Consider the following 60,948-nt stretch of genomic DNA (forward strand, 5'->3'; position numbering starts at 1 on the left):
TTAGCTGAGTGTTTACATAGAGAGATAACAGACCTGACTTTATCAGAACTTGAGATAACCTGGTGCTAAGAGCAGTGTAATATAGTATGTGAACATAAATTCATAACAGTCGTGAAGCCATGTCATTTACTGGGATAAAAATTAGCCTATATGTTAATCGAGGTTACAATCTATCTATGTGCCAAATTTCATTCAAATCCGTTCAGTCGTTTTTGCCTGATTGCCTGACAGGATGACTATTCACTGGGACTCAGTGTCTCTAATAATATTTAGCTGGTGCAGCAACCTTGTGGCATCTATTAAGGGAGACCGTGCCCCATTGATTTGTCTTTGCCTCTGGTTGAGCCTGGAACCTGACTGTATACATTTTATTAGCAGCCAGAATTACCTTTTTGGTTTTTAAGAGAGACTTAATAAAATTATACTCTTTAAATGTCCTAATCAGGCAAAACCAATGTCTTAAAGATTTTCTGTAACCATCTCAGTAGTGACAGTCTAACGTCTTGATCAGTTGCCAATGGATAAGACAATGAATACAGGAACTTTCTATGGACTGACACTTGTCAGAAATCAAGCCATGATTTTCTTATTGCACTGTAGACAGATTATTAGGAAGGAACACTACATGTATGAGAAAATAACCCGACCACAATACAGATACTATGACTGGTTTTCTGACAAGTGCCAGAAGAAGGATAGGGAAAATCACATTGAAAGCAATAGGTAAAAAAGCCTCCCATTGATTTCAATGAGGAGCGCGTGTATACTGGCACCCATAGAAATCAATTGGATCTGTTTTAACGCCGCTCATTCTGAACAAGTTTACGTTCAGAATGAGCAGCGCGTAAACTCCATGTGAAGGCTCCCTGACAAAACAAAATAACACAGATGTAAACAATAAACACTTATCAACACAGAACCACCAGGGAGAATCCCCTGAGGATCCAGTAAGGGGAAAATTAGAAGAGTAGAAGGAGAGAGGAGGAAGAGATCTAAATGAAATTAAAGGATGCTGGAGAAAGGGAAAAAAAAAGAGGGGGGGGGAGTTGGAGGGAGCAGGGTAGTAAGGTGAGCAGAAGACAAACTAAAAACCATTACCTATAAAGACTACAGACAGAAGTGCGCCAGCCAGAACTAGGAGAAAGGTCCAGAGCCCAGAAGTGTCTGATATTCTCCAGTAAGCTGAAACTCGAACCAGTAGAACCTGCGCACTTGACCCGATCCAGTCACATCTCATCCCCAAACTCACTGAAGTCATTACTCCAGCCCTAACTCGTCTCTTCAATCTATCCCTAGGCAATGGATCCTTCCCCTCCACCTTCAAACACGGCACAGTCACACCTATACTTAATAAACCGTCCCTCGACCCGTCCTCTCCAGCCAACTATCGCCCCATCTCACTGCTCCCATACGCCTCAAAACTGTTTGAGCAGCACTTCCACTCAGAAGTCACTCCACTGAAACTGCCCAAACAAAAGTCACCAATGACCTGCTAACCGCCAAGGCCAAGCGCCATTACTCTCTCCTCCTCCTTGACCTCTCCTCTGCCTTTGACACAGTCGACCACTCCCTCCTGTTAGAAATTCTCTCATCCCTTGGTATCTCAGACCTGGCCCATTCCTGGATCTCCTCATACCTCACCGACCGCACATTCATCGTCTCCCTCTTGCATACCACCTCCTCACCACGCCCTCTCTCTGTAGGTGTCCCCCAAGGCTCCGTCCTAGGACCCCTCCTGTTCTCCATCTACACCCTTGGCCTGGGCCAACTCATAGAATCCCAGTACCACTGCTATGCTGATGACACTCAAATATAGATCTCTGGACCAGACATTACCTCTCTGCTGGCCAGAGTTCCAGATTATTTAATGGCTGTAGCCTCCTTCCTCTCCTCCCGCTTTCTCAAACTCAATATGGAGAAAACGGAGTCCATCATCTTTGCCTCAGTCCGTATGGCCCCTCCACGTGACCCATCTATCAAAGTCAACGGAACCACACTTACCCCTGTCCCACAGGCCTGATGCCTTGGAGTAACACTGGACCCCGACCTATCCTTCAAGTCACACGTTCAAACCCTCAACACTTCCTGCCTCCTCCAACTCAAGAACATCCACCGAATCCGCTCCTTCCTCACCCCTGAAACGACTAAGACGCTCGTCCAGGCCCTCATAATCTCCCACCTAGATTACTGCAACACCCTTCTCCATGGACTCCCAGCTAACACCCTCTCCCCCCTCCAGTCCACCTTAAACTACGCTGCTCGCTTAATTCACCTCAACCCCCGATCTTCATCAGCTGCTTCCCTCTGCCAGTCCCTCCACTGGCTACCCATAGCCCAGCGAATTGAGTTCAAGCTATGAACATTAACATACAAAGCCATCCACAACCTGGCCCTCCATATATCTCCAACCTAATATCCCACTACCTGCCCACACATAACCTCAGATCCTCCAATGACCTCCTACTCCGCTCTGCTCTCATCCGCTCCTCACACAACCGTCTCCAAGATTTCTCCTGTGCATCCCCCATACTCTGCAACTCCTTACCAAGACACATAAGACTGACCCCCACAATCACAGACTTCAAGAAGGCCCTGAAGACTCACCTATTCAGCAAGGCCTACAACCTCCAATAACACTATCACCACACTGCCATCTGAACAGTCCCCCCCTCTCCTTCTGTCTCTACCCCAGCTTCCCTCATAGATTGTAAGCCCTCGCGGGCAGGGCCCTCTACCCCACTGTGCCAGTCGGTCATTGTTAGTTTTATATCTGCCTGTATATTTTGTGTATTGTATGTAAACCCCAAATGTAAAGCACCATGGAATTAATGGTGCTATGTAAATAATAAACAATAATAATAATAATAGAATCAGGTTCTGGTGTAAGCTTCAGTTGTGCTGTGCAGGAAAGAGGTAAGACTTTCCATCCGCATAATCTCGTTGAAATTGGAGATTCAGAGGGAAAGAGGGTGGGATTCCACTCGCTTTCAAAAGAACGGGATACACCCCCAGGCAGCGAGGACCAAAAAGCGAAGCAGAGAACGCTTATATACTTTCACAGAAGACTCGCAGTGATTGAGGAGAAACAAGGCTGGGCCCAAGTGGTGAGGGGTCTCAGTGAGTTGCAAAGGGATTCGTTTAACTCCGTTCCAAAAAGATGACAGTGCAGGACAGGATCAGAAGACATGAAGTATGTCACCCTCTTCCTGACCACATCTCCAGCACAAAGGAGACACCTGAGGAAAAATAGTGTGCAAACTCGTAGGGACCCTATACCATTGTGATAAGATTTTATAATTAGAGGGGGCCACACGGTGGTTCAGCGGTTAGCACTGCAGCCTTGCAGCCCTGGAGTCCTGGCGTTCAAATCCCGCCAAGGGCAAAAAAACATCTGCGAGGAGTTTGTATGTTCTCCCTGTGTTTGCATGGATTTCCATCCCATATTCTAAAAAGACACACACTGATAGGGAAAAATATACATTGTGAGCTCTATGTGGGGCTCAGGATCTACATTAAAAAGAAAAAAAAAAAAAAGATTTTATAACTAGCTTCCTGGTAGCGGGAGCTGATCAAGGTAGCATGGGAGATGCGAAAGATATGCCTCCTCCGATCCTTGGAGAGGGAAAGAGACAAATCAGACTCCTATTTCAGCATAAATGGGGGAATAAAGTCCTCCAGAGGTTCTACCAAGAGCTTATAGGTGAGGGAAAGGGAGTGACAGAGGGGATCGTCCCCAAGATCTTTACACATTACAAACAGTATAGTTTACCATTTGGCTTCTTCAGTTAATACATAGAAGCCAGATTAGTAGCCAAGACAAAAAATAGACTGTATGTGAGCAGTGTGATACCCTATACACAGTAAGGGCTCATTCACACTACGTAAACGCCAGCTTATTCTGAAAGTAAAACACTTCAATGGGAGTGCTCGTAGTGAAAAAAGCAGCCCATTCATTTCTATGGGGAGCGCTCGTATGCCGGCTCCCATAGAAATGAATGGGAACTGCTTTATACGCCACTTATTCTGAACGTGTTTTATGTTCAGAATAAGCTGGCGTTTACGTAGTGTGAATGAGCCCTAAGAAGTCTGCGCCTTGGTATCGGGACCGCATGGTCCGACTTCTCTGAACAAACTTATACTGTAGTTAGCTGGTATAAATCTGCTTGAGGTTTCAGCACAGTTATGGAAAAGTATCGCAGAGTGTTGGAGTATATTTTCCCTTTTAGAAAGATATTACAACAGTTTTCCCAACTCACCTTGTCATGTCAAGATAATGTTTAATAATGGCAGCGTCTTGGCATTTAGGATGAATGTGCATGGCACAGACATGGCGATACACAGCAGTGAAGGGTGACTTCAGGGAATTGCTAAAATAAATATTATCAAGGATGTCAGCTTACAGTAACTCAGTGATCAGGGCTTCAGAATCATTCATAGAAACTAGAATGAACTGTATGAGCGGGAAAGCCTTGAGGGAATATAAGGAAATATGAAGCTAGGTCAGGATCAGGAAGTGGTGCAATACTAATAAGTAGAGATGAGCCAACAGCGTTGGATTGAGTACATGTTCGATGGGATATCAGGCTGTTTGAGATGTTCGATTCCAATCGAACACCAGATGGCAAACTCACTAAAAATTCAATTCCCCTCCACCTTCCCTGGTGCTTTTTTTGCACCAATAACTGTGCAGGGGAGGTGGGACAGGAACTACGACAACGGAGGCATCGAAAAAAAAATCGGAAAAAGTAACCTCCAATTTAACCGAATGGTGGATTTAACATTCGGTTAATTTAAGACTGTGAACTATGTGACTGTGCGATAGGGATAGATGTACAGGCAGGGTTAGCTAGGGATTACCATTATTTAGGTGGAAATGTCACTCACCCAGCTCTTTGGGGCTCTATCTGGTCAGGATCCCTGTCAGCTTGCGATATGCGCAAGCTGACTTTTTCCCATAGGAATGCATTGACCAGCGTTGATTGGCCGAATGCCATACAGAGTACAGCATTCAGCCAATCAACGCTGGTTCTGCCGGAGGCTCATCTGTGAGGAGGTGGAATCTAAGATCAGACCAGAATGGAGACTGCAGGACAGGATCAGAAGACATGAAGTATGTCACCCTATTCCTGACCACATCTCCAGCACAAAGGAGACACCTGAGGAAAAATAGTGTGAACTCATAGGGACCCTATACCATTGTGATAAGATTTTATAACTAGAGGGGGCCACACGGTGGCTCAGTGGTTAGCACTGCAGCCTTGCAGCCCTGGAGTCCTGGTGCTCAAATCCCGCCAAGGGCAAAAAAAACATCTGCAAGGAGTTTGTATGTTCTCCCTGTGTTTGCATGGATTTCCATCCCATATTCCAAAAAGACACACTGATAGGGAAAAATATACATTGTGAGCTCTATGAGGGGCTCACAATCTACATTAAAAAGAGAGAAAAAAAAAGATTTAACTAGCTTCCTAGTAGCAGGAGCTGATCAAGGTAGCATGGGAGATGCAAAAGATATGCCTCCCCCGATCCTTGGAGAGGGAAAGAGACAAATCAGGCTTCTATTTAACCAAATGGTGGATTTAACATTCGGTTAATTTAAGACTGTGAACTATGTGACTGTGAGATAGGGATAGATGTACAGGCAGGGTTAGCTAGGGATTACCATTACTAGGGAGACTGCTGCGGACCAATCTAAGACTCCACCTCCTCCAGCAGAACCTGCGTTGATTGGCCGAATGCTGTACTCTGTATGGCATTCGGCCAATCAACACTGGTCAATGCATTCCTATGCCGAGATGTAGCAGTGCTGGCCGTGTGCCACCGGAGATGCAGACGAGCTGAGCGCACGGCCAGCACTGCTACACCGGAGCTGTGAATCCTGCTGGTTCTGCCGGAGAAGGCGGAGTCTAAGATCGGTCTACAGCAGTCTCCATTCTGGTCCGATCTTAGACTCCGCCTCCTCACAGACGAGCCTCCGGCAGAACCGGTGTAGTGATGTAACTTATATCGCACCTGTTGCTTCTTGAAGTTTCCGGGACCAGAGACAAGAGTGAACGTGGAAAGGTGAGAAACAAGATTTGATTTGTTTTTTGTTTTTTTCTTTGATTATATACAGTGTGGGACATGAAACTGTAGGGGACATATTGTGGGGGCAACCTAAAGGAACATGACAGTGTGTGGGACCCCGGATACTGTGGGGGCAACATGGGGCGACATGATACTGTGAAGGCAACCTGGGGAGATATGATACTGTGGGGGGCAACCTGAGGCAGACATGACACTGTAGGGGACATACTGTGGGGGCAACCTGGGAGGGACCTGATACTGTGGGAGCAACCTGGGGGGACTTTTCACTGTGGGAGCAACCCGAGGTGGACATGATAGTGTGAGGACAACTTGGGGACCCCCTTGACACTGTGGGGACAAGGATATGAATCCGTGGGGGAAACCTGTAGTGGGACACAAAAATGTGGGAGCAACCTAGAAGGGGACATTATGAGAGGCATTATTGGGCCCCTAGGGAGACATTATCCAAGGGGCCATCTAGGGGGCATTAGAATTTGTGCAGGTCAGTTATTTCTAGGTGGTGGTAATGGTGGGGGCCCACTTATGAAACCCTTTGCACGGGCCCCACCAATGTGTTAAAACAGCCCTGGCTGATGCAGTACTGAGGAGACCTGAAGGGTGCCTGATGTTAGTGGTAGAGTATCCACCTTGACGTGTCCTAGTTATAGTTAGTCTTGATTATGATGGTCATGCAGGAATAAGAGTCAGGACACATGAGGTATTCAGGAACAGACTAACTTGCACCTATTACATATTGTAGGGCACATACCTCCAATACCTGGTTGCAGTCTGCACTTCCCTTACTGAGGCAGTCTTTACTTGAATTTGTGCCTCAATAGAAAATAAGTCTCCACCAATTTGACACTATTACCAATCTAGGATGACGGCTTTATCTAATGTTGTACTTTTAATTGATGTATCATCATTTGCGCTGGAATTCCAGAATCACTTCTCTGTAAATGTGTTCCTGTGTTTATATAAAATTCAATAAAACCTTGATTTTTTAAATTTTTTTTTAAGTCTCTACCAGTGATGTAAGTTACCTTAGGGAGCCTGGTGGGTCCCAGTTGTTTTTTTTTTTTTTTTTTTTTTTATAAGCAGTTACCAGCTGGAGTAACCGCAGCATGTAACAGGCCCTACTTACTTATCGATGCTCACTCCTGTTCACAGCTGCCTCTGCTTCCCCACTGCCACTGTGGGACATAATACTGTGTGGAGGGGACTCTAAGGGATAGTATATTGTGTGGTGGCCACTTTGGGACGTTACAGTGGAGCAGTAAACTGTGGGGAGTAGGAAATGGGGCACTATGCCGTGGATGGGGGACAAGTCAAAAGTTTACTATGGAGTCCAGTCTTGGCTAGTTATGCCCCTGGTTTCTACTGATATCAGCAGGGTGCCCTGACCTTCCTGTGGTGCAGACATGGTTGTGGCTCTGAGGTCTGCACAATACTTAACCTCAAATTCCCATCTGGCACGCACATCTCTGTCATTTCAATCAAGTAGGGATAGTTTCCATTCTCCAGTCTGGGGCTTGCATGCAGTCCTGGGCTGGCTGGTTGGTCCCCATATTAGCTTCGGGTTCTGACTCAGTCTTACTTTTCTCTCTGAACTTCCTCACTTCTCAAAGGACTGGAGAAGACGACGAAGGTTCCTCCTTTCCAGGACTTTTTACACTCACTCGCAGTATATATTTACACTAGGCATATATCATAATAGGAACAGATCATAAAGCGTATAAAACCTTTCTAAACATTTGTTTGCACTCACATTTTTTTTTTTTTGCTGTTTTGCCACCCATAAAAATCAAAACAATAGATATTCCCCAAAATGGTAGAACTGGCCCCGCAGTTAAGGGTGCCAGAATATGGTGACTCCAATTGTCCTGCAAAAGGTAAGTTCTCATACAACTCTGGAGAGAAAAAAAAAATTAGAGCTTTTGATAAGAGGGGTCAAAAATAGAAATCGAAAAATTGCTGCAGACGGAGGGAGTTAATGGGTTAAAATTCTTTTTTTCTTTTCTTTTTTTTTTCACCAATTTGTACAAAACTCTGGCCCTTACACCAATCAGCTAATTAAAGGAATTACTTATATGTCTCCATTCTGCTCAATCCACCCCTGGCTTTGGCTCAAAAAACCTCAGCAAATGCTACAACAAAAAAAGCTGCATATATATATATATATATATATATATATATATATATATATGGACAGATTGTGTCTGCTACATTGTTGCAATTCATGAATTCACCCTCACTCCGAAACCAATATTAAATTCAATATCAATAGTTTCGCAATATTTCTACTGAAAAGATAATTGGCACTGTGTATTGCGTACGATAGTCCACTGCAATATGAAAAGCTATTAGAGATGAGCGAACACTAAAATGTTCGAGGTTCGAAATTCGATTCGAACAGCCGCTCACTGTTCGAGTGTTCGATTGGGTTTCGAACCCCATTATAGTCTATGGGGAACATATACTCGTTAAGGGGGAAACCCAAATTCGTGTCTGGAGGGTCACCAAGTCCACTATGACACCCCAGGAAATGATACCAACACCCTGGAATGACACTGGGACAGCAGGGGAAGCATGTCTGGGGGCATAAAAGTCACTTTATCTCATGGAAATCCCTGTCAGTTTGCGATTTTCGCAAGCTAACTTTTCCCCATAGAAATGCATTGGCCAGTGCTGATTGGCCAGAGTACGGAACTCGACAAATCAGCGCTGGCTCTGCTGGAGGAGGCGGAGTCTAAGATCGCTCCACACCAGTCTCCATTCAGGTCCGACCTTAGACTCCGCCTCCGAATTCCGTACTCTGGCCAATCAGCGCTGGCCAATGCATTCTGTTGGCGTGATGAAGCAGTGCTGAATGTGTGTGTTTAGTTTAACTACATCGGTGGAGTAGTTATGCTAAGCACACAGATTCAGTTCTGCTTCAATCAGCGCTGGCCAATGCATTCTATTAGCTTGATGAAGCAGAGTGTGCACAAGGGTTCAAGCGCACCCTCGGCTCTGATGTAGCAGAGCCGAGGCTGCACAAGGGTTCAAGCGCACCCTCGGCTCTGATGTAGCAGAGCCGAGGCTGCACAAGGGTGCAAGCGCACCCTCGGCTCTGATGTAGCAGAGCCGAGGGTGAACAAGGGTTCAAGCGCACCCTCGGCTCTGATGTAGCAGAGCCGAGGGTGCACAAGGGTTCAAGCGCACCCTCGGCTCTGATGTAGCAGAGCCGAGGCTGCACAAGGGTTCAAGCGCACCCTCGGCTCTGATGTAGCAGAGCCGAGGGTGCACAAGGGTTCAAGCGCACCCTCGGCTCTGATGTAGCAGAGCCGAGGGTGCACAAGGGTTCAAGCGCACCCTCGGCTCTGATGTAGCAGAGCCGAGGGTGCACAAGGGTTCAAGCGCACCCTCGGCTCTGATGTAGCAGAGCCAAGGCTGCACAAGGGTTCAAGCGCACCCTCGGCTCTGATGTAGCAGAGCCGAGGGTGCACAAGGGTTCAAGCGCACCCTCGGCTCTGATGTAGCAGAGCCGAGGGTGCACAAGGGTTCAAGCGCACCCTCGGCTCTGATGCAGCAGAGCCGAGGCTGCACAAGGGTTCAAGCGCACCCTCGGCTCTGATGCAGCAGAGCCGAGGGTGCACATGGGTTCAAGCGCACCCTCGGCTCTGATGTAGCAGAGCCGAGGGTGCACATGGGTTCAAGCGCACCCTCGGCTCTGATGTAGCAGAGCCGAGGGTGCACAAGGGTTCAAGTGCACCCTCGGCTCTGCTACATCAGAGCCGAGGGTGCGCTTGAACCCTTGTGCAGCCTCGGCTCTGCTACATCAGAGCCGAGGGTGCGCTTGAACCCTTGTGCAGCCTCGGCTCTGCTACATCAGAGCCGAGGGTGCGCTTGAACCCTTGTGCACCCTCGGCTCTGCTACATCAGAGCCGAGGGTGCGCTTGAACCCTTGTGCACACTCTGCTTCATCAAGCTAATAGAATGCATTGGCCAGCGCTGATTGAAGCAGAGCTGAATCTGTGTGCTTAGCATAACTACTCCACCGGTGTAGTTGAGCTAAACACACACATTCAGCACTGCTTCATCACGCCAATAGAATGCATTGGCCAGCACTGATTGGCCAGAGTACGGAATTCGGCCAATCAGCGCTGGCCAATGCATCCCTATGGGAAAAAGTTTATCTCACAAAAATCACAATTACACACCCGATAGAGCCCCAAAAAGTTATTTTTAATAACATTCCCCCCTAAATAAAGGTTATCACTAACTATCCCTGCCTGTACAGCTATCCCTGTCTCATAGTCACAAAGTTCACATTCTCATATGACCCGGATTTGAAATCCACTATTCGTCTAAAATGGAGGTCACCTGATTTCGGCAGCCAATGACTTTTTCCAATTTTTTTCAATGCCCCCGGTGTCGTAGTTCCTGTCCCACCTCCCCTGCGCTGTTATTGGTGCAAAAAAGGCGCCAGGGAAGGTGGGAGGGGAATTGAATTTTGGCGCACTTTACCACGTGGTGTTCGATTCGATTCGAACATGGCGAACACCCTGATATCCGATCGAACATGTGTTCGATAGAACACTGTTCGCTCATCTCTAAAAGCTATCACAAGATGGCACCAAAATACACAAAGTAAGATCAACTAAATACATCAATCTATAAAGTACTTAAAGAGGACCTTTCATGGGTTTGGGCACAGGCAGTTCTATATACTGCTGGAAAGCCAACAGTGCGCTGAATTCGGCGCACTGTCGGCTTTCACGATCTGTGCCCCGGGTGAAGAGCTAGCGGTCCCGGTACCTTAGCTCTTCACAGTCAGAGGAGCGTTTCTGACACTCTGTCAGGAACGTCCTTCTGTACAAGCAGCGCCAATAACACTCACAGTAGGGGAGGGGGCGTTCCTCCCCGGTCTCAGAGAACAGTGCTATTGGCGCTGCTGTGGAGAAGTTGGTGTAAGCGGCCATTTTCTTGTGGCCTGTGGGCATGTGCAGTCGGCTCTGCCTGAGGCCTAGAAGATTGAAACCCAGGATGGAAGAAGACACAAGGAGAGGGCGTTCCAGAAGAAGATAAAGGCGTCACTGGAGATTTCTCTCGCAGCATTGGGAACGCCCCCAGTGCTGTTTGAGCGCTGGGGACCACGCCCCAGTGCTGCAAGAGAACTCATTTGCATACCAAAGAAAACCAGGATTTCTACCGAATGGTGGCACAGAGAAGACATCTAAAGGTAGGAGAAGAATAGCCTTTCTTAAGGCTATTCCTACGTGTTAGGGACAAAAAATGTAATTTTAATGACAGAATCCCTTTAAGCTCCCGGCTGTCATACCAATGGGATGTCATGCCAGCCCCAGATCTCACTTTGACCGAGGTGCCGGAGGGGTTATTGATCGTGATCAGTGTGGGAACTCATCGTGGGTATCAGCACCGGGTTTCTGCTGTATAATACAGCAGAGACCCGGAGGTTATGATAGACGCTCAACTCCTTAGCCGCAGGGGCGTAACTACCATGGTAGCAGCAGTAGCAGCTGCCACAGGGCCCGGGCCATTAGGGGGCCCGGTGACAGCCGCTACCGCTGCGTTTTTTTTTTTTGTTTTTTTTTAAAAGTCCGTTACGGGCCCTATTCACTTGCCGATCCTGGCTGGGCCGGGATCGGCAAGTGACACCGCGGGGCCCACAGAGGCTATCATTATACTCGGGTATACCCCCGAGTATAATGATCGGCGCACCGGGAGGGGTAAGGTAACATAAAAAACAGTGTTACTTACCTCTCCACGATCCTGCCAGGCCTCCGTCATTCGTGTCTGACGTCTCTGACGTCACATGACCCAGGCCAGCTTCCCGGGTCATGTGACGTCTGACGTCATTAAAGCTGGACAAGAGCGGACAGGACAGCCGACAGGAACAGGTAAGCAACTGTCTCTGTTCTTTTAATGGTTTTAATCCCCCGGGTCTCCGATTATTATACTATGGGGTCTTTTCAGACCCCAGAGTATAATAAATGTTTATAGGTGTCCACAGTGGGACATATGGGGACACTATGGGGGATAATACTGTGTGTGCAGGGGACACTATAGGGGTAAATACTGTGTGTGCAGGGGACACTATGGGGGATAATACTGTGTGCATTGGACACTATAGAGGTTAATACTGTGTGTGCATTGGACACTATAGGGGTTAATACTGTGTGTGCATTGGATACTATAGGGGTTAATACTGTGTGTGCATTGGATACTATAGGGGTTAATACTGTGTGTGCAGGGGACACTATAGGGGTTAATACTGTGTGTGCAGGGGACACTATAGGGGTTAATACTGTGTGTGCAGGGGACACTATAGCGGTTAATACTGTATGTGCAGGGGACACTATAGGGGTTAATACTGTGTGTGCAGGGGACACTATTGGGGATAATACTGTGTGCAGGGCTTACTAAGGGACATAATAGAGTGCGGAGGAGGGGGTCAGTCGAGGTCTTCGGCATCGGTTTGGGGAGGGGGGGCCCCATGTCAAAAGTTCGCCACGGGGCCCCGCCATTCCTAGTTACGCCACTGCTTAGCAGTCACCATATTTAAATACCTGACATCCGCTGTACTATTATGGATGTCGGGAATGGTTTAAAGAAGAATTTTCACCAACTCCAGTTCTTTGTATCTTTTAATAGGGTCTTTCATCCCTCATTCTGAATAGAACAGTGACTGCTAGGGCAGGGCACACACTGGTCCATTCATTCTGACGTAGAATTTTTTTTTCTCTAGTCCCCACTATTCCTGTGCATTCGGTTCTAGTTGAAAAGTCTTACACTAGATCAGCTGTCCCAAAACACATCACTCTGATACAATAATACATACAAATGTGGAAACAGATATGGCTTTGTTGTGAGGTTGTCTCTCCATATTTCCATTTTAGGTCATGTTCCAATAACATTCTTTATACCTTTGGTCAACACATTAATTTTCTGATGCTTTTCTGGAGTTATGTACTGTTTATACACGGTCTCCTTGCATTTCATAGAGGTACATAATGGATTTATCCAGCTTTAGTAAAGGTATGAATGGACTAAATGGTGTCTAAAAAGGGTTGTCCAATTATGGACACTTATCCCCTATCCCCCGGATAAGGGTCTGATCGTATTGGGCATGAAAGGAAGACTGGATACCAAAAGTCCCCCTTGAAACTCTCTGGAATGAAGTACCTGTGTGCTTGCGTGACTGGCACTCCATTCACTTCTATGGGGATAAGGGGGATTACAGACCAGCAGCCCCAAAGAAATTAACAGACCGCTGGTCATGTAAGTACACTCCATTCATCAGGAGACCTAAGGGAAACTTTTGGACCCACGTCATCCTTATCACTCGAGGACCCGGCCTTCAGGCCCCAAGCAATTGGACACTAATTCCCTATAAACAGGAACGGGGATAAGAGTCCATAACGGCACAATCCCTTTAAGGGCAAAGACCTTTTTAGGAAGTTAAGTTATCGTGAGACATATTGAACTTTTCATTTGGCCTCAACCAAACACGCACTTTTGTACTACAAAGTCAAAGAAGTGTTCTGTGACCTAGGTCAACATCAGATCAGCGAGGATCCTACCCACGGCACCTCCACTGATCAGCCATTTCCAATTAACGCTGCAGGTTCCATGTGCTGTACATTGCATAGCATATATCCTTACTATGGCAGCTCAGCCCCAATCTTTTTAATGGGATGGAGCTGCAAAAATGTGAATGATGAAGGTGAGGTCTTTGTTCTGTGAAATGCAACTAATCGGTGTGCTGGCGAATGACAGTTTTTCAATTATACTCTGGAATACCCCTTTACATTTATTATATAGTGGCCGTGTATATCAGGTCATGCACTTTCCCTTTTTATTTCATGACTTGTACCGTGCATACGATTGGTTATGATAACAGTTTACGTCTTATCTTTCAGGCATCAGATTTTTCCATCCAGTACCGTTTTGACCCACTGAGGCCATACATACTAAAATTTTCAAAGACACCCTGTTATAGCATATCCAATTCTGATTCTCTGTGCCAGGATCAGAAAAGGGTAATGTATAGTACAAAATTTCCTCGGATAAAAATACATAAAACCAGTGTTACTGTATCGATATCTGATTTACTTTTTAAGAGTACTGGAAACAAAAACGACATGGACATTAGATACTAGATTCCTCCATGCCTCCTGTCTGATGTGTTCCTGAAACTTCTGTACATCCACTTCTGTAGTGTCTGGGGGAGATAGAATTCTTCAGCTTTCACTTACAAATAAAGGGTTAATTGCATAGAGAGTCAATAAAACAAGAAACCGTAGAACTATCAGCATTTGATTTCAGATATTACTACGTCTATCATATGAAGAGCACGCTCTGCAAGGGGCAGATTAGTTTCCTGTAGTTTCCATACAATACTATGAAATGGCTGGTGCACTTGTTGACCCTGAGGGCTGGCTTATTAGAGAGCGGGATGTCAACTGGCCGCAGTGCTCCATCATTCCGCCAAGCTTCAGCTTAATGCTGCTGGAAGACAACCAGACATGTCTGCCAAAGGATGTAATAACCCCCTTGGCAATTTCGGTAAACACATCAGTAGGGCTGCTACGTCTGCTGTACAGAAAAGACTGAAATTTAACTAAAGTGCAATATAATGATAAACATGTACAGAATTTAGCAGTACCTTTACCAGGCTTTCACTCATTTTATAGTTGTAAAAATATAGATGTTTTTAAAGCTTCTAGAGGAAAAATATGGTCACATAGGGCATACAATGCAAATGTTATTTATGGCTACTAGAGATGAGCGAACAGTAAAATATTCGATATTCGTTTCGAATAGCCCCTCAATATTCGACTATTCAAACGAATAACGAACCCATTATAGTCTATGGGGAAAAAATGCTTGTTTCAGGGGGATCCCACCATTCGACTCAGGAGGGTCACCAAGTCCACTATCACACCTCAGGAAATGATGCCAACACACTGGAATGCAACTGGGACAGCAGGGGAAGCTTGCTGGGGGCATCTAACATGCCCAAGTCACTGTATTACGTCGGGATACCTGTCAGCTTGCGATAAGCGGGAGCTGACTTTTTCCCATAGAAATGCATTGACCAGTGCTGATTGGCCGAATGCCATACAGAGTACAGCATTCAGCCAATCAACGCTGGTCTGCCGGAGACTGAGTCTAAGATCGGACCAAAATGGAGACTGCTGTGGACCGATCTTAGACTCCGCCTCCTCTGGCAGAACCAGCGTTGATTGGCCGAATGCTGTACTCGGTATGGCATTCGGCCAATCAACGCTGGTCAATGGAGATGTGTACCCTGCTGCACACTCAGCTCTGCCGCATCAGAGATGTAGCAGAGCTGAGTGTGCGCTGAACCCTGCTGCACACTAAGCTCTGCTGCTTCAGAGATGTAGCAGAGCTGAGTGTGCGCTGAACCCTGCTGCATCTCAGTAGAGCTGAGTGTGCACCAGGGTTCAGCGGTTCTCCAGTGTAGCAGTGCTGGCCGTGCGCTCAGCTTGGCTACATCTCTGGTTTAACCGTGCTGGGCGCACGGCCAGCACTGCTACATCTCGACATAGGAATGCATTGACCAGCATTGATTGGCCAAATGCCATACAGAGTACAGCATTCAGCCAATCAACGCTGGTTCTGCCGGAGGAGGCGGAGTCTAAGATCGGTCCACATTCTGGTCCAATCTTAGACTCCGCCTCCTCACAGACGAGCCTCCGGCAGAACCAGCGTTGATTGGCCGAATGCTCTACTCTGTATGGCATTCGGCCAATACATTTGTATAAATTGGAGGTCACCTGATTTAGCCAGCCAATTACTTATGGTTTTTTTTTCGATGCCTCCTTTGTCGTAGTTCCTGTCCCACCTCCCCTGCACAGTTATTGGTGCAAAAACAACCGCCAGGGAAGGTGGGAGGGGATATGAATTTTTAGTGTGTTTGCCTCCTGGTATTTGATTGGAATCGAATACCTTGAACGGCTTGATATTCGATTGAACAGTGTTCGCTCATCTCTAATGGGTACCAATAAGGTTGTATAGAAATATAGATATCTACATGACTCCATAGAAAAACCAGTAATGTATTTAGAAAATGTTGCATCGTGTGGATGAGATTTGTCGCTCAATTTGCAGTTACTTTAATAAGTAAAAGATTTTATGACCACAAATTTGGGAAGGGAAATCAGCAGTGCATGTACAATGTCTGGACATTTTAAAGGGGTTGTCAGGCCTAAAATTTTTATCATTTAATTAGGTCATGGAAGGTGGAAAAAAAAAAAAATTATTAAAGAAAACCAAACTCTCTTGCCCCCAGGGCCTCCCTGCTTGGGTCGATCCTGCAACTCCATTGTTGTCTTCCAGCGGAAGTACCCACCCCACCTGACCCCCTGAGGCCAATCAGAGGCCTCAAGAAGGGAACCGGGGACGTCACTATCTACAATGCCCCCGGTCCTCTTCCTGAGGCCGCTGATCAGCTTCTGTCACGTGACTGGTAAGGCCAATCAACGACCTCAAATAGGAGAACTGGGGACGTCACTGCTAATGAGTGGCCTTAGCAGAAGAGATTCAGAACATCAGAGCCATCAAGAAATTCATCAACAAGAAGGAAACGGACTGGACTTTTTAAAAAATCTTTAATCTTTTCACCTCCCCCGTCCTAATTAGAAAATATTATTTAGCCTGGACAACCTCTTTAACCCGTTTATGCCTAGAGTTCCATATTGGAGCTGACAAATATATAACCTCCGTCATAAATGGGTTAAGATGCTCAGAATATAGAAGGGTGTTTTTAATGGTTGCGTCTCCTAAATTAGGGCTTAACAAGGGATGGAGAATGTTAAAATTGTTGAATGAATGTTAAAAAACAAAAAACTTGCAAGTCTTCAGTAGGTGATACTTTTTATTTAATGGCTAACTCATAATGATGACAGAATATAACGTTTCGAAGCTTCCTGAGCTCCTTCTTCAGATATATCTAAAAACACTTTCTGCAGGCTGCATATATATAACTGGATACAGGGATAGGATTTCAGGTGGGGGGGGGGGGGGGAGAGAGGCTTATTACTATATACATATTAAAACAAATAATCAATCCCCAGTTCCCAGAGTCTTTATCAATGATTTGTATAAAAACCACTATCGAGAGTCTTGAATAGAGTCATGCACTTGTACTCCTAAATCAGTCGCTGTTTTCTTGATTTAAAGTTCCCTCTTAAAATCAAAATTTTCATGTCACATGTGATATTATGATCTACATGGCAGAAATGTTTTGGCGCGGGAAGGTCTATTCTCTGTTTAATTGTATGGTGATGTGAATTGATTCTCATTCTGAGTTTCTGACCAGTCTCTCCAACATATAGATTTTCAGTGGAACATTTGGTGCACAAGATGAAATACACCACATTAGGTGTGTTACAGGTGAATGTACCTGGGATTTTATATTCCCTGTTAAAGTTTGGTATCTCTATCCTGTCGGTGGTCAGTATGTGCGGGCAGGTTTTGCACCTTTTCTGTCCACATGGAAATGTTCCTGTGTTGGTTGGAGGTGACAGTGATCTGCTAGTAACCATATTCCTGAGATTTGGTGGCTGTCTATAGCCCAGGAGAGGGGGGGGTCTGGAAATATGGATTTTAGACGGTGGTCTCTCAGCGTCTCCAGATGCAGGTTATATGTGACAACCAGGGGCACTCGATTGTTTTCCTGTTTGGTATTGTATTTTAATAAATCCGATCTTGGTATTCTGGTGGCTCTGGTGATTTGGTTATCAATTGTTCTTGGATGGTAACCCTGCCTCAAGAATGTGTTCCGACAACCCCTAACACATTAGTTGGCAGATTCCTCCAGACAGTTTGGCTGATCCTCATCTAATGCATATGTGTACCCTTAAGTGATATGATGGGGTCATTTTCTCAAAAGAAAAACACAATAGTTTTCACTTTAACAAAGAAATATGCAGACACTGATTTTAGAAATATACAGTATTTTTATTTTGTACTCAACATGTAAGTACTGAAATCCTAGGAGGAACATTGGCCCAAACCTGGAAAGAATAGGAAGACTTGCCAATGATTTCAACAAGCACTCGTAGAACGTATATTGATCTAATGTATACTACACACAATATACGCCATAGTACACCAGAAACATGTGGTATTTCACCATGGTAGCATCTTGGCATAACACTTCTGGAACAATCTGAAAGTCGCTTCTTTTGACTTCATAAAAAAAAAAAAAAAAAAAAAAGTTAATTTTGCCCCTTACAGGATAATCTAAATTATTAATATAGCATGTAACAGCAGCAAGGCAGTGGATACAGACATTATACTTGTTATGAATAGATGTTAGATTTTATTTTTTTTTTTTTGTCAAAAAGAGACCAATTCTTTAAAGGGAGTTATTCTACACTAGCTGTACCCGCGACTGTCTGCGAACCCCCCATCCTTGCGCGAACCATGCGCAGCGCGGCCCGTTGGCCCCCACGTACCTTTTCTTGTGGCCACCACGGGTCCCTCCTACCTCCTCATGTGGCATTATTCTACATTATCCCTTAGGTGATAAACTGCTGATCAGTGGAGGTCTGACTGACGAGATCCCATTGATCCTGATAACCAGGGTGTTGTAATGGTGGATGAAGGATGTGTGTTTCCACTCCAGTCGCTTCAATGGGAGCACCAGAAATAGCCTAACTAAAGCATTCTGCTATCTCCACCACTCCCAATGAAGTAAATGGAGTAGGGTTGAACAAGCCATGTCCACTAAAGTCACAATGGTGGCAAAACAAAGATTCTTAGGATCGGTTAGAGAGTCTCTGTAGTCTATCAGCTACGCTTTACTATCCCATGAATATGGGTTAAATAATTTTCATCCTCTAACCCTTTAAGGAGGCCCTTTCAACTCTCCTGAAATGTCTACTATAGCAAATACTTGCATTTCCCATGAACTAACCAATCTGGGGTCTGTCTTTTTAAAACTCTGCTTCCTAAGTTTAGGCTACGTTCACATCTGTATCACCATCTGCCTCGCTGAGCTTAAAAACAAAGGACACCCGACAGACCCTTATGACCTCCGTATGTCACCACTATTTTAGCAGTCTACTTGACTTCTATTCATATTCTTTAACGGACCAGATAAACATACAGCCTGGTACAGATGTGAATTTAGACTTACTCCCCTAGAAATGTCTGAATATATTGAAAACTGGGTATTATCATGCTGGCAGCAATGGTTGGACACCGTCAGACTATACAGGATCTTACACCCAACTAGTAACACCCAATTTTCAATTCATTCATACAATTCTAGGAGGAATAACAGAGGAACCATACAATGCAGAGCTAGAAAATGAATGCTTCAGAGTTGTTATACTTAGGGGAAGCGCAAGCATTTATAGACATGTCAGAAGGTGCGACAGTCCCAGTTCGCATACATTCAGGTATTACAGGGACAACTTGGGTAACTCGGAAATGGTCGTGAATGGGCAGAGCATGGGACATGGCTATATGTTTTATAACACTGTTCAATATGGTAGGATATGGTGCTTTACCTTTAGCATAACATCAATTCTTAACTAAATGAAAGTTTTAGAATCCATAAAGAACCAGAATCATTGTCTTAATCCACCGGCTGAGATGTTGGAGTGTCACATACAGAATTGCAGCACACAGACAAAAGCATGTGGCCGAGACCAAATACAAGAAATCACAGAGATTATTCTAAGTAACTGCTGCCGTAATCTGATAGAAGATGAAATAATCAACTTGTGTTATGTACCAACAACCTAGGCACTGGAACTGACTGGTTTTAACTCAATTTATAGATATTAACACCAATACAAAACTAAATTTCTTCAAGAAAAAAGTAGAAATATCAATTTCACCTACAGGGAAAAAAAAACAAAAAACAAAAACAAACTTAATGAAAGACTGTTTGCCGCCATTTCTTGTCAACTAAAAATGGCCATAGGGATTCCCTAATGCCGGCTCTGAAGGGTGTCCGCTGTCCGATGCCAAGAGCCTCCAGCCTGGAGCAGTCAAGCTGCGGGTTCCAAGGTCGAGGAGTTGCCCCGACAGGTTCATCTGTGATCTATAAAAAGACAAAGTTATGATAGTGGTGAATATTTGTCATGTTCTATGCCAAGATATCCCCCCTCCTTCCCCCAAAAGACCACTCTAATGTTATCTGAGAGGTTTTGCTATAGTGTGAATACCTAAGCCCTGGGATAACCTGGATAGAACTAATCACAAGTGGTTTTATTTTGGGATAAGCACTTTTGTTTTTTCGCAGTGTGACTTTTTATTCCGTCATGGCAGCCGACGCTGTGTCCTCCATTTTTGTCTAGCTTAGGCGGGGTTCACATGTGCAGCGGGCTACATCAAAGCACTAAAATAGAGGTTACAGGTGGACAACGGCAGACCCCAAACGGATAACCGCGGGTTTCATACTGAAAGCAGCGGAGAGGGGAGTCCTCCAGGCAACACTTCTCACCACCGATTTTTGGCGGTTTCTGCGGCAGTCTCTCCAACGACATCTCCCCATGCCAGAAATCTGGGGTAAAAGAAATTTGTAAACCTTGGATCTGTTACCTTTTAACTAAATTGGTGCAAATCTTTGCACCAATGATGTTATTACACTGCCCTCACCACTTTCTGAGGAGTTGCAAGGGTCAGTGCCCTGGTACATTTATCATCATTTGTGCCAGACTCGAGGCATAAATGACAAAGTGAAATCTAGATTATAGCACTGGTTTAGCACTAAGTTCAGACTGGTAAGAGACGCCTTATGGGCCACTTAAGGCTCTTGGGCTAAGGTGTGACTGCAGCCTGAGCATCCACTCAAATTACGACCCTGAAAGTGGACATGTACTGTATTAGGCTAAGAAAAGCTATTGCAGCTAGACTTAGTCACAATTACTGTAGTCCCACAGCCTGACAAGGTCAGTTGCTTTCATGGGCGTTCGTTAGAATTTTTGTTTTTCTATTTTATCACCCTGGACGCTGCCAAAGAATCTTGGAAGGAATCCATTTACTTGTAATTGTTCTCACAGTGAAATGCCACAACAACTCCCTGCGACAAAATAATCACGATAATTCCTTCACATGCACAGCACGGGAGAGTTCAGACAAAAGCCACTGTGGGTTGTGTAACAAATCCAAGGCTTGTGTAATAAAATTGATACTTCAATATAATATTGCAGATTTGGATATATGCAAAATCTGCATTGATTTTTATTTTTTTTTTATTCCCCCTTTGGGGTTCTGAAATTAATAAGTCTGCAAAAAAAAAAAAAAAAATTATAATCAAAAACCTATATCTGAACATGTAGCCTAAGGGACTAGCTGGAGATGTTACTATCCCCAGCATTTTACATATATGGCTTACGTTACTTACTGGTCTTAGGTGGCTGCAAGGAAGGTTGAAAGCATCTGCCATGGCGCAAGCAATTTCATATTTTGTCATCTGTTCATTTCCAGACCAATGGAAAATGCCCGTCAGTGAGGGATCCTGGGAAATATAAAACAGATATTACAGCTTAAAGACAAACAGAGCAAATAACCTTCTTCTAAAGCAATGAGACCTACAGGCAGTCTGAAAGGTAGAGTTCCTTTGCTCGGGGCAAATTTAGATGGACATGTGAGGTCCGCGTAGTATGGTCTGTGATGCAACTATATTTTCTGGATGAACCATGGCTCAGGGGGCAGCGGAATTTGGTACTGAACAAGAACGCTGGGGTTTTTCTTGGGTAAAAACCGCCTCAAAAAAACGCCAGGCGGTTTTTTCCCTCCAGCATGGTGAATGGACCTTGATAAAACGCCTGGCGGTTTTTTCAGGCAGTTTTTGCTAAAAAAAAAAAAAAAAAAAAAAAAACACAACGCACCATAAACCGCATTTTTGACGAAAAACCGCAACGCGGTTTCCACCTCCCATTCACTTGTATTGATTTCCTGAGACAGAACCCGTCTAAAGAAAGGTCAAGTCGCTTCTTTTTTTCCTGCTAGCGGTCTACATAGACCACTATTGTATGGAGGCGGACTCCGCGTCCAAATTCCGCCCCACTGACCGCGTGTGAACGAGCTCTTACTCAGTCACTAACAACTACAGCCTACCACATCACTGCAGGAGAAACCACGGCAGCAACACATCGTTTTTCCTACAACACTTTTCACAGAAAGTGCACAGAGGTTTCCTCTGCGCACTTTCTGCCTCCATTATACCTATAGGGAAACCGCTGGCATATGTATAATTGACACGCTGCAAATCGAACTCTCCCCTGCATGTATACTTCCACAGTGCGAGGATGGGATCCACTTATGCAGGGACTGTACCACATTGCATTTATGCCACGTGGGCCCCGGTCTTAGTGACAGTTTTGCTGCATCATAAAGGATTCAAGACTAGCTCAGCCTTGAGACAAACCACTCATTACAGGCTACAGTCCAGTCTCCTTCTCTCCCTCCCCTCCCCATAGATGTCACAGGGTTTAGCAGTAAGCTGTGCATAGACTTCTTGTAGTTTACTACTAGCACCAGCACTATTGACAGAGCATTTGAAGCCATAAACCGGGTACATCTGGACGTGCTATGTAACTATTCTATGCCTGACTTTAGCCTGCAACTCCCATAAAACAAACATTGATTTGTTCGTTCTGATCATTCTATAAGACAATGTCAGAGTCTGTAATGTGTTCCAAGTCAAGGACTTAATGCAGTCTCATTGTATCACTTCTATCTACAGGCTAACACAATATAAACCATGTTTTTCCATTTTGAAAGCCGCATCTTGGACAAGGAATGATGCTGTACAGTGTAGCTGTCATGCAAACGCTTGCATTTACAACAGTGGAAAAACTTCAATAGTAGGATGATTTAATTTTAAAGAAATAGATTTTAGCCAAGGTTAATGGAAACTTTTGTCTGCCTTGTCACAGATATAAAACAAACAGCACTGTGAATATCAAGGTAAAGGAGTTTTCTGGGAATTTACTGCGGACGACTAGAGATGAGCGAACACTATTCGAAACAGCACCGTAGAAATGAATGGAAGTGGCCGACACGCAGGCTTTGCCGGCGGCCGAGCTCTTAACCCCCCGCGTGCCGGCTACATCCATTCATTTCAATCGGAGCGTGCCATTCGAAAAGGCTGTTTCAAATAGTGTTCGCTCATCTCTACTGACGACTTATCATAAGAAGATTACTGGGAGTCAGACCCACACATTCCCTGATGGTCTGAGGATTGCATTTTCTATTACTCACAGGAGCCATCTGCATAGTGTACGGTCTAGCAGCACAACTACCCTGTTTCCCCGAAAATAAGACAGCCCCCCCTCACCTCCTGGACCACCTACAACCGGCAGGCAGTCATGCTGGCGCTCCACTAAGGAAGCGCCGACATGACTGGCGATTGTCCCCCGCTCCATAATAAATAAATAAGACAGGTCATATATTTCGGAAGAGAATTTAATGTAAGACACTGTCTTATTTTCAGGGAAACAGGGTATGTAGTGGCCATGCCAAGCTACTGCAGTTTAGTGCCATTCAAGTAAATGGGAGAGAGCTGCAGTAACCAGGCACACACAACAAACAGTGTACAGAGGTTTGCTTCCAGTCTGTACACTGTGTAGCTGGCTCCAAAGAGCAGAGGGCCCTGCAATAAGCTGATTGGTGGGGGGTGTCAGAAACCAGACTGCAAATGACCTGCTATTACTGTCCTAGCCTAAGGATAGGAAATAATTCCTAAATGGCTGGGTTCACACCTGCACCCGATTTCTGTTTGCGGATTCCGTTACTCATTCCGCTTAAAAAAAAAAATGGGGCCAAAAGTCCTGCAAGCAGCGCTTTTCTCCTTGCATTTTTCACGCAGAAACCTGGCGGACCCTATTATAGCCTATGACAGAGTTTGACAACCCCTGGCACGCGTGTCAAGAGTGGCACGCAAGGGATATTTTGCTAGCATGGCAGCCAGCATGGGAACTGCAGGTATTAAAAGAAGAGACTGATCTAGGATGCTTACTCTTCTCTGGCTAGCCTCCGCCAAAGAGAGGGGTGAATGAAGTCCAGGAGGCGGAGCTCATCACTGTACAGAACAAGGACTCTGTCCGCTACAGTGATGAGATCCTGCCGTCTGCAAGTTTCTTGTGCATCTACCTTCTGCTCAACCCACTCCTGGCTTTGACTCAGAAAAACAAAGCAAAGTCTGCAACACATAAAGCTGCGTTTCCGCAACGAGGGGCCTCAGCCTCAGGGTGTTTCTTTTCGGTGGTGACTCTGTGCACCCAGATGCGGCTATAGCCAAAACCAGTCCCTGGGCACCAGTGCTGTCACTTTGGGGTAAGTGTGACACCCATTAATTCCTGGCTGTGATTTTGCTGTTACCACCAGGAATTAAATGTGGCTGAAATTAATCCACATTTCACTTACAGAAAAGTGAAAGTACTGGCAGCATCCAGGCACATAGTGTCACCATCCTACGGGTGTTACCTCACTCTTATCAGTCGCATACATTTACCACTAATTGCAGGTTACACATGTACTTACATCGCCTCTAATGGAAAATTACAGGTGTATCAAGGAAAATAGCAGTAAACGCATGTAGCTGGAAGCACAGTACGACAGCACCCTGATGCTAGGGTTTATGGTTTACTTTAGTATAGGTGTCACCAGTATTAAAATTATTGCCCAGTACTCCGAGGACCTCATCTTTGATTTTTTAATTTAATTCGGCACGCCAAACAAAAAAAGGTTGCCTACCCCTGGTCTATGGGGTCCGCCGGTAACCACTTTAAGCGGATTGGGTTTATGTTTTTTCAGGTTCACAAACAGACCTGGAGACCGTAAACTCGAACACAGGTGTGAACCTAGCGTCAACAGATAATTAAGTTAAAAAAAAACTTTAAGGGTCCATTCATACAGAGGAAAATGGTGAGGAATTTCAGCGCTGAAAAAAAAAGTTTCCCATTGACTTCAACGTGTTCCTTTTTCTGCTAGCAGCACTAGGAACCCATTGAATTCAATGGAAGGATTTTTTTCAGCGCTGAAATTCAACACCAAATTCCTCACCATTTTCCTTTGTATGAATGATGGACCCTAAGGCTAGGTTCACATGACTGAATTTGCATTTCATTTTGAGGTAGATTCCACCTAAAAATCAGCTCCAAGATCCATGTTGAATCTGCCCTCCACTCACTCCAATGGAGACAGTGATGGATGCTTTTTTTTAACCAGGATGCTGAGAAAACTAAACGTTCTGCCCTATCTTCCCATGGCTTCCGCAGATGATTAACCCTATCAGTCTGGATCTAGTCTGCGAGCAAAGCAGAAGAAACTTTAAGCTCTCTGCTTTGGCATTCCAATGTGGGATGCAGAGGACTGGAATTTGGAATGAAATCTGAGACATTTTGTGTACCTAGCCTTAAGTACCCCATGAACTTAATAGTTTGCCTCTTTCTGTAGGGCTTCAAAATATACACAGTAGTATATATGTTCTGCTGTACCTGAAGTTTTTTCTCAGACAACTGGAGACATATGCTAGCCACATCCTTCACATAGGTGGGAAACCTCTGCTGCCAGTGGTCCATGTTAGCAGACTTGTTACTGTGTTGCACCTTGTCAAACATAATTGTGACTGCGCTCTCCTCTATCTTCTCCACCTCTCCGTACAGCACGGGAACTCTGAGAACTGCGGCACCTTTCCGACAAAATAAAAGAAAATCTGCCTGAATCACGGTTAATAAAGGTTATTGCATATTGGCGAACAAAAATATCCAGTTCTCACCATCATTGTTCTGAAGCACTACTCGTTCTCCTTCTAGCTTCGTTTTACCATACAGGTTCAAAGGATTGGGTACAGAGTCTTCTCTGTAAGGAGGGCTTGTCCCATCAAAAACATAATCCGAGCTAATATAGATCAGGAACGCTCCAGTTGCAGCTGTGGAAGAAAATGAGAAAACATATGGCAGACCAGGTAGGAGTGGGCAAATTATTTTTACTGACATCTTTTATCTAACCTGCCTAAAAACAGAAGGAATAGCCTACATCGGCACAAGAATGTAACATGATGATGATGTAATGTTACAGATTTTGCAAGCGATTTCATTGAATATAAAGAGGCCGTGCCTTCTTTGTGTCTACATATCATCATCCCTGGTAGATTAAGTAGATACAAAACTGAAGGTCTGGTCTAAAATACAATTAAAAGAAGGCCTTTTGGGTCACCTCTCTGGATACAAGATGAAATACGGTTGGACATAGAGGCATACAGGTTCTGTGTGGTGTCCTGCAGCACAGATATAGCAGCTGGGCCCATAGATCCTATGGCTGTTGAAGATGGCGTCCCAGCTCAATTGACAATAATTCTAACCACAAGCCAGGACAAGAAGGGTTTGCTATCTGTTAGTGACATTCCTACTCACACACCCTGGTATGTCTTGTAAAATAAATACCAACAGCCATGAGAGGCCACAGGATGTCCTATATATATATATATATATATATATATATATATATATATATATATATATATATATATATATATATATATCTCATTGAGCTGTTAGTGGCCCTCATATCACTAGTAAAGGTGACCAACTCATACATGATGGCTGTCCAGACCATGGCACCAGCACTTGGGGCTGTGTTACACTCCACAGCTAACACAGAACTAAAGCAATCACCACAAGACCTCCATATTCTAATCTGGCCACTGTCAGGTCTCAAACAAAACCTGAATTTGCTTCTTGATCATGACCCCACTGTAAACAAAGGCGAGGGTGGATAGCAGTCAATGGCAGGGCACGTAATGGGTGCGTGGACACCAAATTTCCTTCTATTAAGCGCTTGGCAGTAGTCTGGTGTGCAAAGGAAGGTGGCACCCATATCCAGATAGAGGGCAGGAAACTGGGAGCCTCTAGTGCTTATTAGAGATGAGCGAACACTGTTGGGATCAGCCGATCCGAACAGCACGCACCATAGAAATGAATGGATGCACCTGGTACTTCCGCTTTGACGCCGGCCGTCCGCTTAACCCCCTGCGTGCCGGCTACGTCCATTCATTTCTATGCGAGCGTGCTGTTCGGATCGGCTGATCTGAACAGTACTCACTCATCTCTAGTGCTCATCAGTGGATCCTCTCTACTAGAGGTCTGCCCGGGCCATCCAGTGTGTGTATGACTTATGTGCGCGCCCTCATGTAACAGATGCCCCTCGACACCACCTTACAGATTGGCCTAATCAATGAGTGTATTTTATAACAGGCTAAATAAATCTAATAATTTTGACGAACTGTTAGTAGGTCAACATATTACCTGCTACTTTAGCTAAGTTTTCAGATGCCCCCACATTTAGCATGGCAGCAGAATCCGGCTGATTCTCAACAATGTCAGGTCTCCTTTCAGCAGCACAATGAACAATCACGTGTGGCTGAAAATAAGAAAGTATACAATTTACATACGGTAAGAACATACTTTCTGAAAATACACGAGTATACGGCTGGGATCACCTCAGGCATGCAGCATCATGTGAATCCGAAAATTCAATACCGCAGAGAAAAGTCTGCAGCATTTCCATTTTGTATGAACTTCATTGTTGGATTAACTAATCTAACAAAGGTTTATCTTTTCAGGCGATCAATACTGAAAATCTGACGCTAAGTTCACACTAGCATTCCGGCGAATCCACCCCAGATTCTGCTTAAAAAAGTGGAGAGAAAAGTCCTGGGTTTCCGCCAACTTTATACTGAAAATCTATGGGGTCTGCGAATTTCCGCAGGTAACCAATTTTTTTTTTTTTTTTTTACGTCCTTTGGGTCCTCAAGCGGAGACCGAGTGTTAGTGTGAACCTAGTCTGAGCATGTTCAAACGTCAACACAATTCCTAAGAAATTAATTCAATTTCAAGTGTTTTTGCTTTAAGATTTTACCTTAAAGTCTTGTACCAATTCTTTAACGGCAGATGTGTCCAGCAGATTGAGATACTCAAACCGAGGCCGCGCCCGGCTGTAGCCGCAGCCCAAGACATGCCAGTTGTTGTCCTTGAACTCCTTGTACACAGCTCTACCAAGAAGACCAGTTGCTCCAGTTATCAGAGCTCTTCTGCTGGGAACAACAACATCCTCCTACAATATAAAATCATGGATTACAGTAAAATACAAAGATTTTTTTTTTCTTTAATGTGTATTTTAATGATTTACCTTATTACATTCTATATCCCCATAATGTCTGAAGGCCTCTCAAGGGATACATTTACTCCCTTGTATTCTCACAATGCAGGTGCATCTTCCTTCCAAAAGCAGAAGTAATTTATTTTTATTTTTTTTAATTATTAACCCTTACAATGACTACACTAAAGTGAAGGAATGTTTCTATGGTTCAAGAGGACACTTCTTACCCCGAGGTCATTTCATGTGGATGATTCATTGAACATATCACTGTGTATTTATCAACATAAGGGCAGATATCTCAGTGCTCGTCCCTTGTCTAGCATACATACTGTACAGAGAATTTGATGTATTCCGACTGAATGCCATATTTAGAAGTTCCCCTGTGCCACTTTTTCTGAAATAACCAAATGTATTTGTAAAACATGGACGAAGCATCAGAGGAATTGTCCAGGATTAAATAAGGAGAAGCTGGAAATGTGGCGTTTTAAAAGCGGCCACAAATACAAGACAGACATCTTGGGACAGAATATCGCAAAATGTTGTTTTGAAAATGACTAGCATACTAACCTATGAGTTCTATGGCCCCATACACACGGCCCATATACTATGACAGGGTCTGTGTATGGCAAAACAATGAATGGGTTCTTCACCTGACTATTTTGCTGCCCAGGCTACAAAGTGAATGGGTCTATGACAGCAGGGGCAGCAGACGGATATCATCCATGTTCTGTTTTATAATGGATAGTTGTGTACAGGTAGCAAAACTGTTAGTAAATCTGAGCCATCGCTTCTCAAAATTACCTCTATACCCGCACTTATTGCAATTTTTTTTTCCTATTGACTTCAGTAGTGAAAACCACAGGAAGCAGCGATCACAGGTTTACAGAGCAAACACAGCCTAGAGCCACACACTAACATTAAGAACTGTAGCAGACACTATGTAAGCAGAAACCCCATACATCATAGCTTGTACTCAGTGCACAGGAGTTGTTTACATGCCTCATGTCCTCTAGAGGTCTATGTATGGGTGTCCTGATATAGGAAAGGTTCTCTGCCGCAGCATCGGACGTACAGCAGACCTCTATATATACTCGATATAGACCACTAAATGCTGCTGCACAAGTTTATGTTACTGAATCTTCATCTATTGCGCAAGGCTGCCCTGCACTCACCTTACATAAACCCCAGTGATTTATAGGCACCCAGTAGCTGTGAATGTATACATGCAATGTATATACAGAGAGCTGGAGAATTCTCTGCATTAGACAGCCAGGAAACCTCCAGCAGTACAGCACACACCATGAATGTTATGTCTACTCACAGTACAGGACACACCATGTATACCAGGTCTACTCACAGTACAGCACACATCATGTACATCAGGTCTACTCACAGTACAGCACACACCATGTACATCAGCTCTACTCACAGTACAGGACACACCATGTATATCAGCTCTACTCACAGTACAGCACACACCATGTATACCAGGTCTACTCACAGTACAGCACACACCGTGTATATCAGGTCTATACATAGTACAGCACACACCATGTATACCAGGTCTACTCACAGTACAGCACACACCATGTATATCAGGTCTATACACAGTACAGCACACACCATGTATACTTACAGTACAGCACACACCATGTACATCAGGTCTACTCACAGTACAGGACACACCATGTATATCAGGTCTACTCACAGTACAGCACACACCATGTATATCAGGTCTACTCACAGTACAGCACACACCGTGTATATAAGGTCTACTCACAGTACAGCACACACCGTGTATATCAGGTCTATACACAGTACAGCACACACCGTGTATATCAGGTCTACTCACAGTACACACCATGTATATCAGGTCTACTCACAGTACACACCATGTATATCAGGTCTACTCACAGTACACACCATGTATATCAGGTCTACTCACAGTACAGCACACACCGTGTATATCAGGTCTACTCACAGTACAAGACACCGTGTATATCAGGTCTACTCACAGTACAGCACACACCGTGTATATCAGGTCTACTCACAGTACACACCATGTATATCAGGTCTACTCACAGTACAAGACACACCATGTATATCAGGTCTACTCACAGTACAGCACACACCGTGTATATCAGGTCTACTCACAGTACAGCACACACCGTGTATATCAGGTCTACTCACAGTACAGCACACACCGTGTATATCAGGTCTACTCACAGTACAGCACACACCGTGTATATCAGGTCTATACATAGTACAGGAGACACCATGTATATCAGGTCTCCTCACAGTACAGCACACACCATGTATATCAGGTCTATACATAGTACAGGAGACACCATGTATACCAGGTCTCCTCACAGTACAGCACACACCATGTATATCAGGTCTACTCACAGTACAGGACACACCATGTATATCAGGTCTACTCACAGTACACACCATGTATATCAGGTCTACTCACAGTACACACCATGTATATCAGGTCTACTCACAGTACACACCATGTATATCAGGTCTACTCACAGTACACACCATGTATATCAGGTCTACTCACAGTACAGCACACACCGTGTATATCAGGTCTACTCACAGTACAAGACACCGTGTATATCAGGTCTACTCACAGTACAGCACACACCGTGTATATCAGGTCTACTCACAGTACACACCATGTATATCAGGTCTACTCACAGTACAAGACACACCATGTATATCAGGTCTACTCACAGTACAGCACACACCGTGTATATCAGGTCTACTCACAGTACAGCACACACCGTGTATATCAGGTCTACTCACAGTACAGCACACACCGTGTATATCAGGTCTACTCACAGTACAGCACACACCGTGTATATCAGGTCTATACATAGTACAGGAGACACCATGTATATCAGGTCTCCTCACAGTACAGCACACACCATGTATATCAGGTCTATACATAGTACAGGAGACACCATGTATACCAGGTCTCCTCACAGTACAGCACACACCATGTATATCAGGTCTACTCACAGTACAGGACACACCATGTATATCAGGTCTACTCACAGTACAGCACACACCATGTATACCAGGTCTACTCACAGTACAGGACACACCATGTATATCAGGTCTACTCACAGTACAGCACACACCATGTATATCAGGTCTATACACAGTACAGCACACACCATGTATACTTACAGTACAGCACACACCATGTACATCAGGTCTACTCACAGTACAGGACACACCATGTATATCAGGTCTACTCACAGTACAGCACACACCATGTATACTTACAGTACAGGACACACCATGTACATCAGGTCTATACACAGTACAGCACACACCATGTATATCAGGTCTACTCACAGTACAGCACACACCATGTATATCAGGTCTACTCACAGTACACACCATGTATATCAGGTCTACTCACAGTACAGCACACACCGTGTATATCAGGTCTATACACAGTACAGCACACACCATGTATATCAGGTCTACTCACAGTACACACCATGTATATCAGGTCTACTCACAGTACACACCATGTATATCAGGTCTACTCACAGTACAGCACACACCGTGTATATCAGGTCTACTCACAGTACAAGACACCGTGTATATCAGGTCTACTCACAGTACACACCATGTATATCAGGTCTACTCACAGTACACACCGTGTATATCAGGTCTACTCACAGTACACACCATGTATATCAGGTCTACTCACAGTACAGCACACACCGTGTATATCAGGTCTACTCACAGTACAGCACACACCGTGTATATCAGGTCTACTCACAGTACAGCACACACCGTGTATATCAGGTCTACTCACAGTACAGCACACACCGTGTATATCAGGTCTATACATAGTACAGGAGACACCATGTATACCAGGTCTACTCACAGTACAAGACACACCATGTATATCAGGTCTACTCACAGTACAGCACACACCATGTATATCAGGTCTACTCACAGTACACACCATGTATATCAGGTCTACTCACAGTACAAGACACACCATGTATATCAGGTCTACTCACAGTACAGCACACACCATGTATATCAGGTCTACTCACAGTACACACCATGTATATCAGGTCTACTCACAGTACAGCACACACCATGTATATCAGGTCTACTCACAGTACACACCATGTATATCAGGTCTACTCACAGTACAGCACACACCATGTATATCAGGTCTACTCACAGTACACACCATGTATATCAGGTCTACTCACAGTACAGCACACACCATGTATATCAGGTCTACTCACAGCACACACCATGTATATCAGGTCTACTCACAGTACAAGACACACCATGTATATCAGGTCTACTCACAGTACACACCATGTATATCAGGTCTACTCACAGTACAGCACACACCATGTATATCAGGTCTACTCACAGTACAAGACACACCATGTATATCAGGTCTACTCACAGCACACACCATGTATATCAGGTCTACTCACAGTACAGCACACACCATCAGGTCTACTCACAGTACAGCACACACCGTGTATATCAGGTCTACTCACAGTACAGCACACACCGTGTATATCAGGTCTACTCACAGTACAGCACACACCGTGTATACTTACAGTACAGCACACACCATATATATCAGGTCTACTCACAGTACAGCACACACCATGTATATCAGGTCTACTCACAGTACAGCACACACCATGTATACTTACAGTACAGCACACACCATATATATCAGGTCTACTCACAGTACAGCACACACCGTGTATATCAGGTCTCCTCACAGTACAGCACACACCGTGTATATCAGGTCTACTCACAGTACAGCACACACCGTGTATATCAGGTCTCCTCACAGTACAGCACACACCGTGTATATCAGGTCTACTCACAGTACAGCACACACCGTGTATATCAGGTCTACTCACAGTACAGCACACACCGTGTATATCAGGTCTACTCACAGTACAGCACACACCGTGTATACCAGGTCTACTCACAGTACAGCACACACCGTGTATACCAGGTCTCCTCACAGTACAGCACACACCGTGTATATCAGGTCTACTCACAGTACAGCACACACCGTGTATATCAGGTCTCCTCACAGTACAGCACACACCGTGTATATCAGGTCTCCTCACAGTACAGCACACACCGTGTATATCAGGTCTACTCACAGTACAGCACACACCGTGTATATCAGGTCTCCTCACAGTACAGCACACACCGTGTATATCAGGTCTATACACAGTACAGGAGACACCATGTATACCAGGTCTCCTCACAGTACAGCACACACCGTGTATATCAGGTCTATACACAGTACAGCACACACCATGTATACCAGGTCTCCTCACAGTACAGCACACACCATGTATATCAGGTCTATACATAGTACAGCACACACCATGTCACACACAGCACTATGATCAGACATAACATCCTGCACAGCACCAGCCACAACCATATCCCAGAGGGCGGGGTTGACATCGGCCCCTCACTACAGGTAGCAGGGCGGCTGCAGCACTGCTCTCCTCACCCCTGCACTGTACATAGTATGAGCCGTAGCCTTCTATTACACCGCAGCGATGAGCACCGAGGCCCGGGCGTGCACTCACCTTCACAACCTCTACCCAACCGGGCCGAAATCGGATCTTATAATCGGGCTGTCTCCCCTCCATAGCGCTGCACAGTGACTGCTCCTCCCACTCCCGGGCTTTCACTTACTGCTGTAGGGGAAGCGACAGCTCGGTAAGCATAAGCACCCTGTGACGTGTACGCGTCATGTGACACTGGAAGTCACGTGATGCAGGACTGTGCTGGGCGGGCGCCTGTGTGGTGCGGCTCGGACTGTAGAGGGCAGTGTGAGGGAGGGGAGACTGCTGGATATGGGGGATGGAGGTGACGCTGCTGTGTGCCTGGACCTGTGCTCTGGGGACTGAGGGGGGAATTATCAAATAGTTATATTATACTCACCTGCCTTACCTTTCCTGGCATCCTTGCAGCGTCCTCTTCAGGCCTAAGTCACAACACTGAGAGTTGTGATTGAACCTCAGCTGCCATATTAGGCACAGCAACTTCCTCACACTGGGTCCAATCACAGGCCTCAGCGGTGACCCCGGGCGTGTGATGTTAGCCATTAGGCCCGGCTTTGACCCAGTTGGCATGCCCCATGTGACCCGCTATGGTCCAATCACAATCCTTAGCGGTCACCACAGGGCATGTGATGTCAGCCAGAGCCCTATAATTGGGCCCAGCCTTGACCCATTTGGAATGCCCCATGTGACTCACGGAGGCCCCATGTAACCCGCTGAGGTCCAATCACAATCCTCAGTGGTGACCCCAGGGCATGTGATCAGCCAGAGGATGGCAGGACACTGCGAGGATTCCCAGGAGAGATAAGGCAGATGTGTATAACTATTTGTTATTTGTCTTCACCTCTCCTGAGCCTTCACTTACTGTACAGAAGAGACCCCAGAGCAGGGCCACCATTAGGAATTTTGGGGCCCCATACAGCCTAAGTGTCTGCCCCCCCCCCCCATTTTAAAACTACTTTATTTTGCGACATACCAAATCTGTATTACACTTCCCTTTATTTAGCAGCATTACAAGGCTTAATCAGATTCTATTTGCAGGTACAATCTGCTACGTGTGACAGCGCCTATAGAGAGCCAACACCATCTATAAGGGCCCTCTTAATAAATCCTCAGGGCTTTTTCACATTGCATTTTTGGCCTCCCTTGCCGGGATACATTGGTAACCAGTCAGAATCAGCTGTCAACTTATCCCTGCACGAAGAACTGGCCATTAAAAAAAAGGGGGGCCTGCAGTTCTCCGTGCAGGGATAAGTGGGGAGCTGATTGTGACTGGTTACCAACGTATCCCGGCAAGGGAGGCCAAAAACACAATGTGAACACTCCTTTAAAGTGAAAGTCCCACCCCCAAACAGGCTGCTATGCTAGTAACATAGCCTACATCATTATTAATACAAAGCACACATACCTTTAGAGGCATTGTGCGCTTTGTAGTTCTCCAGCTAAAAACTTGTATATTATATATTATTGCCCCAATTCCCTCTCCGCAGTGCCGCACAACCGATGCCCCAACAATCCCCCCCTGTCCACCTTCTAACATCTTTCCATTGCCCCCTGTACCCATACCTCCCAACTTTTGAAGAACCAAAAAAGGGACAAAATGTGCGGCGCTCTTTGCGCGCCGTGGGAAATTTAGCCCCACCCACTGTTATGTTGACTTCGCCCACTCATTAATTTTCCATTTGCCCGCACACTGTATAATCCCCCTACAGTCACCCGTAAATTATATGTCCCCCCTCCGTCTCTCCCCCAGCTTCATATACACCCTTCATCTCTGCCCCCAGATTCATGTCCCCTCCATTTCTGCCCACAGATTCATGTCCCCACATCTCTGCCCCCAGATTCATATCCCTCCATCTCTGCCCCCAGATTCATGTCCCCCCATCTCTGCCCCCAGTGTCATGCCGTCCTCTCCTTCATCTGCCCCCAGTTTCACGTTCCACATTACACTTACCTTCTCCTTCGTTCCCCCGCTGCTCTCTGCGCGCCTCTCTTTCTTACTGGCGCACAGTTGTAGACGCGATGTGACGTCATCACATCGCGTCTACACTGCCGGGTAGCCGGCGGCAGCGGTGAAGCGAGGAGCTCACCTTTGTCAGCTCCTCGCTTTGCCGCTGCTGCCTCTCTCGCTGACACATATGCGGCTGAGCCGGGTTCCGGCTCAGCCGCATATGTGTCAGCGAGAGAGGCTGTGTCAGCGAGAGAGGCGGCAGCGGCTTCAGCCGCGTATGTGTTCAACTCAGATCTGCGTCCTCTGGACGCAGATCTGAGTTGAAACAGGACATACAATGACTGCTGCCGGCGCCAGGGGGCCGGCACACGGTGGCGGGCCAAAACCGGGCCCCCCCCATTTTTAAATTTGGCCGGGCCCCTGACGCCAGTAGCAGTAGAGTATAACAATAGCACTGCCAGCTTGTGTTGGACGAACCTCATGAGGTTTGCTCATCTCTACATACTATTATATAGCTGGCTCTTAGGATCAAGTAGTAAACCTATAGAAACAAGGCCATATATAAGCACAATAACCATGGTCTGTGGACAGAAAAGCCAAAGCAGTAGCGAAATTCCTATACCCACACAGTAATAATCATTTAAAAAAAAAAAATCATACTTTATTTAAACCAAACATAGTAACGCTAGGTTCACACTAGTGTTCAGGTCTCTGTTCTCAGCTTTCCGTCTTCTACATGCCGAAGGCAGAAAGCGGTCAGAGCGGGTCCGGCCATGAGCGGCGGTGAGCATTTTATGCTCTCTGCCGCGAAAGCGTTTTTTTAAAACCGAACACAGTACTACATGTCCAACTCTGCGTCCGATTGTAAAAAAAGAAAGGTTTCGCAGCGGAGAGCATAAAACGCTCACAGCCGGACATCTTTCAAACCCATTCAAATGAATGGGTGAGAAAGACTCCTGCAGGTTTCCATCTCCTGCCTCTGTTTTATGCAGGAAACGGAAACCTGCAGAATGGAGACCGGGCACAGATGTGAACGAGCCCTTAAAAAGATTCAACAGCAGTGAAGACAAAATATTACACAGAGAGAGAGACGACATCCGATGTTACATAAGGGAGTGCTGAGCCTGTATACTGTAGATATACTCAACCTGAACATCCCCAATGGTATAAAGTTATATATAGGAGAGACAATGCTGTGAATAAATATCAGGGTAAGTTACAAATATGTATAGCCATATGCAACAGAAACTAAGACATAGCAATGGAGATTACAAGGAGAAAGATGAAAACAAACCGGCCCCAGCACCTATGTTTATGTTTATTTTTTGTCTCGGGCTTGCAAAAAACAACAGTAGTGTGCATGGCCCCCTGAAATGAATGGGTAAGTGTCTCTTTGTCACATGCGTGCCGTCTTAAAGTATGTGACACGGGTGTGGCGGTTCATGGTCAAGTCACTCAACTCGATTCTGCACTCACCCTTCTCTCGGGCTGCAAACTGAGCATAAATCTCACCCCACACAGTCCATGCACCCCCAAATTCACGCTGCCACCACTGCTGATCCAGGGTCAGAAGAAACCTAATGCACATACACAATTCAAAAAGGTAATGGCTTCATAGAGCAACACAAAATAACCACTTAACTATGCGTATAGGTTATCGTTTGGGGAGTCCCTAATCGGACTTCCCAAACGCAGATGTGAACCAGGCCTTAGATGTGCTGTTAGATTAACCCTTTCATGGGAAGCATAGTGGAATGCTCACCTCAATATGTTCAGTTGATGATGAACATCATTGACTAGGAGTGGCTGCTATATTCCATGGGAGTGTATTTGTAAGTGGTGATGGTGAAGCCATAAATGGTAAAGAGAGGGATTACTCACCATCACATGCTAATAAGGGTAAATTAGATATTTTACCCTCCATGATATGGTGTTTCTGCTGCATTACCCATGTGAATACTCTTATATCACAAGCGGTGGTTATTTTGACCGGGTATGCAGTGTGGACACTTTTCTATTTAATATCCCACGTGGGTTTTTAGATTGGGAATGCTTTCCTTAACAAAGGTTATGTTTTAGGTGTTCTAGTAAATTCATATCATTTGTACGTTGACATTGAACAGCAACCCTCTATTTATTTATTTTTGTCAATAAAAAAAACTTTTACAAAATTGTGGGAAAAAAGTATAAAAATTAAGTAAATAAAATAATAGATATAATAAAAAAAATAGATAAAATAAAATGTTCCCATTAAAACTGCTATACTGCTGTAATACAGTCTCCTTCCTCCCTTCTTTCTTTGAGAGATAGTACCAGGGAGATATGCTGTAATCTCACCTGGCCTTGTCTTATCATGTTTGTGCTATCATATTACAATATTGTGGAGCATAAAAATTTGGAGCAACTGGGGGCAACACGGTGGCTCAGTGGTTAGCCTTGCAGTACTGGAATCCTGGGTTTGAATCCTGCCAGGAACATGTCTGTATGCAGCCTCTCTGCATGGAAACAGTTTTTTTTTTTTTTTTTTTGCATGGACACAAAGTTGGATATGCAGGACTTTGTGTCCATCAAAAAAAAAATAAAAATCAGTTTCCCCGCGGAGAGGCTGCATACGGACACCAGCAGTTTGCTTTAAAAAAAAAAAAAAAAAACACGTTCAAAAGCCGTCCCCTATGCAGTTTCTCTGAGGAATAGGACGGGCGCAAGTGTGAACGTCCCCTTACACAGGGATATCTAATAATCAAGGCCAGAACCCACAATTCATGAATAAATCCCAAAGTAAATAAATTCATCCATACAAAGTATCCAAAACATTACATACGTAATCAACATGCGCAAATAATTGTCCTACACGAAGTATAGAAGATATCAACAATTACTGACCAGCCAGAGAGAATGGCCTCCGTGACCAAAGTGACCAGCACCACAACATACGTTTCACAAAAAGCATGTTGAGATTCATATATGTGGTATATAGTTTCAGTATCAAACAATATTTAATGCTGTAATGTTACGTATGAAAACCATTCATCGAGCATTAGCATGGAGACAGGAAATCAGATGCCCTGAGGGAGGCAATATAGGAATGTCTGTACCAGTAGTGCTAGAGCTTATATTGAGCCAGGAGTAAGGTGTGTGGTGGTGAATTTTAGGTGGACGTCTTCAAATTTCTCTTCGCTTTTCGGCCCTCGGCTTCACTGATTAGTCTCAGATGAATGGGCCTAAATTTGAGGCTTTTTTCAGTGTCCTTCTTCAGTCTCTGCCTCCCATTGAATACAGTGGGAGGCAGATCCAAGACGGAATGTGGAAGTGATTGTGACGCAGAATCCACCTCAAATTTCAGAATCCGCTCCAAATTTCTGCTGTCTGCTTGTTTTCATAAGATTCAGCTTCACACACAGACCTCTTATCTACAACCTAGCAGTGTTAAAAGCGCACTGAACAGTAGAATGTAACAGCAGCAATTATTTGAGTGTTTTTTTTAGCAGACTCTTTAATCCTACTGATCCTCTCTTCATAGACTAATATGTAGAAAGTAACTACCTCAAAAGAGGAGAGGAAAACCTATTTCTTTGATAAGATAAATTACAAAGTTTATTCTTTTAACTTTAACCATTCATGCAAAGTTGTGTATAACGAGGTATTATTTATTAATAATGATAATAATAGTACTCAAAATATAAACCCTAAACACATCTATAATTATTATGTACTATTCAAAGTTATTGGTTTATTTTTCTTTTGGGACACTAGAAGCTAATTATAGAGAATTTCAAGAAGTAAATGACAATGTAGAAACAACCAAAGCCCTGGTCATGAGTTGGTTAATAAGGGTGTGGTATTGGGACGAGATTTGGCAAGACCAGCAGACATAATAAATAACATGGCTCATTTAAGTCTGTAAACTTTAGATATAAGTCAAGTTAATCAGTACTTGGGTATATCCAGAATAGACTGGATTGTAAGCGCGTATTCACACCCTGAGCTGCTATTGTGGTTTTTGGCATGATTTGATGAAAATTCCTAGAAAACCTACAATATGGCGGCAACATTCTAATATACCCTGCAAAGGATTATTATAGTCATTTTACGTTAACCTCTATCCACTAGACTGAGTCGCCCCCAGCGATCATGAGTACCCCCATATTGTATAAATGAAGTGGCTGATCACATACGTGTTGCCTGAGAGAATAAATGGAATACAAGTGCAAATGCCCGACCGGTGTCTACATTCAGATGGGGGCATGGAATCTTTGTAAATCATATAGTAAGGGTGCATTCACACTACGTAACGCCGGGCGTGTATGAGAGCCGTACACGCCGGCGTTACAGCAGACTGCCGAACACTTCCCATTCACTTCAATGGGAGCGCTCGTAAACGCCGCTGTTACGAGCGCTCCCATTGAAGTGAATGGGAAGTGTTCGGCAGTCTGCTGTAACGCCGGCGTGTACGGCTCTCATACACGCCCGGCGTTACGTAGTGTGCATGCACCCTTAGGGTGCATTCGCATAGTGCAGTTGAAAAATTTGCATGCATTTTGATGAGTTTTTTTTATTGTGCAGGTGGAACATGTTACGAAAAATGCTTCACCTCTAAAATTAAGAAACTGTACTAAAAGCCAATGCACCATGCGAATGCCCCTTTAACCAAAATACTCCTTTAATGTCTCCTAATGATCCCAAAACAATGAAAAGAAATGCATGCTATTTGTGCTCCTTCATTTCTCACCTAGAAGATATCTTACATCTTATAAAACCATTCCCGGAATATCGCGGAATCCAAAGGCAATAGAAACGCATATGAAAGAGACCGGTACCTGTTGGCGGATTCTGAAGATCTGAGGACATAGACCACAGAACATCAACATCTCAGATGTAGCAGCGATACTTTCTCTAAGGAAATGTAGTCAGTCATGGTGAGCAGCGCACAGCTGAATTATATAGAGGAGGGAGGCTGAATTCTATTACGCCTGCCTGCTGGTTGGTGCAAGCAGTATTGAGGAAATTGTACAATTTTATTTCCATTAGCCGAAAGGATGACCTGTCTGAAGATAAAGTAGCTTGTCTCTTATTGTACGAGATGGTCACCAAGGAGTATTAAGATAAAGAGGAAAGCTTTAAGGTTTCCCCGGAGGAATATTCAGCAAACAAAACAATAATCTCATCAAATGTTTTGTTCTGAGTTGAATGGTTGTGACAATGCACGTTACAAGCAAGGATGCAAACACATGAACTGAATTCGCTGCGTTTTCTACAGTCTTATGTTACGTCAATGATAAAGTTATCAGATCTAAGGCCAAAGCAACCACAGATGTAAGTGGCTCATTACAATATAGAAAGTGTCTAGTGGTCCCCAACCTTTTTTTGCACCAAGGACTGGCTTCAAGCAAGACCATCTTTCTATGGCCTGGCGGTGTGGGGCAGGGGGCGGGGTTATAGGTAGACTCTACCTAGTGGAGTAACTAGGAATGGCGGGGCCCTGTGGCGAACTTTTGACATGGCCCCCCCCCCCCAACCGACGCCGAAGACCTCGACCGACCCCCTCCTCCACACTCTATTATGTCCCTTAGTAAGCCCTGCACACAGTATTTTGTCCATTAGTGGCCCCTGCACACAGTATTATGTCCCTTAGTGGCTCCTGCACACAGTATTATCCCCCATAGTGGCCCCTGCACACAGTATTATACCCCATAGTGGCCCCTGCATACAGTATTATGTCCCTTACTGGCCTCTGCACACAGTATTATGCCCCATAGTGGCCCCTGCACACACAGTATTATACCCAATAGTGGCCCCTGCACACAGTATTATACCCAATAGTGGCCCCTGCACACAGTATTATGTCCCTTACTGGCCCCTGCACACAGTATTATGTCCATTAGTGGCTCCTGCACACAGTATTATCCCCCATAGTGGCCCCTGCACACAGTATTATGTCCCTTACTGGCCTCTGCACACAGTATTATACCCAATAGTGGCCCCTGCACACAGTATTATGTCCCCATAGTGGCCCCTGCACACAGTATTATACCCAATAGTGGCCCCTGCACACAGTATTATGTCCAGGATTGGCAAGTAAATAGTGCCCGTAACGGCCAATTTAAAAAAAAAAAAAAACGCAGCGGTAGTGGCTGTCACCGGGCCCCCTAATGACCCAGGCCCTGTGGCAGCCGCCTCTGCTGCCTCTATGGTAGTTACGTCCCTGACTCCACCGTGTGGACAGGAAGGCTCTCCGCTGACATGCTCTGCAGGGCAGGCAGGCGTGACATAAGCATCTGAGCGGACCTGGCAAATCGCTAGACACCGAGGCTGGATACTACGCGCTAGGCCACATTGCTATGATAACATGTAAACTACTGGGTGGCGCGGCGTCCTTAGCAGCTACAGGACGCTGTACTACCCAATAGTTTGCAAGTTACCATTGCTCTAGGCCACGTTGCTAAGTATCCAGTGAAGACTGAGGCAGGCCCGCCGCCCCACCGACTGGGCCACAGACCTGTGCTAACAGAACAATCTATATCGATACTGCAATTTTATAAACAGATACAAAAATGTATTCAACAGGTATTGGGAAGGTTATGCTTTAGTTTCCTGACCAATAAAAGGACATGTAACTCTCCAGCTGGACTCACATTTGTGGCAGGTGTCCTGATCCGTCTAAAAATCGCCAGATGAAAAAGTGCTGCAAGTCTGACAATTTCACCCAGTGATTGCAGTTAAAAAGAATGGGCATCTGATAGACACCCTATAGACCCCATTGTACTCAGTTTCTCCATTGGTGTCTGCTGTTTTTGGAGTCCGTTTCTCCATTCTTCTGGTGCTCTGACAGACAAGAATGGATACCTGGAGCTGATCTGAACCATGTGCAATAAACATGGGAAAAACATCCAAATACTATACAACTGAGGGTAAGTTTACATGATAGAAAAAGAAGACAATTTCATTTTCCACCATTGGTTTCCCCGCATGGGCTACCTGCGACGGGGTGCCAAAGCTTTTTGCTTGCTGATTAGGTTCAGATGAATGGACCTAAACAGTCGGGAGTCTCAAGCTGCGGTTTCCACAGCAAGATCAAGCAGGCGCATATTTTTTTCAGTATCTACGTGGAATCTGCTGCAGATTCGGGGGTACAATCTGCCCTCAAATCCTCAGCAAATTCCTCTGTGTGAACCAACCTTAACAGAAAAACATGCTACCAAAATATTACATGTCAGATGTGTTATATACTATGAGTGAGGTCTACTTCTATTAGACTATGTGCAGTCATGGCAGGCCTTCTGGGGTTTAAAGGGACTCTTTTCTACAGTTTCCAAATATGCCTCCGGTATTCAGCTTCGGAGCCCCATTTTCATGTAAATAACTGTTTTATTCATATACAAAGGATGGGAAAGATACAGCTGTGAATACAGGAACTTTCGGAAACCCAGCAATTATTTCCTTATTGTGACTGGGTTATCTTCTCATACAGGGGTGAACCTAGCCTCTCTGCTGTCTGAGGTCATCTAAAGAAAGGCAAAGAAAAGAAAAAACACTTGGATATCTTTGGGTGAGTGATGGGCCCCCCCAAATTAGAACACACCCTCCCATTGACATATCAAAAAATCCCTTTATTTGGCCCCCACATGCTATACAACCCTCCTTTCTTTTTTGACCCTCCACACAACACATGGCGTCATTGTCCTGTTGGAACATAAAGTATGGTCATACTAAGTGCAAACCAGTTGGGATGACGTCACAGAAAGCCATGGTTCACCCCTGTGTGTGAATAACACCTAAAGGTGGTGTCACATGAGTTTGTAACAACGAAACCGACCAGCCTGTAATGATATGAAGCTGCAATGAATCGATGTTGCAGTTATATCATCTACAGCCGTGTGTCACCATCTTTAGTCAGGACTCCACACAATATAAATTCAGGGCATGTTGACAGGGGATTTGCTGGATCCTCTTTTGGATGCATAGCAAATAGGTCAGTTTTTTAACCCTTAATCCACAATTAAAAATCATATCTTAGATTAGTAATACACATTTAATTGATTTACTTACGGTCTGTAGACCACTAATGGATCTATATGTGTTTACATCTTATTGATGATACCTTTAACTATCTGGGAGGAATAACATTTCACAGGTAACGTTTATACGCTAAGCGTCTCAGCAGGACAAACACGGTATTGCAGTATGACAATAAAAACAACTTTGCAGGTAGAAAAAGACTCAAAAAAGGCGCAATTTATGCCAAAAAAGGAACAAGTAGCTGAATAAATGTGCCCCATTGTATTTTGCACTTCTCTGTTTGAACCAGCACCAAAAACTATACCGATATATCAAGTCGGATATCACCCTGAACTTCCTTTAAGCCAAACTTAGCATGTATTTCTATGGACAGTCAATATCCCCCATTTTACTTTTCGCCTGGTAAAGTTGTAAAGATCCTGAAATGAGCAAACAGGTAAGTGTCCAACCTTTAAAGAGGGTCTTTCATGTCTTCAGGCACATGCAGTTTTATATATCGCCTAGAGAGCCGACAGTGCACTGAATTCAGCTTTCCCGTTATGTGTCCCCGGGCTGGAGATATCACTGCCGTTACCGATCTCTGCCCACTGTCAGAAGGGAGTTCCTGACAGTCTAGCTGGGCTGTGAGGAACGCCCGTGCTGACAGAACTCGTCCATATCGCTGTACTGTCAGAGGGGGCGCTCCTTACCTCCCAGTGATAACACAAAGCTGTGAAGAACGCTCCCAGTACTAGTATAGTACAAGCAATGTCGGGGGGGGGGGGGGGTTCCTCACAAGTTAGTGTTATGGCTGGGCGGTAAGAAACGCCCCCTCTGAAAGTACAGGGCTACAGACAAGTACTGTCGAGGGGGAGGCGGTCCTCACAGACTGTCAGCAACGCCCTTTTGACAGTGGGCAGAGGTCGGTACTGTTGTAACAGCACTGGGGCACATAACGGGAAAGCCGACAGTGCTCTGAATTCAGTGCACGGTCGGCTTTCTAGCAGTATATATAACCACATGTGCATGAGGAAATGAAAGGTCCTCTTTAACATGTCTTGGTTACCATACTGGGCAATGTGTATGGGGTGAAATGGACTGTACATGAGATTGTCAGCCAGCTAAATTTCACAATTGCTAGAATCTAGATGGCAAGGCTTGCTTTGTTGCAGTGTAGATGAGTATCTCTGTATTATGAGCTTCTAGACGGAGAATGCCAACATAGTTAGTGTGTCTAGATCATGCTGACCTTAAAACTTAAGTGCCTTGAACACGACCATGTGCTATGTTAGTGTGCTATCCGGGCTATCCAGGTTTTTCCATTCATTTCTGCAGACCCATACACATGACCCTGAAAAATTCAGGACCGGTATTATTCCTGTCCAGTTTCATGGCTGCGCCTCTGTGGCTCCAATTTATTATTATTTATAGGACTGCGGCACACGGATGACATCGGCCATGGTCTATGGATGAACACTGTGAGCAGAGGGAGGGGGCGTTCCTCCCCGCTCACACTGTACAGCGCGATAGGCGCTGCTGTGATTGAGGACGTTCCTGACAGACTGTCAGGAACGCCCTTCTGACGATGAAGAGCTACGGTACCGGCACCAATAGCTCTTCACCCGGGGCACAGATCGTGAAAGCTGACAGTGCGCTCAATTCAGCGCACTGTCGGCTTTTCAGCAGTATATAGAACTGCCTGTGCCCAAACCCATGAAAGGTCCTCTTTAAGTATGTCAGATCTTATTTCCTTGAAATGAATGCTTTCTCAATCTGCTTTACTGCGGATAATAGGTTTACCGAAATATATCAGAGGATTTGACTCCTCCTGTTTCCATTTCCTACAGGCTCCTGTATGATTCCAGTCCCTCATTTTGTCAATGTCTCAATTTTCTAGGGTGACCTACAGTATTAGATGAATATACATATTTGCTGCAAATGACATCTCTTAAAGACACTGGCAGAGAGCGAGCTGTGGGTGCAGTTCACATTATTTCAACCTTTGTATAAATGATTAAACAGTCTGATGAATATTCAATATCTGGATGAGAATTTTCACTTTCAAATTTTTTTTATGACTTATGTATACCGATCATCAGCTTTTAGTAGTCCTATTCATTCTTTTTTGTTTCTCTTGAGATATATTATATTCTCAAAATTGCAGCAAAAATACATATTCTTAAATGATTTTAGTATGGTTTTCATCCCAAATTATACTAGGGTTCCATATTATTTAGGAAAAAAAACGGTGTCACTTAGTTGATATTTAAAGCGGTTGTCCAAGGACTTTACTTCTTCCAGTCATTTGTTGATGCTTGACCTGTGTGTTCTCAGCTGGTTCTGATCCCAGTTCATATGACCAGAACCAGCTCCTATTACCCAGATTGCTTCACCTCCGTCCTCTCCAGTTCTCACAGTGCTATGGGATAGGCTTTACTATAGTCTGCTAGGCCCATAGCTCAGGTTACCTCCTGGTCCAGCTTGAGCAAAGCCTGAAGGAAATAAGGTAAAGTCCTTGGATAAACTCTTTAATCCAGAATGATGAATCCCCATCAAGATTCAGTTACCTGATATTAAATGTTTGACAATAAGAATTACCGTATAAGCCAACCCGAATATAAGCCGAGGCCCCTAATTTTACCACCAAGAACTGGGAAAACTTATTGACTCGAGTATAAGCCGAGGGGGGGAAATGCAGCAGCTAGTGGAAAATTTCAAAAATTAAAATGGTCGAGTTTTTGGGTGCTGGGAAAGGGGAGGGGGTGTTTTGGTTGTCTTTCTGCCCCTTCCCTTGAGGACTGAGTTATTTTTCCCCACTTGGAATTCAGCCTGGCTGAATATAGGGTATCTGCAGTGCTCCTATTAACCCCTTCCCGACGGAACAGGAGCACTGCAGATCCCCATATATTCAGGAGACCAGGCACTTTCAGACACAGGGATACCTAATGTGTATGTGTTTCACAGTAATTTTCTACTTTTCTATGTATTCTAGGGAAAGGAGGGATTTAAAACTTTCATTTTCTTTATTTTTTTAAAGCTTTTTTTTTTCTCACTATTTTATGGGAGATTCTATACAATACTGTTGTGGCTGGTCATAGACCCCCCCCCCCTCCCCCCCAAAAAAAATAAAAAAAAAAATAAAATATTTTTCTATTTTTGCTTGCCTCGAGTATAAGCCAAGGGGGGCTTTTTCAGCACAAAAACTGTGCTGAAAAATTTGGCTTCTACTCAAGTATATACGGTAACAATATTAAACTAGTGATATTCCACCATTACCCCACTAATACTGGTCTTTACTTCTGGGACTCCCTTGATGGGACAGTGCACTATTGTGACAAGTGAGTAGCTAAGGGCTCGTTCACATCTGCGGCCCGGCACTCCGTACTTAGGTTTCCGTTTCCTGCCTAAAACACAAGCAGGAGACTGAAACCTGCAGGAGTCTCTCTCACCCATTCATTTGAATGGCTGAGAAAGCTGTCCGGCCGTGCGCGGCAGTGAGCGTTTTGCGCTCTCCGCCACGAAACCGGGTTTTATAATCCGGACACAGAGTCGGACATGCACTACTCTGTGTCCGGATAAAAAAATCCGGTTTCGCGGCGGAGAGCCTAAAACGCTCACCGCCGCTCACGGCCGGACCCGGTCTGTGGTTTCCGTCTTCTGCCATGCAGAAGACGGAAACCATAGAACGGAGACATGAACGCAGGTGTGAACCCACCGTAAGCAGTCCTTTTCTGTGTGTTGAGAGATGTGGAAGCAGAAAATATTGGCCAGATTTCATACATTGCCGGTAACACACACACACATATAGATATATATTGTCAGGGTCTGGGGTTGGTAGGTGCGGTGGCACAGACACACAAGTCCAGTTTCATTAGTCCAAAACAAAGGTAGAGTTTATTTTCACTCAAAAAGGTAGTGCAGCAACAAAAGGAAAACAATACAAAAATAAATCCCTGCCCGGCTAGGCTCTAACTAGACACAGAATAGGTTACCTGACCTAGAATAACAGAAATCCAAAAGCTAGTAGAATCATTCAGGACACAGCTCCAAAAATATGACCTCTCTGTCAGCTCTCCAGCCAAGCTCTGCCAAAAGTCTGCTGCTGGAGCTGGCTTCTTAAGCCTCCTTGATGAGCAGATTCTCTGCAGCTGAGTCGCTGCCGGAACATACCCAAAGTGTGGACTGGAGGGGGGTGGAATGACAGGTCCCACTACCAACCTACCTGCCATTTCTAAAAATCCAGCCCGATACTGAGCATTTACCAAAATGCTCAGCAGACAACTTTCATTACCTGACCAGCCATCGGCTTACAATATATATATATATATATATATATATATATATATATATATATATGTATATATATGTTACATAGATTTGGTCACAGTTTATTCATGGGCTAAATGATGGGTTTGCCCTCCCTTGTATCTCTGACACGCATAAAAAGCTGGGATGAAGTAAACTTGACGCGCATGCACTCACTCTTTGATCTGGCTATGCATTAGTGATCACATAACTCCTTATGTCATTTGTACACACAGTGTCATATTCGCGCATGCGCATTGCGGGTCATCCGATGCCATCAAGGCGACATGCGTTGGCACTCTCTCATCCCAGATGAGTTTTATCACCTATTTCACACAACATGTACAAAAACCCTCCTGTAGCACATTTAGACACACCTTCTAAGGAAGCCTGTAAGGTGAAACGCGTTGAGGTAACTCCTCAACACTGGGACCATCTGTTCCTGGGGACCACTGCCTACTATTGTTAACTGTCACTATGGCCACAGGTATAGTTGTTGCCTATAAGCATTTGCATAAAATTTTGGGGCTATTGAATTGTATGTCTGTGAGCTAGCTGGTGGATATATGTATTTATATTGTGCAGTAGAGATTATGGCTATCACAGCATCTCTCTCTCTCTCTCTCTCTCTCTCTCTCTCTCTCTCTCTCTCTCTCTCTATATATATATATATATATATATATATATATATTGTATATACACACATTGTCTACATTTTTGAATTTCATGTGTTGGATTTATTCCTTGATTCTAGGTATGATCATATGTAGTGTAGTTAGTCCCTAGTGTATGCATCTCTAGTTGAGGGGCTATTATCTTTGAGGCCTATGTCTTTTTTTAACTACTATGTATTGTGATATAATGTAAATTTTGAATAAATATTCGTTTTTTCTTTGACCATTTTTTTTTGTTTTGGAGGCGTATTAATTCATTTGCCTTGGTGTTACATCTTATTTTAGAAAGAAGGGATTGTGTAACAATTAACATTAGTCACTTCCTTATGTCTTGACACAGGAAGTGTTCTCATATCTGCATATTCATGTAATAGCATGATGGTTCTATGTTCTGACCCCCAAACTAGAATTGGGATAGGATTTATAATATACATATATATATATATATATATATATATATATATATATATATATTATTATTATTATTATTATATTATATGTAAACGTGGTACCCAATCTCATGCTTTCAGACACCATTTCTCTCTGGCAAAGGATTGCTTTAATAAGTTAACTTGAGTAGTTAAAATGGCATCAGCTCTAAGGTAAGTATAAAGATATCATAGGGTATTGTACCAGATATAATAACAAACATTTTATACAGTATACAATGTATATATATATATATATATATATATATATATATATATATATATTACAGACCGCAAAACACATACTTAGTGACAAATCCATTACATGGTGTTCTATATATTATAAATATTTTATGAAGTCACAGCATTTGTGTCCTCACATTATTTTACCCATTTCTATCAAGTTGTTACTATAGATCCATCCAGCGACTGTGTGGAAACATTACAGAGTCTACAGTATGTATAGGAAAAGCCTAATCAAATACATGGCTGGTCCATAACTGCAGGATGTCATCACCCAGTGCAACCATCTACACTTTTCTATATACTATAAAGAAAAGACATCCCAATAAAATCTCTAGTGCTCACATCTTACCTCTTCTACTTCCATCAACATTTCGGGCATTTTGCAGCTCTGTACTATTCACAACACAGAGAGAACGCTGAGAAAATTGTAGATTCCGGCTTCAGTCTTTGTCTTTCAGGACTGAGCACATGGGAGGAGGAGGAGGGAGAGAGGAAGCACCAGCTGCCCTTTGCACACAGCCGGTGATAGAGCTTAGCTATTACTATTCCTATTACACATTGGCTAAATAAGATCCAGCAAGCAACAGATTTAAAGAAGTTATATGCGAGCAAAATCTTTGCAACCCTAGAGCTGATGTAATTCTTCTAATGTAAGGAGGAGGGGCTTTGAAATGACTGCAACTGCAGTGTGCTATATGTGAAAGCTTTGCTAGATACAGTAACACTGTTTATTTTGTGTTTTTAAATAATGTTTTCATTTTTTAATCATATGATATAAAAATAAATATATCTATTATTATTTCGTTATATGATGGAGGTTGGGGGACATCTGGGTAATAGTGACCATAACATAATAAGTTTTCTTGTACAAATTAGGAAAATGTTCATTAGAGGGGGTACAAAAACACTAAACTTCAGGAAGGCCAATTTTAACCAGCTGAGAGAGAAGCTTAGCAGCATAAACTGGGACAATGTACTCAAAGTGACGGGAACACAAACTAAATGGGACATCTTCAAAAACATTCTAAATAGGAGCACTCAAAAACATATACCTTATGGGAATAAGCGGGCCAGAAATCATAGAAAACCAATATGGCTGACTAAAACAGTACAGAATGCAATGAGGGATAAAAAGGAAGCATTTAAAGTACTAAAACATGAAAGTAGTGACACAGCATTAAAAAACTATAAGGAGAAAAATAAATTGTGTAAAAGACAAATAAAAGAGGTGAAGATTGAGGCTGAGAGAAAAATTGCCAAGGAAAGTAAAAGTAATCCAAAATTATTCTTCAATTACATAAATAATAAGAGAATAAAAACTGACAATGTGGGCACTCTTAAAAATAATCTGGGTGTAATGGTGGAGGAGGATGAGGAAAAAGCACAACTATTAAATGCCTTCTTCTCTACAGAAAATCCATTGGCCAGCAACATGATTAGGGGTAATGTCAACTCTTAATTAAATGTCACCTGCTTAACCCAAGAAAAAGTGCAGCGCCACCTTCAAAACACTACAATAGAGAAATCACCTTATCCAGATGGAATACACCCACAAATTCTGAGGGAATTAAGCACAGTCATAGATAGACCCTTGTATCTAATATTTAAGGATTCAGTAATGACTGGGTCTGTTCCACAGGATTGGCGCATAGCAAATGTGGTGCCAATTTTCAAAAAGGGGTGTAAAAATGAACCTGGAAACTATAGGCCAGTAAGTTTGACTTCTGTGTTGGGAAAGATATTTGAGGGCTTTCTAAGAGATGCTATCCTGGAGTATCTCAATGTAAATAATCTTCTAACACCCAATCAGCATGGGTTTATGAGGAATCGGTCCTGTCAGACTAATCTGATCAGCTTCTATGAGGAGGTCAGTTCAAGACTGGACATGGGTAATGCAGTAGACGTGGTGTATCTGGACATAGGTAATGCAGTGGATGTGGTGTATCTGGACATGGGTAATGTAGTGGACGTGGTGTATCTAGACATAGGTAATGCAGTGGATGTGGTGTATCTGGACATGGGTAATGCAGTGGACGTGGTGTACCTGGACATGGGTAATGCAGTGGACGTGGTGTATCTGGACATGGGTAATGCAGTGGACGTGGTGTATCTGGACTTTTCAAAGGCTTTTGATATTGTACCACATAAAAGGTTGGCATGCAAAATGAGAATGTTGGGACTGGGGGAAAACATTTGCATTTGGGTTAGCAATTGGCTCACTGATGGGAAACAGAGGGTACTTATTAATGGTAAATATTCAGACTGGGTCACAGTCACCAGTGGGGTGCCGCAGGGGTCAGTATTAGGTCCTCTCTTGTTTAATATCTTTATTAATGACCTGGTAGAGGGTTTACAAAGCAGGGTGTCCATATTTGCAGATGATACTAAACTTTGTAAGGCAATCAAAAATGAGGAGAATAGTAGAATATTACAAGGGGATCTAAGGAAACTGGAAGCATGGGCAGAGACTTGGCAAATGAATTTTAATGTTGACAAATGTAAGGTAATGCATTTTGGTCGGCGTAATAAAATGTATGATTATGTACTTACCATATATACTCGAGTATAAGCCAAATTTTTAATCACAGTTTTTGTGCTGAAAAAGCCCCCCTCGGCTTATACTCAAGTCAAGCAAAAAAAAAAAAAAAAAAATTCTTTGGAGGGGGAGAGGGGTCTACGACCAGCCACAATAGTAATGTATAGAATCTCCCATAAAATAGTGAAAAAAGAAAGAAGCTTTGAAAAATATAATAAAAAAATTAAATAAATAAAAGTTCTAAATCCCTCCTTTCCCTAGAATACATATAAAAGTAGAAAATGACTGTGAAACACAAACACATTAGGTATCCCTGTGTCTGAAAGTGCTACTGTCTACTGAATATAGGGGATCTGCAGTGCTCCTGTTCGTTCAGGAAGGGGTTAATAGGAGCAGTGCAGATACCCTATATTCAGCCAGGCTGAATTCCGCGTGGGGGGAATAAAAACAGTCCTCAAGCTCAGGGAAGAGGCAGACGGACAACCAAAACACCCCCTCCCCTTCCCCAGCATCTACTGCACCCAAAAACCATTTTAATTTTTGAAATTTTCCAGTAGCTGCTGCATTTCTCCCCTAGGCTCATACTCGAGTCAATAAGTTTTCCCAGTTTTTTGTGTTAAAATTAGGGGGGTCGGCTTATACTCGGGTCGGCTTATACTCAAGTATATACGGTAATAGTAAATTACTGAATAAGCCTGCCAATGAAAAAGACTTGGGGATTTTGGTGGACAGCAAGCTTACCTTTAGTGACCAGTGTCAGGCAGCTGCTGCCAAGGCAAATAAAATTATGGGATGCATCAAAAGAGGTCTAGATTCTCATGACAAGGACATAGTTATGCCTCTATACAAATCACTGGTACGGCCACACTTAGAATATTGTGCGCAATTTTGGGCCCCGATATACAAGAAAGACATAAGTGAACTTGAAAAAGTGCAAAGACGGGCAACCAAAATGATTAAGGGAATGGGTGGAATGGAGTACAAGGATAGATTAACAATCTTGGGGTTATTCAGTTTAGAGGAAAGACGTCTACGGGGAGATCTAATAACAATGTATAAATACATGAAGGGACAATACAAAGAACTTTCTAATGATATTTTTACTCCTAGGCCAGTGACAGTGACAAGAGGAGATCCTCTACGTCTGGAGGAGAGAAGGTTTCACCAGAAACATAGAAGGAGATTCTTCACAGTAAGAACAACGAGGCTCTGGAACTCTCTGCCCCAGGAAGTGGTGATGGCGGATTCACTGAACAAGTTCAAAGTGGGCCTGGATGCCTTTCTTGAAAAATATAACGGGTTATGGACTCTAGATTTTAAGGACACGTTGATCCAGGGTTTTATACTGACTGCCAGATTTGGAGTCAGGAAGGAATTTTTCCCCCTGAAATATGGCAATTGGCATGAGCCTCATTGGGTTTTTTTGCCTTTCCCTGGATCAACACTGTAGGGATTGTAGGGTTATAGGTTGGACTTGATGGACTGATGTCTTCATCCAACCTCATCTACTATATAACTATGTTAAGTATTTCTCTGTAGATTGTCAGTCCTTCCAGACAAGGTCCTTGCTCCTGCTGTATCAGTCACTCATTTAGTTCAGTAAAAACGTCAAACTGAGTACCCTGAAAGTAGTGATCACTGAAAATGTTATTAAAAAAAGGCTTTATTTTGGGCCTTTGTTAACAATTATATAAAGTCCTCCTCAGTTCCTCCAAATGTATTATAATGGCCCTCACACTCAGTATAATGGCCCCATCAGCAGGGTCGGACTGGCCTGCCGGGGAACCAGGGAATCCCCCGGTAGGACCCGAGCCTTGACTGATTTCCTCAATGCAGAAGCACTGGTCAGGGGCCCGATCGGGATGTCAGGGGCTGGTTCGGACCCCTGTCTAGTGCATTTGCATTGATAAACTGAGCACTGCTAGTGGCAGGGGCCCGATCGGTAAGCTCGGGGCCCCAGGCTGCAGGCAGCGCTGTAATGAATAAAGAAGCACGGCTGCCGGCAGTTTCCCAGGGCTTCGACACTTACACAGAGGGGCCTCCTGCCATAGCTATACTTTCCCTATTAATATAGTATACCCCTGGCAGGAGGCCCCTCTGTGTAAGTGTCGGGGCCCTGGGAAACTGCCGGCAGCCGTGCTTCTTTATTCATACATGGGGAGCACACCAGGGGCAGCAGCTCTCCCTGCAATTTTAGGAAGCGATCTCTCTGCAAGCCCGGACTTTCCCCCCTCCCCCTCCTCTTCAGAGTGAGTCATCGCTTACATCGGCCTGTGTGGGGACAGAGGAGTCTGCTGCTGCTGCTGCTGCTTCACAAATGTAAGTATATATATATTTTTTTTTTTTGGTAAAATGTAATGTTTAATATGTATATGTGTACATTTGTTTAACCCTTAAGTCCTATCATGGTGTCTATCATACAACACTACCTACACATATCATTATGATAGACACCATGATAGTACTTAAGGGTTAAAGCATGTGTCTTGTATACTGTGTGAGGACTGTATGTTTGTATACAGGTATGTGTGTGTATATACAGTATGCTATAATAATGTGTGAGTGTATGTATATATGCGAGTATACAGTATATAGTATATATGGTATATCAATGTATATAAATGTGTATATGCTATGCTAATTATATATATATATATATATATATATATATATATATATATATATATATATATAGTGTGTGTGAGTATATATGAATGTATATGTATGAGTGTGTAGGTAACTGTTGCAGTTTTTGGAAATCGCAGTACTTATACCTACAGAAACACCTACAGTGTCCCTATAGGTATAATGGAAGCAGAAAGTCCTCAGAGCAAACCTCTGTGGAGTTTCTGCAAAAAGCACTGAATAATGATTATGCTAAACTGATTATGCTAGGTTCACACTAGCGTTCTCCTGTCCGTTCTGAGCTTTCCGTCTTCTGCATGGCAGAAGTCGGAAAGCTCAGACTGGGTCCGGCCGTGCGCGGCGGTGAGCGTTTTAGGCTCTCCGCCGCGAAACCGGATTTTTTTATCCGGACACAGAGTACTGCATGTCCGACTCTGTGTTCGGATTATAAAACCCGGTTTCGTGGCGGAGAGCCTAAAACGCTCACCACCGCTCACGGCCGGACATCTCTCTCACCCATTCAAATGAATGGGTGAGAGAGACTCCTGCAGGTTTCCGTATCCTGCCTCTGTTTTTTGGCAGGAAACGGAAACCTGAAGTACGGAGTTCACAACGCTGATGTGAACGAGCCGTATGTTGCCGCCGAGGTTTTTCCTGCAGCGCTTTTTGGCTGTGGGACGCTGTGTTGGGTCTTATCCTTACAGTGTAATGTACAGTATATTGAGATGTTAAAGAGGACCTTTCACCTCCTGGGGCACATGCGGTTTTATATACCGCTATAAAGCAGACAGTGCGCTGAATTCAGTGCACCTTTCCTGTTCTGTGCCCCGGGTGAAGAGCTATCGGTCTCGGTACTGTAGCTCTTCACTGTCAGAAGGGCATTTCTGACAGTCAATCAGGATCGTCCTTCTTCCCAGCAGCGGCTATTGTGCTGTACTATGAGATCGGGGAGGAACGCCCCCTCCCCTCCTGATAATGCTCGTCCATAGACGTGTACTGGGGGGAGGTAGCGTTCCTCACCGCTCAGCATCATCACTAGGCGGTAAGCAAAGCCCCCTCACAACAGTACAGCGCAATAGACGCTACTGTGAGGAAGGGCGTTACTGATTGACTGTCGGAAACGCCCTTCTGACAGTGAAGAGCTATGGTACTGGCACCGATAGCTCTTCACCCGGGGCACAGAACGGGAAAGCTGCACTGAATTCAGCACACTGTCGGCTTTCTAGCGGTGTATTATGTGCCCCAAATGGTGAAAGGTCCTCTTTTAAGGATTAGGCACAACAGTGAGACGCAATGTTTTTCATTGAGCTTTTGTCCCCAGCACCCCGTTATCCTCCTGCCTGTGTCTGTTCAGTCTCATGGCCTTATTTCTGGAAATCCTGTATCTAATTGGTTTCAGTGGTCCCATGAGGTGCAGGACTCCCAGCAAGGAGGTGCCGGCACAAGACTAAATGGACACTGGTGGCGGACAATGGAGCAATGGGGACAGGTGAAGGCGCTTTTTATTTATTTTTTTATTTTACACCTCCGTCCCGGCACATGGGTTACTCCAATTCCTGGACAAATCTTTAAAGGATTGATCCATCTTTATAATATTGATGGTCTGTCCTTAGGATAGGCCGTCAATATTACATCTGTGATGATACAACAGCCAGGACCTCTACAGATCAGCTGTTCCAGGACAGTGTGGCTACAGGTAATGGTAACATTTCTAGGAGCTGCGCTGTTCACTTTCCATACAGAGTGTAGCAGTAGGTTTAGGTAGTATGTTGTTGCACATTGTATGGCAGGTGAGCAGCATGGCTCCCGAGATGGTATTACCTTTAGCTTCCCTGTCTCGTTATCGCTGGTCTGCAGGGTCCTGGTGGTGGGCCCCTAGAAACAATTCCACTGGTGGGCCCTAGACACCCCAGTCCGACCCTGCCCATCAGTGCCCCAACACTCCCTAAAATGTCCCCATCAATGCCCTCACATGTAGTATAATGGCCCTCACACTCAGTGTAATGGCTCTGTAATTGCACCCACACATAGTATAATGGCCCCCTCAGTGCCACCACATGTAGTATAATGGATTTTACGCTCAGTATAATGGTCCCATCAGTGCCCTCACACTCCCTAAAATGTCTCCATCAATGCCCACACATGTAGTATAATGGCTGTCATCACTTTGACAATCTAAAGTAGTCAGTGTACAGCTTGTATAACAGTGTACATTTGGTGTGCCATCAAAATTACTCAGCACACAACCATTAATGTCTAAACCCCTGGCAACAAAAGTGAGTACACCCCTAAGTAAAAATGGACAAATTGTGTCACCGGTGTCATGTGACACATAAGTCTTACAAGGTTTCAGGTGTAAATGGAGAGCAGATGTCCCACCAATAGAAGCGGAAACAGAATCTATCGGATGGTGCACAAAAGAGACAGAAACATCAGACTTTGATGACCGAAATGGAGAATACAAGGGCTAAAGATGCATTGCAGGTAACAAACCTCTCTGAGAGACAATCACAATATGAAATGTTGAGATCTCTTTTCTATGATCAAGGACTTGCATTTAAATTATTTTTAAGAAAATGTTTCACCAGGGAGCGCCTACTACTGCTTTTCCAACTGAAACTGAACAGGATGCAGTTAACATCTTACAGGACCTCCTGGGTGAACAAGAACAAGCAATACGTGGTAAGTTTCCTTCGGCAAATATTCCAACATTGAAACGTTTTCCACCGTTAACTTTGGACACAAATATTGTTCTGTACAGGCTGCTTTAAAAAAAAAAAAGGTATGTGCGACCTGTCCTAAGCTGGCTTAGTGTTTTCGGTAGGGGAGGAGAGAGATGGCTTGGGGCGCGGCCCTGGAGACAGCGCTGCTTCACCACTCACCTATCAGCAGCAGCGCTGCTCCAGCGGCCGCCCATAGTCAGCAGCAGGCCTCCATGCTCTCTGCCCGCCCCTGCTCCATCACATGCCGGGTGATGTGGCCACGTAAGCTCAGGCCCGCATGTGTGTTATGCGTTCCTGCGTGGTCTCCAGTCCAAGACCGCTACACTGGCCGGCTAGCAGAGGTAAGTATGAAACTTTAAGAGTGATTTTTCAAGTATTTATCCCCTATCCTTAAGAGAGAAGATAAATACTAGATGTTTTTTCACTGTTTTGCCTCTGATAAAACTTTGAATAAAAAGTGATCAAAGCAAAATCAATTCCCCAAAATGGTACATGGAAGTATAAAAAAGTTACAGGTGTTAGAATACGGCGGCTTTTAGGAAAATAATTTTTGGCACAGTTTTGGATTTTTGTCAAGGGGTTAAATTTAAATATAAATAAAACCATAGAAATTTGGTATCCTCAGAATCGTATCGAAACATAGAATACAGGTGACATGACATTTTAGCTGCACAGTGAATGCCGTAAAGACAAATCCTGTAGGAAAGAGATGCATAGCTGAGTATGCAGAGATGTAGCAGAACTGGGTATGCCTTGCATAATCAGAGATGTAGCACAGCTGAGTATGCTGTCCATATGCAGAGATGTAGCAGGGCCGAAACGCCAGAGCAGTCAGATCATCGGCAGGAGCAATTCGCTGAATATAGGTGGATAATCGACACAAACATGCAGATGAAGTCGCGGGCAGAGGCTAGTGTGTGTGTGTGTGCAGGGGTGAACCTGCCCCTTTCGCCACCCGAGGCGAACGACAGAAAGCCGCTCCTCCGGGAGGAGAGGGTGGGGCGGAGGGGACGTGGCGGCATGGAGGGGTGGGGCTAAGCGAAGGGGCGGGGCTTAGCGGCGTTCGCAGGCACGGAGAGGACCTGCTCTCTGACTGAGCGTGAGGGGAGGCTGCTGAAGCAGCGCTGCTCCAGTGGCCTCCCCAATCCACCGCTCGGTTCAAAGCCAGTCCAGGACAGCTTGTCCTGGACTGGCTTAGGTAAACAAAAATGCCGCCCTCCCTGGGGCCCTGGCATAGCAACGCTGTGTGTGTGATATATATATGTGGGGGTCAGGTGTGTTGAGAAGTGAGGAGTCAAAGATGTGTGTGTTGCAAACTTTACTGAGTCAAGTCACAGCTGGAAGAAGTGGTCGTGGGGGTTCAAAAGAAAAAGACGGGAAATGTGGGAAGACGTCTCATGTAAGTAACAAGATATTACTGCACTGTAATGTTACCACTAGCACGGTGAGGGGACGTGGCCTACTAATTTGGAAGCCTTACATACATCTGTTGTAGCAAATGGAGGCCAGGTGTGCAAGAGGAGAATGGCGGCAAGGAGAGGTGTGCTGCAGACTGGCTGGATTTACATGGTAGGTTTTCCCCTTTTACTTGCTCTTAGCTTTTCCTGTTGGACACTGTGGAAACCCTGAAGGTGGCCGTTCTTATAGAGAGAGCTGTGCCTGGCAGTTCTTATAGAGTCAGCGGCCGGTCGTTCTTACAGATTATGCCTTGGCGGGTCTTATAGAGAGCTATGCCTGCCAGTTCTACTTGAGAGCAGATCCTGATGGGTTTGGGTGTCTGTCATTGTGTTACTGGTGAGAATGTCGGCCCACCACTAGTTCAACCTACTATAGAGAATGCATGTATTACTGCCACATAGGTGGTCACGTTCATGTAACCAGTTATTCTGATCCCCAGTCTGTATCCGCAATGTTTCAGCTCGGCCACTTTTTTGGCTGTTGTGTTGGCTGTCCCCAGTCCTAATGGTAACTCTAGTCAAGTTGTTCCAGGGTCTTATACTGACTGCCGTACTGGAGTCGGGAAAGAATTTTTTCCACTAACATGGGGCTATTGGTATTGGCCTTATGGGGTTTTTTTTGGCCTCCCTTTGGATCAACACAGTAGTTTATAGGTAGTCTTCAGCCAACATCATCTACTAGGTCACTATAGCCCATGGTCATTTAACTTTATACTAAACTGTAAAGAAATAACTATTGATCGTACAACTGCATGGTGGGAATGTAGGCCTACCCCAAGTCCAAATATGTATAGGCTGCTGGAGCTCATGTTCCATACTGTTCTCTACCGTAAGAGGAGTGTTAAACTATAGTTGGTCCAGGATCTTGTACTGACTGCCAGTTCTGGAGTTGGGAGGGAATTTTTTTCCCACAACATGGGGCTATTGCTGTCAGTCTCATGGGGTTTGCCTTCCTCTGGATTAACTCTGTAGGGTTATAGGATGTACTTTATGTATGTTTTTCTTTATACAACCTTATCTACTATGTGTATATAAATTTACCTAAATGTTATAATAGGACACGCTTTGGAGAAATGGCTACAACTGCATGCGAGTATGTCTGTCCAAGCCGACTATGTTCAGGCTGCTGGAGCATGCGCTTGATATTGTTCTCTACTGAATGAGGGGTTTTAGACTTGTTAGAATGGTTGATCCTGGGTCTTGTACTGACTGCCAGTTCTGGAGTCAGGAATTTTTTTCCCACAACATGGGGCCATTGGCATCTTCCTCATGGGTTGTTTTTTTTTTTGGCTTTCTCTGCATCAACTCTGTCGGGGTTATAGGTTGTATTTGTTGGCCATGTCTTCATCCACCCTCCTCTATGTAATTGTGTATATAATAGACACAATGCCCTTATTACTATCTCAGTGGGTGGCAACTCTTGGGTAACTGGTCACTAAAAATTTTGGACATTTTTGTTACTGTATTACTATGATGATTGATAGGTTATCACTTTAAAGGGGTTGTCCCATCTCAAAGATCCTATCTATACTGCTAGTTTATGTGGATTTAAGACTTTTCCTAAATACATTGCTTCAGCAAAACTGCTTTGTTTGGCCGCTATCTGAGATTCTTCACTTCATTGTTGACACTGCGTCAACAATGTTGACACTCTCAGGAGGGAGGAGGAGCTGAGTGCTTGGAGTGAGCTGCTATTTCTGGGCTGGTTATCTCCCTCTTCCAGGGTTTGCTAATTGAATTTTGCTGATAAGGGCTGAGACAGGAATTTATTACCTCTGTATGTCAACACAGATCTAAAACTGAGTTTATTGCAAGCTAACTCTTAGTCCTCTAGCATGTTAATTTGCAGTTCTCATCACCTATCAAATCCAACTCAGCTATACCAGCTTCATATTGTGCATCTTCCAGTGCTAATTTATTTTCAACCATCCCTCATTACTGACTGCAAACATGTACTTCTATGAAGAGAGCTAAGCAGAGCAAGTGAAACCCCGCCCACCAATTTACCGAGAAAACCAGGAAGTGAACAGAGCATACAGCCTGCAAGTTGGTGAGCAGGCGAGTTGAGAAAACCCCTTTAATACCTTGATTAGAGTGGCTCCCCATCCCTCACACATATACTTTAATGATATCCTTTAGCAAGTCCGTTCACCATGCAACACTAATGTTATCATGTTGGTTTATAGA

The 60,948-nt window shown here is 44.3% G+C and overlaps 1 protein-coding gene across 3 annotated transcripts; it reads right to left on the reverse strand.

The window, feature by feature from the left end:
• Positions 1-18,088: 18,088 nt before the first annotated feature.
• Positions 18,089-49,882, reverse strand: MAT2B (methionine adenosyltransferase 2 non-catalytic beta subunit). 3 transcript variants are annotated; one of them, XM_075274770.1, is made up of 8 exons: positions 33,846-33,999; positions 27,979-28,173; positions 27,366-27,480; positions 25,838-25,990; positions 25,557-25,750; positions 21,458-21,571; positions 19,982-20,152; positions 18,089-18,285 (listed from the first exon to the last, which is right to left on the reverse strand). In XM_075274770.1, the coding sequence occupies exons 1-7, from the start codon at positions 33,906-33,908 to the stop codon at positions 19,982-19,984; spliced, it is 1,005 nt and encodes a 334-aa protein (XP_075130871.1). In that variant the 5' UTR covers positions 33,909-33,999; the 3' UTR covers positions 18,089-18,285. The 3 variants fall into 3 exon arrangements, with proteins under 3 accessions (XP_075130871.1, XP_075130872.1, XP_075130870.1); XM_075274771.1 differs by lacking the exons at positions 18,089-18,285; positions 33,846-33,999 and adding an exon at positions 49,770-49,882 and having other exon boundaries at positions 18,299-20,152; XM_075274769.1 differs by lacking the exon at positions 18,089-18,285 and having other exon boundaries at positions 18,300-20,152.
• Positions 49,883-60,948: the final 11,066 nt, after the last annotated feature.

The sequence above is a fragment of the Leptodactylus fuscus genome, chromosome 5, assembly GCF_031893055.1.
Source record: "Leptodactylus fuscus isolate aLepFus1 chromosome 5, aLepFus1.hap2, whole genome shotgun sequence".
Taxonomy (NCBI): domain Eukaryota; kingdom Metazoa; phylum Chordata; class Amphibia; order Anura; family Leptodactylidae; genus Leptodactylus; species Leptodactylus fuscus.

Coding starts and splice junctions, on each gene's coding strand:
- MAT2B (XM_075274770.1), bottom strand. CDS start 33,908: ATGGAGGGGAGACAGCCCGATTATAAGATCCGATTTCGGCCCGGTTGG. Junction 28,174..33,845: donor GTTGGGTAGAGGTTGTGAAG/GTGAGTGCACGC, acceptor TTTATATTGTAG/GAGGATGTTGTTGTTCCCAG. Junction 27,481..27,978: donor AATTGGTACAAGACTTTAAG/GTAAAATCTTAA, acceptor TCTTATTTTCAG/CCACACGTGATTGTTCATTG.